The sequence below is a fragment of the Solea senegalensis genome, unplaced genomic scaffold (genome assembly GCF_019176455.1).
Source record: "Solea senegalensis isolate Sse05_10M unplaced genomic scaffold, IFAPA_SoseM_1 scf7180000015743, whole genome shotgun sequence".
Taxonomy (NCBI): Eukaryota; Metazoa; Chordata; class Actinopteri; order Pleuronectiformes; family Soleidae; genus Solea; species Solea senegalensis.
Window position 1 is genome coordinate 88 of NW_025321436.1, and position 72,089 is coordinate 72,176.

The following is a 72,089-nucleotide window of genomic DNA, read 5'->3' on the forward strand; positions in this document are numbered from 1 at the left end:
GAGGTCTACTTACATATATTAACTTGTTTTCATGGTCACATATATATGTTAGTTATGGAGGTCTACTTACATATATTAACTTGTTTTCATGGTCACATATATATGTTAGTTATGGAGGTCTACTTACATATATTAACTTGTTTTCATGGTCACATATATGTTAGTTATGGAGGTCTACTTACATATATTAACTTGTTTTCATGGTCACATATATATGTTAGTTATGGAGGTCTACTTACATATATTAACTTGTTTTCATGGTCACATATATGTTAGTTATGGAGGTCTACTTACATATATTAACTTGTTTTCATGGTCACATATATATGTTAGTTATGGAGGTCTGCTTACATATATTAACTTGTTACCTACCTCTGCCGGCAGGGTAAGTACATTTGAGTTAAAACCAGCCACTTTCAGACGAACATGCTTTTAAATGAGGAAAAATAATGGTTTACTTTTCTTTACCTGATTAAGCTGACAGAGACCTGAAACCTGAAACCTGAAACCTGAAACCTGAGACCTGAGACCTGAGGCCAGTGACCTGAGACCAGAGGTTGTGGTTGAGGTTGAGGTTGAGGCCCGAGGCCCGAGGCCCGAGGCCCAAGGCCTGAGGTTGAGGCCTGACTGAGGGAAATGTGCCACTGTTTTTGTTTAATGTTGAACTGTAGACAGATGTGAAACGACAGATGTTTCAAGCATTGCTATCCTAACAACAGATACCCTGAGATTTGTTTTCCTACTTCTTAACTGGAACCAGGTGAACCTAACCCTTCCAAAATTGCGATGTCAGTGGAACGCAGCCTCTGTGAGTTAAAAACTGTGCAACTATCTGTCTTTTAGTTTGTTGTGCAAGCATTCTGCAGGGGAGCCCATTCTCTGGCCACCTCCATTCATGACCTGTCTGTAAAAGCTTTGTCAGTAACAGTGCCACCCCCGGAGCTACTGACTTAAACATGTGAAAGAACAAGCGCCGTCATTCGCAAATTTCCGCTGACAAACACACACAATTACAGGAATTAGCGTGCTATTTTGTCATTAGCCTTCACTTTCAATGAGCCAGTCATGAAAAGAGAAACGAGCCCCGAGACAAAGACAGACGTCTTCAGAGGATTTGGAGACACTTTCTGTCCCCTCCTCCGAGCCCACACATTCAATTTGCTGTTTTATTAATATTATTAATGTAGTCAAGCTTGAAGCTTTTCCTCTGATTGGTATTGTTGTGAATGCTGATGCTCAGCTCGAGAGAAGTCACAATGATTTCCAGCACATTGTCGGCGGCGTGATGAAAATGGCAGCTTTCTTTTTCTTTTTTTAAAGGCGTATATTTGCCAGCGTGATTATGGGGTGTGTGTTCAAATAAATGAAGCCGTAAGAATGACGCATAATCAGGACTTCATAAGCTGGCGAAAGGCCACGGACAGATTAATGAGAGCTTCACTCATGCACACACACACACACACACACACACAGCCTTTTAGAATTACAGATATTTGTGACAGAGTTTGTCGTGGACCAGTCTGTATCCAAATGAGCCGGAGAGAGCAGTGTGTGTGTGTGACAGGTTAGACATGTGAAGTACCTCTTCCTCTTGTTGATTAGCCTCTTAAAGTGACAGTAACGACACGTGTTAATTGGGAGGTGGCTTCAGTGTCGCCGCCTGACATCTTTGATCTTAGTTCTGTCTTCACTGTAATAAGTGATTTTTTTTAAAGTCAGGAGTCTATGTGAACTCTACTGTGGATCATTCGTCACATATTTAATGATCTGAAGACACAGTATTTGCAGCATATCAACAAAAACACATTCAACACAACCATGAGTAACTAACTGTTAATTCACTTGTTATTCCGGTTATTTAAGGTATGAAGTCATACATTATTTCAATATCTTTTAGATTTTTTTATTGGAGCTCAGCATTTCAAATGTATTAATACAAGATATAAAGTTATTACATGGCTGTTTTCCATTCTTTGTTGTTGTTGTTTTTTTAAATGACACTTTGGAACAAAAGTGAATCCATATAAATGGAGGCAAAAGAACAAACATATTATCCTTATTATTATTGTTATTATTATTATAATAATAATAATAATAATAATAACCATAGATAAATGAAACGTTTCAGTTGAGGTCCACAGCGGTGAACGTGTTTACATCTATTATAAAAGTGGCTGCTGAGCCTCTCATGGAATATTTCCCTTTTTCCAAAGACAGAAAAGACATTAAATCACTTCACCAAGAAGAAGCAGGAGGAGCATTCGGGATTCTCCAGTGTAAGAGAATACGTCTGTGGACTACGAGCGAGGCAGAAGGTTTTCATCAGTGCTCAGGGTTCTAACATGATATCGAGGCTTTTGTTAACCGTGAACTCGTCTGGGTGAACATGGGGGGCTGGAGACAGACCACATCTATCGATGTGACGTGTGCGCGCGCTTAGAAGAATGGAAACATATGAGATTGAGGTCAATTTAGCACGGAGATCATTTAATGTAGTGATTGAGTCCTGAATATAAATCTGGAAAAACAACCAGACCTCTCTCTCTCCACAGGTCTCAGGCTCAAGCTTAGGCTCAGGTCTCAGGCTCAGGCTCAGGCTTAGTCTCAGGTCTCAGGGCTCAGGCCTCAGGTCTCGGGTCTCGGCCTCAGGCCTCGGGTCTGAGGTCTCAGGCCTCAGAAATGCTGATTCCTCATCTCTTTAAAAAAGTAACACTTTACAGTAACAATAAGGTCATAGTACATTCAGATTATGGCAGCACAGAAGCAATAATATAGTTCTATTATCTTATTTCTATCGCCATCACCAAGTCATTTAACAAACATAAAATAATGTTTATTTATTTAATTTAGAATTTCATGTCGTCATGTGAACTAATAAGTATAATTACTATAGATGTTACTGTAATATTACGTCCTCATTACTAAACTTTTATATTGTAATAAAATGGTATAACCATGGTTACGGTACAGCACTAATACAATCATATGTTGTAATATAATATTATTACCATACTATGACCATGTTGTTTCTGTAATGTCAGGTTTCAAATCTGTGTCGTCTCAGTGTTGTCATCTGCGACAACACTGCCACCTCCTGGACAGAAAGGGGAGAACAAGTTAAGATAAGATAAGATAAGATAGTCCTTTATTTGTCCCACAGTGGGGAAATTCACATAGTTACAGCAGCAAGACAGTAAAGATAAAGATAAGAAATAATAAACATACATTACCAAAAAGGAGAATTGCAATATAAAAAGGTATTAACACTTAGACTATAAAAAATGAGTTAAAATAGAATGTAGAATGTACATTATAGACAGTTAACAGAATATACACAGTATGGACTTGATAAATAAGCACTTGTGTACAGTATATACAGTATTGCATGAAGAAGGAACGAATGAGGAGCCTGGTTTATGTGTGGTCTACAGTGTTGGTTGTACAGTCTAACAGCTGCAGGAGGAACGACCTGCTGTAACGTTTCAGTCTCTTACTGAAGGAGCTGCCCAGTGCTGTGATGGTGGAGATGATGGACAAGCTCTCCACCATCACAGCACTGGGTCAAGGAGACGTCCAAGGACAGAGCTTTTTTAATCAGTCTGTCCCGCCTCTTCCTGTCCACAGCTGTGATACTACTGCCCCAGCAGACCACTCCATAAAAAATGGCTGATACTGATACTGATACATACTGAGTCCTAGAAGGTCTTACGGAGTTCTCCCTGCACTCCAAAAGACCTTAGTCTGCTCTGACCCTTCCTGTAAAGTGCAGCAGCATGATCACACCAGTCCAGTTGATTGTTTATGTGAACACCCAGGTATTTGCTCAAGTTTTATGGGACATGTAAATACATGAGCAGCTAAAGTGTCCTTAACACTTACACAGCAATATGTTTTATGTTCATAAAGCTTTAACCTATTTGGTTAATTTTAGCATCAACATTTCAGTTGTAAATATTCTGGCTCTGGTGATGTATCACGGTCACGTTATGTTTTACTACAATTTACTACAATTTCTAACAAAAACGTTGCTTTAAGTGAGTGGCTAAAATAAATGTTCACACACTGGGCCAAATCGGTGTTGATAATGTGTCAACACCTCATACAACCACTAGGGGTCACCACAGTAGATCATCTGTCTCCATCTTGTCTTCTCCCTTGCCCCCTCTTCTGTTACACCAATTGTCCTCATGTCCTCCTTCACAACCTCCACGAAGCTTCTCTGTGGTCTTCTCTCCTGTTTCCTTCTGCATGGCAGCTCCATCTTCACCATATTAGAATCATCACGGCCCAGCACAAAGTTTGGGACTCACAAATGTCTTCAAGTTTATTGATACAAATGTAACACTATACATCACATTAGAATTATAGTTCTAGTGTTATTTACGCCAAACCAGTGCCACAAAAAACATTAGATTAAAGTGTGAAGAACCAAGTGTGGTGATACTGAACTTGAATTAAACTTAAGTAAACCAGTTGAAGTACTCCAAAATAAGACTATTTACAGATCTAAAGATGCCTAATCTCTTTCTTTAATATGTTTAAATGTTTTTCCCCACACACTATCAGGAACCTCCTGGTGAGAAAGGTCGTTTTTGTCTTTTTCCAGTTCTTTTATTTTCTGTTCAAGACTTTAACACGATGTTGTTTTGTTTTTATGTTGTGTGTGTGTGTGTGTGTGTGAGTGAGTGAGTACTCTCTCTCGCTCTCTGTATGTGTGTGTGCGGAGTTAGCAGCCGGAAGCTGTGATCAGCTGATGGAGGAGGAGCTGGAACAGAGGTGAGCCATCTTCCCCCGGCAGATTGAGCCACTGTGTGTGAGTGTGTGTGTGTGTGTGTGAGAGAGAGAGAGAGAGAGAGAGAGAGAGAGCCTGGCTAACAAAGATAAGGGACATTCTCGGGAGGATCCCGGTGTCACTGGTCGACAGAGACGGGCGGAGGACACGCAGGACACGCAGGACACACAGGACAGCCGGTGTCAGTGTGACAGGATTATAAACGTGAATGACTCAGCAGCGTTTATGCTCCACAGTTGACGGAGGACAGCGGCGGCGGCGGCGGCGGCGGCGTTTACCGTTCCACACAGGACTACAACACAAAGAAGAGGAAACATCGAAACTGGCACTGAGGATTTCTATGAACATGTAAAGCGTGTGTGGACTGAGGACATTTCAAAGTGGAGACGACAGAAGAGACGGAGACACGCGCGCGCGCGGCACAGTGAAAGCTCCTCATCTCAGTCAATGTAAACAAACAGCTATTCAAGCTAGCCCAAGTTAGCCGATACTCGGGTTAGCTTTCCACTGCTAGTCCGTGCAGCTAGCGTCAACTAGTGGGTCAAAGCGAACGTAAACCCGACTGAAGTGTCAATATTTCGACTTGAAGTCGACATTTAAATCAAATATAGCACAGTTGAGCGAATGACAGCTATATTTACTCCATAAGTATGCAGCTAGCCTCCATGCTAACATCGGCTAAATGTGATTTGCGTTAGCATTTACAACCTAATAACATCACAAGAAGCAGGATTCGCGTGAGTTGAACGTGGATGATGTTCGTGAATAGCGACACAGTGTGTCTTTGTCCCACTTGAAGGGTCGGCGTAAATGCAACAATAGAGACATCATCTTGTCTCCAGCGTTAGAGCAGCTGATTGGCTGAACATATGAGGACGTAGGGATGAAGGAAAACAACTTCTTCTTGTTCTTTCTTGAAGAAGTGATCGCATCGCGGTAAAGTCTCTCAGCCTCGGTGTGTGTTGTTGTCCGTTCTCCTCTCAGCATCTTCACTACACACAGCCACCACAGCTCAGTATGGACTGGTTTGTTTCATTGATCTAGTTACTAGTTTAGTTTGACTTGAGTGTAGGGGGAGCCCATCTGTTCCAGTCGTTTATGGACACTTGTTCAATTTAGAATAGTTGTGAACAGTTTCCACCTTGTCAGGGTTTGTATGGGATTGTCTGTGTTGGAGTTCCCGGTTGTAAATCACTCAGTCAGTCAATAAGAACGGCTCTCAGCTGTGTTTTGGTTGCTCCCCTCCCCCAGTCCACAAGTCTTCTTTTCAAGAGTCCCTCGATCCTCTGTCGACTGTTTGGACGACAATAACAGGGGTGGGTTTTTTTTTATCGTGGGCCCTCGAGCAGCTCAACATTGGATGTAATGGAACTGATGTTCGCCGAGTGGGAGGACGGGGAGAGGTTCTCATTCGAAGACTCGGACCGGTTCGAGGAAGACTCTCTGTGCTCCTTCATCTCAGAGGCCGAGAGCCTCTGTCAGAACTGGAGAGGATGGAGGAAGCAGTCTGCTGGACCCAACTCACCCACTGTCAAAATTAAAGGTGAGAAAGCGAGCGCGCGCGCACGCACACACACACACACTGAAAGTCCCATTCACTTTCAGTACTTTGCAAGACTCCACTGGAGGTAATGGCAACAAAGTTTCATGGCATTAGCAGAGTTACCTGTTGATGGGAACCTGTAGCCAATCATAAAACAATGCAAACTTGTTTTAATTAATACTCATCAGGGATCTAACAATGAGATAATCTCACTGTAGCAAAACCATGACACCAAGGTGATATGACTGATAAATAACATCTTGATAATACAAAACTGCACACCGGTTGTTTCTCTGGACTCATGAAAAGTTTTCTTTTGAGATGTTTGTGCTTCTCAAAGAAGAGTGACGATACACTGTAAACACAATCTAAAGTAAAATATAATCTACTGTATTTTCCGTATTACATGATCTTAAAATACTCCTATTACCTTGAATTTCAGAGAATATTATTTCTTTGGCTTTTAAATCATAAATCAAGGATACTTTTGTGTGTTAGAAACAACAAAATTGCCTATAAATGTGGTAACATTCTGCTATAACAAACAATTAGCAATTCCATGTGTTTTTAGTTTTTTCAACATATAATTTATTGTATGTAGTGTATTTAACACTATTTGAAAAGTCTTCATAGATACTTTATCACAACATAATGATATCCAAAACCTTAGACCATATCATGTCACGATATATAGATATAATATTTATTGCAATGTTATGACTTTGATTTACTGGGTACATTTTTATTTTAGTGTCACACAAATGGGGAGACATGGGGTTGCAGCAGTTCATCAGCAATCCATTACATTATTACATTGCATCCCATCAAGAGGATGAAAAAAATAATGAAATAATAATGCTAATAATTAAACAGAAAAATCCAAACAAACCCTGACATTTTTCAAAGCAAATCAGCACAAATAGAGGACATTTTACTCAAAACAAAGATTCCTCATAAATAGGGCAGTAAAGTAGAAAGTAAATTCATTTCCTTCATTCATTCTGTTGAAAAAAAAAACGTATTCTGTGTCAAAACTGTGTTATTCCTAAACTCATAATATCACAAAATAACATGTTCTGAAACATCTGATGTATTACTCGTAGTATTCCTGGCCACTTCTATATCAAAAGTTCAGTAAATCTAAAAAATAATGTCACATTGACACATGACAGTGTTTGTCCATAAAAATGGGAGTGTGCATAATGTTGGACCCTTTTGCTGATATCTGATACGCCGATATATACATTTAATACTCATGTCTTAGCAAATGGATAATATATAATGTATACATTTTCTTCTTTGTGCAAAATACATAATCGAGTAAAAATAACAGTTGGAGGGGGTGGTAGCATGAAGATTCAGGGAGGTAGCAGCCATAAATGAACCAATGAAATGGCCCATTGTGACATAAAAGCACTGTTAAGTCTGTTTATAAAGTACAGACCTGATAATATTGGTAATTTTATTTTATTATTTAACCTTTAATTTACCAGGAAAGTCCCATTAAGATTAAAAACCTCTTTTTCAAGGGAGTCCTGGCCAAGAGGCAGCAAAAGTTTCTCAGTTACAGGTTACAGAAGGTGATTTAAAATTATAAATAACAGTTACATTTAAAGGAGGTCATCTCAAGTGCTCTCAGCCTGGATTTAAGTGTTCAGAGAAATCAGTTCAATTATTTTCCAGTCTTTTTGCAGCACTTTCCATGTAGAAGGAGCAAAGTAGACAAAAGCTCTTTTCCCCAGTTCTGTGCGAGCAAATGGAATGGACAGCAACAAATGATCATTTGAACGCAAACCGTAAGAATCAACACTTCTCCGTGGACAGCGAGGGCCATCCCACTTGAGAATACAAGTCACAATGATGGGTCCGGGCACTACAGTTAGTAATAAACCTCAGTGAAGCATGATAAACAGCGTCAATCTTACTTAGACATTGAGCAGAGGGGCGTTCAAACAATCAGATCTCCATAATCTAAAATGGATAAAAAAGTTGCAGTGACAAGACGTTTTTTCACCTCGAAAGAGAAACAAAACTTATTTCGAAAGAAGAAACCCAATTTAAGTTTGAGTTTCTTCACAAGATTGTCAATATGGGGCTTGAAGATGAGGGAGTCATCAAGCAAGAAACCAAGATATTTGTACACATGAACAACCTCTATTTCATTTCCCTCAAGAGTGGAAACTGTGGGGATACTTTGAGGTACTTTCTTAGTGTTTGAAAACAACATTAGTTTAGTCTTGTCAGCGTTAAGGACACATCAAAAGCTTTCTGCAGAGATTCAACAGCTTTAGCAGGTGTTGATCCAAAAGAGTAAATAATTGTGTCATCGGCATAAAAATGCATGTTAGCATCTGACACATTTTCACCTAAATTATGAATGTACATAATAAACAGGAGGGGTCCTAATATCAAACCCTGTGGCACACCCTTGTGGACACTCACAAATTCAGAACACAGACCATCATGTTTAACACATTGTGTCCTGTCACTCAAATAATTTGTGAACCAGGAAACTACATGATCTGACAAACCCAAGCAAAGAAGCCTATGTTTTAAAACAGCGTAGTCCACAGTGTCAAAAGCCTTTGACAGATCAAAAGTGAAGTACAGGACAGCTTTTTATCAAGAGCAACAAGTATATTCCCAACATATTAAAGATTTATACTAGCATAGAATTTAGAAAGGTCAACTTTTTTGTTAAGTGGTTGAAACGTTTTTTCTGTGCGTCCCTCCTGGCATTCATGTTTTCACCGAGATTGAGTCTCACACGGTGTCTAATGTTGGTTCTCTGCCCCAGAGGTCACCATGTGTCAGTGCCTCATACAGCCCCACTTTGAACTATTCCTTTAACTTTTGTTATAATTTTCTCTCTCCATCTCCTCAAACGTTTACTTTGTGCTTCTTAACACTTCATTCAGTCATTTCTGCATGTACGTGTTGAATAATCAACTCCGTACAGTAGCTGAAAAGCTAACAAACTTAAGTTCACTTCTCACTGTGTCACAGGTACTCCAGCACTGGAGTTAGGGTGAGCTGCCGATGTTGCAAATAAACCTAAAAAGCGAAGAATCTGACAATAAATACACAGTAAAAGAGTTTCAGAGATGCCTCAAGTCTTGTTGTGTACGAAACAAGTGTCCGTATGCGCTCATGTGATGAGAGGAGGTCAGAGAGGTAAAGAGAGCTGTGATCCCAAAACTTTCAATGACAGTCAAATCTAAACCATGGCTCAGATACACTGCATATTATAATTCCTAAAATGCTGCCTTCATGACTCACTAATTGCTTGAAATTGTGATTGACTTTTAAAGAACAGTATTAAAGAATGACTTCTTCATTTGAACTTTAAATATCATAACATTCTATATTAACTCCTGAAGTCCAGAAAACGTAGTGGCCTGGCCATGTTTCACCACATTTCTGTTGTCTTCTTCTTTTTCTGTGTACTGGCTTATTTTATTATTCCCAGCTCAGTGATCCAAAACTATTCAGTGTAAATGACTTCTTTAGATTAAAATCCAATGATCTGTTCACTTTCATACCACATTTGATCCTGCAATATTGCAATATTGCAATTTGACCTTTTCTCCGAAATCAATCAGCTCAAGTACATTCAGAGCACACACACTTCTCCACTTAATTAATTCATAGGTCGATTGATCAGTAATTAACACACTGCACAAACACTTGACCTGTATTCTCTTTTCATTTTATAATACTATAAAACTATATCTCCATGCCACATAAAGAAAACAGAGGATCCAGGGGCAGATGATACACTGAGCAGAGCACCACAGCACCACCCTGTGGAGAGGCATGGCCAGTGACTGAGCTGCTGATCCACTCATAAAAGAGGAGTCCTCTAAGCTGAGCTAGCTACAGAGGAACAGCTTTTTTAATGGCCATCCTCCTGTGCATGGAGCTTATTGGTGGATAGCTAGCTGTCATTCTTCTGCAACAGCCAATACTTCACTGGCCACATGAACTCTGTTACTACCCAGCCTCCTCTCTTTCCTCAGGCTCTAGCTCTTGGAATAATAACCCTGTGCACAACCTACAAATGATGGGAGCACATGTTTCTGTTTGGAATGTGTAGGATTTGGCAGGATTAGCAGGAATTTAATGAAGACATCTGGCAATGCAGGAAAATCAGATTAATGTTTACAATTCTGTCATCAGTTTCCTAAGACTGCACATCGCCACGTCACTTCAGCAGTTTCCATCTCTGACCTGTTGCAAAAAAGATTTCCCTGCTGTCACCGGCAGTTCAGACCTGGTATTAACATCTGAGATCTGATCACATGCAGTGAACACTGACTGTTCACACATGACAATAACATCCATCCTGAGATCTGATCACATGCAGTGAACACTGACTGTTCACACATGACAATAACATCCATCCTGAGATCTGATCACATGCAGTGAACACTATGACTATGACTGTTAACAATGTTTGTGTTGTGTTGTGTTTAACACAACATCACAGCAGATTCACACAGCCGTGCTATGATGACTCCACCCACATTGAGGAGGTTCCTGATACTAAACGGAGTCGAGTCGTGCTCATGCTGTATAATGGAAAAGAGCAATTAGTGACCGTTACTTTAAAGAGGGCAGTCTCAACACTGTGATGAGCCAAACATATCCTTTTTATTTGATCTTTTTTTTAAAGGAAGCAAATGTCTCACACTATAGATCAGGGGTAGGGAACCTATGGCTCGCGAGCCAGGTGTGGCTCTTTTGATGATTGCATCTGGCTCGCAGATTTCGGCTTTTCAGATAAAACATAAAATATTATCACTTGTTTTAATCCATCCATCGATTTTGGAAGTGGAGGAAACGCAAGTGAATGACATAAATGCAGCACCGTTCTATTCCCTGGCTTTGGATGAGTCAACAGACGTAAGTCATTTGTCGCAGTTCAGTGTGATTGCAAGATATGCTGCTGGTGACACACTGCGCGAAGAAAGTCTTGCTGTTCTGCCAATAAAAGGGTCCACAAGAACCAGAAGTCGCATTAATGGTGAGTATTATAACAACATTATTTAAAAGAATAAATTCAGAGGCTTATTATACTCACATTTAGTTAAATTCAGTCTTAAAATATATTATATGGCTCTCACTGAAATAAATTTGCAAATATTTTGCTTTCATGGCTCTCTGAGTCAAAAAGGTTCCCGACCCCTGCTATAGATGGTCTCACTGATTATACACTCATGACCTATAGCCATCAGCTGAGCCACCACACCAGTGATGGCATATGCACAGAGCTCTTCCTCCATATATGGTAAACAGCAGCATAAGTAGTGGTTTGGAAATGCGCTGTGTAATCTGAGACCCATCACTTTTTCTTCTGTGGCACATTACTGTACACCCAATAAGAGTCCTGGTATTGTGCTCTCACACACACACACACACACACACACACACACACACACACACATGGTCTTCATTGGTTACAACTTGGGCCGGGCAATATGGACCAAAACTGACATCGCGATATTTTTTGTTTGAATGGCAATATTTGATATTATAGCGATATTTTGAACAAAATGGGTTAGCTCGCTAGCTCACCGGTTGGCCGCCCAGCTAAGAGCTGAAACAGCTGATAACTGAAACCTGGCGTCCGGAGTACAACAGAAACCCTGGGACCAGAGCCTCGGTGTCGGACACGCTGATGTGTTTTAAGTCCACTTGGAGCCGAAATCTGCGGCTAACAGCTGGTGCAACAAACAGGCATTGCGTCACCAGCTCAACTTTTATTTTGTATTTACGAGTAACGAATATGGTTAAGAAAAAAGTATTGGAGTAAAAGTACACATTTTATTTAGGAAAATAACAGCGCCATTATTCTTTTTCTTAGCTCACTCTCCACCGCGTCTGCCACAATTTCCTTCAAATGTCTGTTGTGATGCGAAGCGTGGGCGGAACAAGCCGGCGTAGTACGTCCATGTAAGGGGCGTGGCTGAGCAGCTAAACTCGGCTTGTAGGCTCAGACAGAATTACAGCTTTATTAAATAGCGTTCCCAAGGCAACAAGGCGAAATTGTTTCAACAACATATCGCTTTCAAAAATATAGCGGTATATCGCCCAGCCCTCGTTACAGCTCTTGTATTATAATGGCAGCAGTAAAGTTTTAAACTCTGCTGTTTGAAGGGCCTCCTCAGCTGTTCCCAACTCTGCGCACTGGCACCGTCTTTCTTGACTCTTTCCCTGTGAATCTTGGGTTTGATTGATTGATAAAGAAATGTCAAACTTGTTTTGTGTTTTTGTTGTTTTTCAAACTGTGGACGTAATCTGCCTGACAGACCACACTTGATATGCATATAAATATAAAAAAATGTTTTACCTAGTTACAGATGATCTGAATCCTAATGCCATGGAAGCCAACAATAGCCTGGGGCCCCACACTGAAAGTGGCCCCCTGAAATAGCACAGTACCTAAAGCGCCTTACAGATGTGCAATGATGTTTCTGAAACTGTCCTCAGGGGTTGTGGTCCTGGACCTTTACAGGCACTCGAGTTAAATGTCTGTGCCTTCTGTCATAAACTCAGGAAAATGTCTTAACATGAAAGTTTGTTTGTCACTAGACTAACTTTTGTCTAAACCAGGGGTCTCAAACCTGGGGACCACATGAGTTTCAAGTCAAAAACATCTGTTGGGGGACATGAGTTTAAAATGACATCATGACATCATCAAGAAACAACATTTTTGATGATATTTTGCATAATTTTAAAAAATTTATGGACTTGCTTTCCATTTTGGAGTCGCATGGGGCTTTGGTCTCCCCAGGACTCCTTTGTTCTTTGGCTCCCAAACCTGCTTGAAATGCCTTTAATACACCAGAGAATACAGCCCGTGGACGGTGGAGGACCTGCACACGGGTCTGCCTCCCGGTTGTGGTGATGCAACATGAGATGAACACTGAAGTGCTTCACCGTTCTGACTGATCCTCCGCTCTGGTTCCCTCCTCAGATGGTCAGGTCATTCCCTTGGTGGAGTTGTCAGCTAAACAGGTGGCGTTCCACATACCATTCGAGGTGGTGGAGAAAGTCTATCCCCCAGTCCCTGAACAACTCCAGCTACGCATCGCCTACTGGAGTTTCCCTGAAAATGAGGAAGACATCAGGTGAGATCACCGAGTATGATCAGTATCCGTGTATGTATGTGTGTTATGTTACATGTCATTTAGCAGACGCTTTTATCCAAAGCGACTTACAATGGAATTGAGTACATCAGCCAGGGGTGGATTCGAACTTGTGACCATTGCGACCATGATGTCTTTCGCACAGGGTATCGGTCTTAACCACTGAGCCACTTTGTAAAGCACTCACCGTGTATCACAACAAAGTTTAACTATACTCAGTATAACGATCAATAACGAAGTCACCTGCTCTTTTCTCTTTCTTCTTCCTCCTGCCTCAGGTTATATTCCTGCCTGGCCAATGGGAGTCCAGATGAATTTCAACGTGGAGAGCAATTGTACAGGATCAGAGCTGTCAAAGACCCGCTTCAGATCGGTGGGTTTAAAGTTTAAAGTTTGCTTAGTATGACATGACACAGTCCACAGTACAACTGTAACAGACCCGATGACTTACACACTTTCGTCACTGCTGTGAAGGTTCTTTGTCATCCAGGTCATTAGGAGTGTTTGTAGTGAGTGCAAAGCTACGGTTTGGTACAGTACACATGTTCCTGCATTTGCATTAGGAGTAACGCCAGAATAACCAGCCTCAACTGTTCCATTTCTGGCACCTTTCCTTTGTGGCACCAGAGTAAAATGGTACAGTCTGAGTGGAGCGAGACCGGCTTCACCTATGACAGTCAGCTATTTGTGTTGTAACCGTTTCGACACCAGGGTCTGTTCTGTGGTCTTGTTGAGACAAACGGCCACAAACTGAGCAGGGAAAAAAGAGCTGCTGGACGAGTGATGTGTGTTGTGTCTGCACCAGGTAAAGGTTCTGCCGAGTCCAAACACGTTCCATCCCGTACTATCCTGTACCAAACCCATGGAAATACAGTACTGTATCTAAAACCTGAACCCTTGTACTTGGTAGTGACAGGGTTATAGAGGCAGAAGTGAGTCTGCAGAGCTTTCTGTCACTCTGGCTTTACCGGTGAAGCTGTTCTGCTTCAGTCGTGATGGAAGACACATCACTTCACCAGGCGACACAAACACAACCACTGACACACTGAATCAGCATTGTTCAAAGTAACTTGTCAAAGGTTTGAACGTGACCAGCATGTGTTTAAGTGTCTAAAAGTTACGTACTATATCTCCATCCAAACATAAATATCTTCTTCTCTCATTTCCCCAGGTTTCCACCTCAGTGCCACAGTGGTGACCAGTCAGGCCGGTCAGTCTAAAGGAGCCTACAACGTGGCTGTTATGTTTGACCGCTGCCGCATCACTTCCTGTAGTTGCACATGTGGTGCAGGAGCCAAATGGTGTGCCCACGTTGTAGCGCTGTGTCTCTTCAGGATCCACAATGTGAGTGTTTGTGTCCACACACAAAAAAATCAACTTTAATAAACATGCTGATGATTTTTGAAAAGGTTTTAAATGGATTAGTTTACCTTCAGTAGTGAGGACACATTGGAAAGGTGATTTTAGCCAGTGGACAAAGGGCTCACACTTATAAAATCTATATTAGATTATGTTTGACAGGCAGCTGAAGATTACGTCACCCTGTAAAGCACACCAGAGGAAATCTGTCCCACAACAGTTGTTGATCCACTCATTAGGACCATCACTAGGTCCAAATGTCTTCTTTTTGTAACTTCAGTGTTAAAAAGCTTCATTCAGATTAGAGCTGAAACGATTAATCGATCAATCGATTATTAATCGATCACTAAATTAATCGACAACTATTTTGATAATCGAATAATAGGTTTGAAGCTTTTTTCATGATGAAAATAAGATTTCCGATTGTTTAAGCTCCTTAAATGTGAATATTTTCTTCATTTCTTTGCTCTGGATATCAAAGAAATCATTAAAAGTCAATAATTTTGGTTTGTGGACTAAACAAGACATTTGAGAACATCATCATTTCCAGGTTTGACAAACACCGATCAACATGTTTAAGGTTTTCAGATATTCTGAACACCAAACGATTAATTGATTAATCGAGAAAATAATCGATTCATCGATTATGAAAATAATAGTTAGTTGCAGCTCTAATTCAGATTCACCTAATGGCCCGGCACGGCACGGTTTACCTGGTACCAGGTACTATGTTGGTTAGCTGTGGCGAGGCGGTGGAAACACCATTAGTGATACAAACTTACTAAATGAAGCAGCAGAAGACCAGCAACTCAAGGGTCCCTGCCACAAACACAACACTAACTTGTTAGTGTGTGTGTGTGTGTGTGTGTGTAGGCATCAGCAGTGTGTCTTAGGGCTCCAGTCTCTGAGTCTTTATCCAGACTGCAGAGGGACCAGCTCCAGAAGTTTGCCCAGTACCTCATCAGTGAACTGCCTCAGCAGGTAACATTCTCACTCCTAATAACAAGTACATGATGTTTCTATGATTTAGTTTGATGAATGGTTACTTTGTCTCTTCAGATCCTGCCCACCGCTCAGCGGTTGCTGGATGAGCTGTTGTCTTCTCAGTCCACTGCCATCAACACTGTGTGTGGAGCTCCAGGTGCAGTAGAGTTTTTGAATTGTCACGATGTTGTCACTTCATTCAGCCCATATCATGACTTATTTCCAGAGCTCACGTTAAGTATTTAGTAACAATATTTGAAAAATATGAGACAGGACTAAGAGGTTGTTCATTGCTCATCCCTCTATCCATCCATCCATAAATCTGTTGGATGGATTACGTTGTGTTCCCTGCCTCAGTACCTGCCATGCTCTCACATCATGCATATTGAAGCAAACAGCCACTAGTGATGGAGAACGTTAACTCCTCAGGCTTTTGTCCTTCCATGCAAACCAGGGGAGTCGCCCCCTGGCTGCCGTTCAAGAGAATACAGGTTTCACACACTTCCATGTTTTGCTTTATTCTGCAGAAGTGGTGGCGTGTACATGTGTTTCCTATGTGCAGTCTATGGTTTAACATTACTTGTTTTTTTGAGAGGGAAGGGAATATTTCTGTTGATGTGTGTGTTTATGCCCACGTGTAGACCCCACCGCAGGCCCTTCAGCTTCTGACCAGAGCACTTGGTATTTGGATGAGTCGACTCTCAGTGACAACATCAAAAAGACTCTACACAAGTTCTGTGGGCCGTCACCTGTTGTCTTCAGGTACACGCCCCTTATTTTACACTCAAACACTTGAGCAGCACTATTCCAGACCTCACAGCTGTATTCAAACACGTCTCTCTGTAAATACGGTGCCTGCGCTGTATATCGTAAATCTTCTCGTCAATGTGATATCGCTATAACAGCGACGTGCTTCTGCAGCGAGCGGCAGGCCGTGTGTGTGCAGCGTGCCTCACAACTCAGCGTCTGCACGCGGTCATATCAACACACTCAGTGTTTCCTCCATCATTCATGTGGAGCAAGGCTTGACACACAACTAGTGAGCAGGAACACATGACTGTGAAACACAGTGTGAATGTTGACTGGAATAAAGGAAACATAACAAGCACATGTGAACGGACTGTTAAATTGTGGTGACGTCCTTTATTAAAGGGGACATATTATGCAAAATCAACTTTTTAACCATTTCAATACTTATATTTGGGACTCTGGAGGCCCTACCAGTCGCCAAAGTGTGGAAAAAGAATACTCAGTCATGTTTTCGTGGTCCCTCTTAGTGTAAGTATAGGCCATAAAACACTCCATGTTGAATTCCCTGCGCTTATGACGGCAGCATGCGCATTTCACCGCGAATGTTACCGCCCACCAGTAAGTTTACTTGGAGAGCTCCACCTTAGCTCCACCTTGTCCCTGCAGGCGAGGGAGGAAGAGTGGGCGTGTGTTTGCCTGTGTCTCATTTGCCTGTAAAGGGACCGTGCACAAAACAGAGCCTTCAAAGCATGTCACTGACATGTTCATTAGGACACCAGGGAACTATTTTAATTGGGGAAATAGGGTATAATATGTCCCCTTTAAACCGGAGCAGTTATTAGCATCTATACTGTGCAGGTAAGAGAGGAATCATTTCCTTAAGGGGATTAATAAAATTAAAAATTCTTTAAAAAAAAAAGAAAAATTCAGAATGACCATGACTTGTGTCTGTGCAGTAACACGCTGACGTGACAGAGTCAGGCAGACACATGATCGCTGTCCTCGCTGCGTCCTGGTGCTCCCACACCTTTTGATATTTTGAGGCTCGGCCGTCTCCTGCTGTTCACTGCATGTGCGACTCCCAGCAGAGATGTCTCACTCTGTATTAAAAGAAAAAAGGTCAATGAAATGTTTGGGTGATTCTGTTGTTGACAAAGCTGACTAATTGTTGCAGCTGAAGTATTCTGTACAAACTCTGCTGACTTTGGTCCTCACTTAAGTCTCAGTGTAATTGAGGAGAGGACAGAACTCCTCCAGTGGACAAAGCAGGAGAGCTTCTCTTAAGTTTGATACTAAAGCGTTTGCGATAATATGTCATACAAACAAGTGACCTTCACAGACTTGGCCCCCACTAAAGCCTACTGTGTAAATCTGTATGTGTGTGAGTGTGCTTTGACTCTTCCTGTGGACACGCCCCCAGTGTTTCCGTGCAGAAAGTCTATTCTGGATTAAAATGTTTAATGCAGAATAGATATTTTTCATGGCTTGTTGACAGTCTTTAAGTTGCTAAAGTGACTTCTCTCCTGGCAGCCATGTTTCCACTGAGAGTGTTACATAGTAATGTCTATGAATAGTTTAGGATATGTCCTTTAATTATTGCCCTACTGATAGCAACAGTCTGTGTGTAAACATCACAGTCGTTGCTGAGGCTCAGTGTCAGGCGCACAGGTAACCACAGATTAATATTCTCTCAGTTTAACCACACACTGCTCACACTGACACACTCACACAGAGAAGTCGTGTATTGTGGTTGATTGAAGAACAACAGGCCTGCGGTGAATGCACATTTACTTGAAGTTAGCTTTGTGTCACTTTGCTGTGGATACAAAGCAACAGTGTAAACAGTAAATGTCCAGAATAATGAAGGAATACAGCGGGGACGGTCTGGACTCCTGACGTGAAGACACTTAGCTGTAGTTGCTCCTGACGGCTGTGCCAGTAGTGTGTGAATGTATAAATGAAAAGTGTCGTGTAAAGCATCTTTTAATGGTTATCTATATAAATACAGAGGATTTACCAGAGTTATCCAGAAACTTAAAACAATGAAACACTGTGTGAGTGATGTGTCATTTCAGTCTTCAAGCTCTTTGTGTACTTTGCATTGACAGTGATGTAAACTCCATGTACCTGTCGTCCACGGAGCCGCCCGCGGCTGCCGAGTGGGCGTGTCTGCTGCGACCACTGAGGGGCCGTGAGCCAGAAGGCATCTGGAACCTTTTGTCCATCGTCAGGGAGATGTTTAAGAGACGAGACAGCAACGCTGCACCGCTTCTGGAGATCCTCACAGAGCAGTGTCTCACCTATGAACAGGTACGTCCTCACATCTACTGAGAATGATGAGGAACCAATATACAGAGCTGCATCTCAGGAAACTATAATATGTTCCATTTAAGCTTCACTTTGAAGCATTTCTATGTTTTAATAAGTAACCTGTCTGTGTGAATGTGTTCAGATCATCAGCTGGTGGTACAGTGTCCGGACGTCAGCCTCCCACAGCAGTGCCAGCGGCCACACTGGACGCAGCAACGGCCAGTCAGAGGTGGCGGCTCATGCCTGTGCCAGCATGTGTGATGAGATGGTGGTGCTCTGGAGGCTGGCGGTGCTCGACCCGACCATGAGCCCCTGCAGGTCAGACCACTGGGACCATGGGATCACCGTTATTCAGACTATAAGAAGAACGACTGACGATATTGTTAGACAAACTACTAGTGACTAACAGATAATTATCGTAATAAATTATTCTTTTTTTATTACAGGAATTATTGCTTAAAGGTGACATAGAATGCTTGTATCACACATATATGTTAGTTATGGAGGTCTACTTACATATATTAACTTGTTTTCATGGTCACACATATATGTTAGTTATGGAGGTCTACTTACATATATTAACTTGTTTTCATGGTCACATATATGTTAGTTATGGAGGTCTACTTACATATATTAACTTGTTTTCATGGTCACATATATGTTAGTTATGGAGGTCTACTTACATATATTAACTTGTTTTCATGGTCACATATATGTCACATGGTCTACTTACATATATTAACTTGTTTTCATGGTCACACATATATGTTAGTTATGGAGGTCTACTTACATATATTAACTTGTTTTCATGGTCACATATATGTTAGTTATGGAGGTCTACTTACATATATTAACTTGTTTTCATGGTCACATATATGTTAGTTATGGAGGTCTACTTACATATATTAACTTGTTTTCATGGTCACATATATATGTTAGTTATGGAGGTCTACTTACATATATTAACTTGTTTTCATGGTCAAATATATATTAGTTATGGAGGTCTACTTACATATATTAACTTGTTTTCATGGTCACGTATATGTTAGTTATGGAGGTCTACTTACATATATTAACTTGTTTTCATGACATATAAATGTTAGTTATGGAGGTCTACTTACATATATTAACTTGTTTTCATGGTCACATATATGTTAGTTATGGAGGTCTACTTACATATATTAACTTGTTTTCATGGGTCACACATATATGTTAGTTATGGAGGTCTACTTACATATATTAACTTGTTTTCATGGTCACACATATATGTTAGTTAGGAGGTCTACTTACATATATTAACTTGTTTTCACATATATTAACTTGGGTCACACATATATGTTAGTTATGGAGGTCTACTTACATATATTAACTTGTTTTCATGGTTACATATATGTTAGTTATGGAGGTCTACTTACATATATTAACTTGTTTTCATGGTCACACATATATGTTAGTTATGGAGGTCTACTTACATATATTAACTTGTTTTCATGATTAAAAACCTCCTAATCGCTGCAAACGTGCCGATCAAAATATCTCCTCACTGACGCTCTCGTCAGCCGCGCTGTTTCAGACCAAAACCACACCCCTAGAATGTGGACTGTATTGCGATTGGCCAGCCAACGAGAGCTTTCCCACTGTCCTGTGATTGGCCAGGTACCTGGAAGTAACGTAATAGATAGGCCAGCTCTCAGATACACAGCTCCCCCTCTGGCACGGTGGATGCTCTGCATCTTAGCAGCTTCAACGAGAGTAGTTCTTCTTCTTCTGCGTTTGAATGTACGCAACCGGATGTGCCCGGACTAGTGCTTGCACCAGGAGGCGCTACGGTGGTGAGAGGAGTGGTGAGGATTTCTGTTGACGACATCAAATTAAGGAAGTGCCGATCCGCTTCGCAGAGCCCAGGAAAACAATACAACACTATTTTCTCAGCAGTGGCTGAACTGTTTGTTCTGAAACTTTAGGGTTTCATAAACGAGGTAATGACGCAGATACACACACAAACGCAGCGTTAATTGGAGCTTTCGGTCTATGTGGGCTTTAAAACTCCTAAAATGTCTCTTGTATTGCATTTTTGCTGGAAATGCTCGTCCCTGCCAGTTCTCATGTGTTTTCCTACGTCCTCTGCACAACGTTGTTAGCAGAGCAAACCCTTACCCTTACCCTAGCAACAGGGGAAGAAAACTTCAATTCACTCACAAAAAATATCAGCACTTTCCCCACGATTATCCTGACCATTCAAGTGATAGTTATCGTTGTACCGCTGATACTGCATGTTACACATGTGATGTTACATCAGCACATTTATCATGAAACATCAACCCCAGTGAAAAATAAAGGCCGTGTTTGCTGTGTTCCAGGCGTCTGGAGCTGGCTGTCCAGTTGAAGCAGTGGCATCTCAAAGTCATTGAAATCGTGAAGCGGGGGCAACATCGGAAATCCTTGGATAAACTGTTCCAGGGCTTCAAGCCTGCGGTCGAGTCCTGCTATTTCAACTGGGAGGTTGCCTACCCACTGGAAGGCATCACCTACTGTAGTGCCGATAAGAAGAGCGCCAACTTCTGCTGGTCCAGAGCAGTGCAACATCAACGAGGAGTCAAAGCTGCCGCAGGGGGGGGTGGAGACGCTGAGTCAGGGGGAGTAGGGAGAGCTGAAGGTGGAGATTTTAAAGGAAGAGGCAGCAGTCACTTGTCCCAACAGGAGGTGGCAGTGCGACCCAAGGAGACCATTCTGACCAAGAGGAAGGGGCTGTCTGTGAGCGGCGGCGGGGGGATGCTGGTCCGTCTTGGGGGCAGCGTCTCTCTGTCCCTGGACGATGGAGGTGTGAAGTGCATGTACAAAGGGCCAGGCTCCTCCTCTGGAGGAAAGCTGAAACTGACTCCTGGAGGTATAAAGGGTGCATCTGTTGGAGGTGCTGCAGGAAGTGGAGGGTTAGGAGGCGGTAAGCACGCCAGCGTCAAGCGGAGAACCAGCAGTGAGGATAGCTCCCTGGAGCCAGACATGGCTGAGCTCAGTCTGGATGATGGCTGCAATCTGGCTCTGGGCGCTGAGGCCAGCAACACTTTTGAGTTCCTCCCTCCGCCACCAGAGATGGTGCCGTCTCCGAGCCCCCTGCTTCGAGACTCTCGCAAGTACAACAGCAGCAGCACGGGAGGCAAGATCTTTGATACCAAGTGCATCGGCCTTACTGTGGCTGTACTTCCTGCTCCAGAGCCCACTCACCCCTGCTTCCCCTCCAAAGAGACGGTGGCAGGTGTTACGGACACGCCCAGTGCTGCAGAGAAGCAGGCGGAGGCGGAGGTGGAGTCTGTCCAGAACAAAGACGAAGATGTGGACTCAGCTGACAGTAACCATCCATCTACCTCCAGCACAACAGCAAGAACAGGCACCGCTCCCGCATCTGCAAAGGCACCGCACAGCCACAGAGAGGTGGTGGCTGCAGGAGCTCCAGGAGCTCCAGGAGCTCCAGGAGCTCCAGGAGCTGCAGGAGCTGCAGGAGCTGCAGGAGCTGCAGGAGCAGCGGCTGCAGGTAGACCAGCTGGAGGAGAAGCTGTGGGTGAGGACGACTATCAAGCGTACTACCTGAGCGCTGCCTCAGAGGAGGGAGCAGAGCGTCAGCTGACTGACAACCATCAGGAGGAGGAGCCAGACATCTTTGCAGGAATCAAACCTCTGGAGCAGGAAGGACGCATGGAGGTGAGGAACAAACACAAAGTGTTCACATGTGTGGGTGTATATCACACTTGTAAGGTGCAGTCTCTGTAATGAGATTCATAGAGATTTAAGTTCTTAAATGTCTGTTACTGCTGCTTCAGGATGAGAGTGTGACCGTCTTTTATTGAGACGACCTCGACAGTCGAAGGTCAAAGCTTCATCTGGTGCAGGGTAGTTGTGTTCTTTATTTTGTAATTGGCCATATTTAAATAAATGTAATAGAACATAGTAAATGTTGTTATTTTTAAGACATTCCAGAGTATATGTTCATGAAAGTCACAGATATGTCACCTGGTGTTACCTGTGTGAGGTGGTCATTGAGATGATTAGATGACCTAATACAGTAAAAGGAGTGGCCTAGAATTAAGTAAGTGAGTAATTTTTTACAAAATACACCAAATAAATTAAGATATCTATATATATGTAAAGATGTCATGTTTGTAAACACACACATTGAGCAGTGGCTCAGTTCACTTATGTCTTGGACCAGCTGTGAATGCCTCAGATTCTAATCACGTATTTTTTCTATACTTAACACTGAACTGTGAAGATTTGCTACACACACACACACACACGTGTTTTACATTCATGCTCCATGTTTTTAACTTGTGTAGGGTACAGTGTGAAGTGTGTGACTGTGTCTGCAGGTTCTGTTTGTGTGTGCAGAGGCTCTGTATGTCCATGTTACAGTAAATATTATAATGTGACTGTGTCTGCAGGTTCTGTTTGTGTGTGCAGAGGCTCTGTATGTCCATGTTACAGTAAATATTATAATGTGACTGTGTCTGCAGGTTCTGTTTGCGTGTGCAGAGGCTCTGTATGTCCATGTTACAGTAAATATTATAATGTGACTGTGTCTGGTTCTGTTTCGTGTGCAGAGGCTCTGTATGTCCATGTTACAGTAGGTGACTGTGTCTGCAGAGTGTGCAGAGGCTCTGTATGTCCATGTTACAGTAAATATTATAATGTGACTGTGTCTGCAGGTTCTGTTGTGCAGAGGCTCTGTATGTCCATGTTACAGTAAATATTATAAGTGTGTGACTGTCTGCAGGTTCTGTTTGTGTGTGCAGAGGCTCTGTATGTCCATGTTACAGTAAATATTATAAGTGTGACTGTGTCTGCAGGTTCTGTTTGTGTGTGCAGAGGCTCTGTATGTCCATGTTACAGTAAATATTATAATGTGACTGTGTCTGCAGGTTCTGTTTGTGTGTGCAGGCTCTGTATGCTAAATATTATATGTGTGACTGTCTGCAGGTTCTGTTTGTGTGTGCAGAGGCTCTGTATGTCCATGTTACAGTAAATATTATAAGTGTGTGACTGTCTGCAGGTTCTGTTTGTGTGTGCAGAGGCTCTGTATGTCCATGTTACAGTAAATATTATAATGTGACTGTGTCTGCAGGTTCTGTTTATGTGCAGAGGCTCTGTATGTCCATGTTACAGTAAATATTATAAGTGTGCGACTGTGTCTGCAGGTTCTGTTTGTGTGCAGAGGCTCTGTATGTCCATGTTACAGTAAATATTATAAGTGTGTGACTGTGTCTGCAGGTTCTGTTTGTGTGTGCAGAGGCTCTGTATGTCCATGTTACAGTAAATATTATAAGTGTGTGACTGTCTGCAGGTTCTGTTTGTGTGTGCAGAGGCTCTGTATGTCCATGTTAAATATTATAATGTGACTGTGTCTGCAGGTTCTGTTTCGTGCAGAGGCTCTGTATTGTTACAGTAAATATTATAATGTGACTGTGTCTGCAGGTTCTGTTTGTGTGCAGAGGCTCTGTATGTCCATGTTACAGTAAATATTATAAGTGTGACTGTGTCTGCAGGTTCTGTTTGTGTGTGCAGAGGCTCTGTATGTCCATGTTACAGTAAATATTATAAGTGTTGTGTGTCTGCAGGTTCTGTTTAGTGTATGTCCATGTTACAGTAAATATATAATGTGACTGTGTCTGCAGGTTCTGTTTGCGTGCAGAGGCTCTGTATGTCCATGTTACAGTAAATATTATAATGTGACTGTGTCTGCAGGTTCTGTTTGCGTGTGCAGAGGCTCTGTATGTCAGTAAATATTATAATGTGACTGTGTCTGCAGGTTCTGTTTGCGTGTGCAGAGGCTCTGTATGTCCATGTTACAGTAAATATTATAAGTGTGTGACTGTGTCTGCAGGTTCTGTTTGTGTGCAGAGGCTCTGTATGTCCATGTTAGTAAATATTATAAGTGCGACTGTGTCTGCAGGTTCTGTTTGTGCAGAGGCTCTGTATGTCCATGTTACAGTAAATATTATAATGTGACTGTGTCTGCAGGTTCTGTTTGTGTGTGCAGAGGCTCTGTATGTCCATGTTACAGTAAATATTATAATGTGACTGTGTCTGCAGGTTCTGTTTATGTGCAGAGTATGTCCATGTTAGGCTTTGTCTGTATGTCCATGTTAAAATATTATAAGTGTGACTGTGTCTGCAGGTTCTGTTTGTGTGTGCAGAGGCTCTGTATGTCCATGTTACAGTAAATATTATAATGTGACTGTGTCTGCAGGTTCTGTTTGGTGTGCAGAGGCTCTGTATGTCCATGTTACAGTAAATATTATAATGTGACTGTGTCTGCAGGTTCTGTTTGCGTGTGCAGAGGCTCTGTATGTCCATGTTACAGTAAATATTATAATGTGACTGTGTCTGCAGGTTCTGTTTAGCGTGTGCAGAGGCTCTGTATGTCCATGTTACAGTAAATATTATAATGTGACTGTGTCTGCAGGTTCTGTTTAAGTGTGCAGAGGCTCTGTATGTCCATGTTACAGTAAATATTATAATGTGTGACTGTCTGCAGGTTCTGTTTGTGTGCAGAGGCTCTGTATGTCCATGTTACAGTAAATATTATAAGTGTGCTGTGTCTGCAGGTTCTGTTTGTGTGTGCAGAGGCTCTGTATGTCCATGTTACAGTAAATATTATAATGTGACTGTGTCTGCAGGTTCTGTTTGTGTGTGCAGAGGCTCTGTATGTCCATGTTACAGTAAATATTATAATGTGACTGTGTCTGCAGGTTCTGTTTGTGTGCAGAGGCTCTGTATGTCCATGTTACAGTAAATATTATAATGTGACTGTGTCTGCAGGTTCTGTTTGTGCAGTGTATGTCCATGTTACAGTAAATATTATAATGTGACGTGTCTGCAGGTTCTGTTTGTGCAGAGGCTCTGTATGTCCATGTTACAGTAAATATTATAATGTGACTGTGTCTGCAGGTTCTGTTTGTGTGTGCAGAGGCTCTGTATGTCCATGTTACAGTAAATATTATAATGTGACTGTGTCTGCAGGTTCTGTTTGTGCAGAGGCTCTGTATGTCCATGTTACAGTAAATATTATAAGTGTGTGACTGTGTCTGCAGGTTCTGTTTGTGTGTGCAGAGGCTCTGTATGTCCATGTTACAGTAAATATTATAAGTGTGACTGTGTCTGCAGGTTCTGTTTGTGTGTGCAGAGGCTCTGTATGTCCATGTTACAGTAAATATTATAATGTGACTGTGTCTGCAGGTTCTGTTTATGTGCAGAGGCTCTGTATGTCCATGTTACAGTAAATATTATAATGTGACTGTGTCTGCAGGTTCTGTTTGTGTGTGCAGAGGCTCTGTATGTCCATGTTACAGTAAATATTATAAGTGTACTGTGTCTGCAGGTTCTGTTTGTGTGTGCAGAGGCTCTGTATGTCCATGTTACAGTAAATATTATAATGTGACTGTGTCTGCAGGTTCTGTTTGTGTGCAGAGGCTGTATGTCCATGTTACAGTAAATATTATAAGTGTGTGACTGTGTCTGCAGGTTCTGTTTGTGTGAGAGGCTCTGTATGTCCATGTTACAGTAAATATTATAAGTGTGACTGTGTCTGCAGGTTCTGTTTGTGTGTGCAGAGGCTCTGTATGTCCATGTTACAGTAAATATTATAGGGTGCGTGACTGTGTCTGCAGGTTCTGTTTGTGTGTGCAGAGGCTCTGTATGTCCATGTTACAGTAAATATTATAAGTGTGCGACTGTGTCTGCAGGTTCTGTTTGCGTGTGCAGAGGCTCTTCACGCCCATGGTTACAGTAACGAGGCGTGCCGGCTGGCCGTGGAGCTGGCCACTGACCTGTTGGCTAACCCTCCAGACCTGAAGGTGGAGCAGCCGCAGACCAAGGTACATGTCATGACATGTCCCAGCAGCTCGAGATACATTCTCCTGTGACCTTTGACCTCGTCTCTCCTTCTGATGTACAAAGTCACCAGTCTGCATGTTGAACTGTGTAGTGGGATATTGAGCCTTTCTTCATGAAGGAAAGCCATCAGATTCTTCTCATATCTGTTTATCCATAAAGGAAAGAATGAGCTAATGAGAAGTGTTAGTTGTTAATTATGTATTATTATTAATGATTAATTATTATTACTGTTATTGTGTCTGTCGTGATGTTTAGGGGAAGAAGAGCAAGGTGTCGACCAGCCGTCAGACACAGGTGGCGACTAACACGCTGTCCAAAGCTGCTTTCCTCCTCACTGTCCTCAGTGAGAGACTGGAGCTGCACAACCTGGCCTTCAGCACCGGCATGTTCTCTCTGGAACTCCAGAGACCACCGGCATCCACCAAAGCTCTGGAGGTCACATTTATACATCGTTATTGTAGTATTATTGTTGTTGTTGTTGTTGTTGTTATTGTTATTATTATTATTATTATTATTATTATTATTATTACTATTATTAGTAGTGTTATTGTTAGTAGTTGTATTATTCTTGTTATTATCAAATGATGAGGTTATATGAGCTCAGCTTCATCTAACTTTAAGTAGGTTCAGCTGCATCAGAGAGTTTAGTATAGGGCTGCAAATGGTGATAATTTCTAGAACTGAAACAATTAATCAATGAATTGATTATTAATCGATTAATAAATTAATCTACAACTATTTTGATAATCAATTAATCGGTTTGAAGCTTTTTTCATGATTAAAACGACGTTTCCGATTGTTTAAGCTTCTTAAATGTGAATATTTTCTTCATTTCTTTGTTCCGGATAACAAAGAAATCATTAATAGTTAATCATTTAGGTTTGTGGACAAAACAAGACATTTGAGAACATCATCATTTCCACGTTTGACAAACACCGATCCACATTTTTAAGGTTTTCTGATATTTTATGGACCAAACAATTAATCGAGAAAATAATCGACAGATGAATCGATAATGAAAATAATCATTAGTTGCAGCTCTAATCGTTTGAGTGATTGATTGGTCCATAATGTGATGAATGATGTCAGACATGTTGGTTCATGTTTAACCAAAATGATTCATCTTCATCTGAAATGATTTTTGGAATGAAAAATGGACGATGCCATGTTTTTGTGTGTGTGTGTGTGTGTGATGACTGAGCAGGTGAAGCTGGCCTATCAGGAGTCAGAGGTGGTGTCTCTGTTGAAGAAGATCCCTCTGGGTCTGGTGGAGATGTCGGCCATCAGAGAGAGAGCTGAGCAGCTGAGAGACGGAAACTTCTGTGATTACAGACCGGTGCTGCCGCTCATGTTGGCCAGCTTCATCTTTGATGTCCTGTGTACTCCAGGTAAGCACCAATAATGTTCAAAAAATATTCTAGTCATTGGCTTTTCTCTTTGTAGAAGATGTTGAGGATGTTTGGATCCGCTTGGAATGTTCCATTCTAACGGTGTTGGGCCTTTTGTTTGTGTAGTTTGTGTAACATAGTGTTAAAACTGACTGCACAGGGTCATTTTCTACTGCCTACTCCACATTTAAAACACTGTTGACCTGATGTTTATATAAAGAGGTTATTATTTATGTAGCATTTTCATAATGTAACAAAATAACAATTGTAGATTTTACATTAAAAAGATCATTAAATATCTCATAACACAAAAGTTGATAAATAAGAATTTAGGAACTGGGCTTGTAGCCCAAAGGGTTGCCGGTTTGACTCCCCACCGGGTCAGAAAAGGGCTGGGGTACCCGTGAGCAAGGCACCCAACCCCCATTACTCCCTCATTCTAAGAAGGTTTCTAGGAGAGGAAGAGTTAAAGGGGACATATTATACCCTATTTCCCCCCATTAAAATAGTTCCCTGGTGTCCTAATGAACATGTCAGTGACATGCTTTGGTCAAAATACCATAAGGATGAAGAATCATAGTAGTTCAATAACCCTGCTAAACCCGCCCCTTTCAGAACGCTCGGTTTTTGTGCATGGTCCCTTTATATGCAAATGAGACACAGGCAAACACACACCCACTTCTTCCAGAGGGTTTCTGATTTGTCCTCTTTACAGAGCTTTACAGCTCTATTCGTCTCCCCCTCCCTCCACTAGTTCTCTGACAATATCAACATGGCAGCGTGCGCAGAAAACAGCGAGAGTGCCGTCACAGGAAGAGACGTCCTACATAAGGATCGAGCCAAACACTGTCCAACTGTAAATCAGTTAAAAACACTTAGGAACAGTCAGCACACGCTGATCGCCACCGCGAGCTCTAGGCTATCAGGGTGACACAGAGAGTGCAGCACAGAGAGTGCAGCACCGCTGATCGCCACCGCTGATCGTCAGCGGCGAGCTGCATAAACAGCTGCTTTATGTGATTGTATCAGACTGAGTCTGTGCTCCGGTCATGGAGGACGTACTGAACAAATATTTTTAATTAGGACGTGTCAGAATGGTCAGTTATGACCTCTGTGTGATCTTTTCAAGATCTTTTCAATGTGTGTGTTTGTACGTCGGTCAAATACGTCCCCTGACTAAATACGGCGACCGCTGGCCGCAGTCTGATGTGAAGTGGTGCGAACACACGATTGCTGACTTTATCCGGCACATTAGCTTCATATATAAAATCCTCTGTAAAACACTGTGCTCCACTGTGCAGCCACCAACAGCACACTTGTCCCTCCGCGTTGACATAATACCGCTCTTCCTCCCTCGCCTGCACTCTCGCAGGGACAAGGTGGAGCTAAGGTGGAGCTCGCGAAGTAAACTTACTGGTGGGGCGGTAACATTCGCGGTGAAATGCGCATGCTGACGTCATAAGCGCAGGGAATTCAACATCGAGCGTTTTATGGCCTATACTTACACTAAGAGGGACCACGAAAACATGACTGAGTATTCTTTTTCCACACTTTGGTGACTGGTAGGGCCCCCAGAGTCCCAAATATAAGTATTAAAATGGTTAAAAAGTTGATTTTGCATAATATGTCCCCTTTAAACAGAGAGGGACTAATAAAGTTCACTAATTTAAAACTTGAACTTATTGAATTTTGAACTCCATGAAATAACATCCCTTTTGCTCTTCTCCATATTGTTTGTGCAGTGGTGTCCCCAACAGGGTCCCGTCCACCGAGCCGTAACCGCAACAACGAGATGCCCGGTGATGAAGAGCTGGGCTTCGAGGCAGCTGTTGCTGCATTAGGTAAAAACAGGAAGTCGTTCTTCACGGTTCCTTTCTCGTATGTCGTCTGCTGATCCTGTTTCTCACCTCTGCTCGTCTCCAGGCATGAAGACGACGGTCAGCGAGGCAGAACATCCTCTTCTCTGTGAGGGAACCAGGCGTGTGAAGGGTGACCTCGCTCTGGCCCTCATGATCACGTATAAGGACGACCAGAGCAAGCTGAAGAAGGTAGCCGTCAGTCATGTTTGTAAACCACTCACTCTCCTCCACCAAAGTCCTGGCACACAGGAGCCTTCACACTCAAAATCATTACACCTTCATTTTGACAGACATAGGGAAGAATAATCAATATCAAGTAGTAAAACTCTAATTGTGTCTCTCTCACATCCACAGATACTTGATAAGTTGTTGGACAGGGAGAGTCAGACCCACAAGCCTCAGACTCTTAGCTCCTTCTACTCCAGTAAGCCAGCAGCCGGCAGCCAGCGCAGCCCATCCAAGCACACTGTCTCTGGCCACAGCGGGGTGGGCGGAGCTACAGGGGGAGTCTCCAAACACGCACCTTCATCTTCCTCTTCAGTGCCCACTGTGACAGCCTCTTCCTCTGCTGTGACACTGGCTGCAGAAGAGGTCGCTCATCAGGCCGAACTACAGCCAGTGCAAAGCAGCACAGCAGGGGAGAGCACTGCTGAGACCAGGGAGCATGGTGAGAGCGCGCACACACACACACACACACACACACACACACAGCTGAGACCAGGAGCATGGTGAGAGCCACACACACACACACACACACACACACACACACACACACACACACTGCTGAGACCAGGAGCATGGTGAGACACACACACACACACACACAGCTGAGACCAGGGAGCATGGTGAGAGCCAAGACACACACACACACACACACACACACACACACACAGCTGAGACCAGGGAGCATGGTGAGCGCCACACACACACACACACACACACACACACACACACACACACACACACACTGCTGAGACCAGGAGCATGGTGAGAGCCCACACACACACACACACACACACACACACACACACACAGCTGAGACCAGGGAGCATGGTGAGAGGCACACACACACACACACACACACACACACACACACACACACACACACACTGCTGAGACCAGGGAGCATGGTGAGAGCACACACACACACACACACACAGCTGAGACCAGGAGCACACACACACACACACACACACACACATGAGAACACACACACACACACACACACACACACACAGCTGAGACCAGGAGCATGGTGAGGCACACACACACACACACACACACACACACACACAGCTGAGACCAGGGAGCATGGTGAGAGCTACACACACACACACACACACACACACACACACACACAGCTGAGACCAGGGAGCATGGTGAGAGCCACACACACACACACACACACACACACACACAGCTGAGACCAGGGAGCATGGTGAGCAAGACACACACACACACACACACACACACACACAGCTGAGACCAGGGAGCACTACACACACACACACACACACACACACACACTGCTGAGACCAGGGAGCATGGTGAGAGCACACACACACACACACACACACAAACGCACACACACACACTCAGCCTCAGTCTCAGAAGCTCAGTCTCAGAACACAGAGACACAGCAGTGTGGAGCTTCCTCAGAGCTCGTCAGAGTTTGGAGCAGGTTTCCAGAAACGAGTCGCTGAAGTCTGGTGGTTGATGTTTGTGAAAACAAAGACTTCTTCTGCTCCCACACACTTGGGGATGGACTTGATTGTAACACAGCATCTTGTGTTTTGTGACCTCACAGTATCAGACGGGCCTCCCTCATCCAGTGACCAGCAGAATGAGACGGCTCCATTTAAGCTGGAGGTCACTGTTCCCAGTCGACTAGCATTGGGCGCACGCTGTGGTTACAGCCAACGCTGCTGGGGCTCACCTGTGCGACAGAAGAAGAAACACACTGGTACAATAATGCTCTGCAGATAATCCATTCATATGTTGATTATTTTGTCAGTTATTTCATGAGTTGTTTGTTCCACAAATGTTGATCGGTGTGTCCAAAATCTCAACTGATGATGTTCTTGATTGTGTTGTTTGTTCACAAACCAAAATCATTCATTTCAAAGCATTTCTTTGTTATTTGGAGCAAAGGAACCAGAAAACATTCACATTTAAGAAGCTAATAGTTGCCATTTAATTCAGTAATTGATTGAATAATGGATAAGTTGTTGCAGCCCTGCTGGTCATCAGACTGTGGATGTTCTGTGGATGTTTCCACCAAGTGCTCCTGGTGCACTTCTTTTTCATGGACTCAGCAGTAAACCACCACAGCTGTTCATTTAATCAACTTCATAGATATTAGGACATCATAAAAGCATTCAAAGTAGAGTGGGACTCAAAATAGGTCTGGGCAGTATATAGATGTTATATAGTGTATTTAGGGCTGGGCCGTATATAGATGTTATATAGTGTATTTAGGGCTGGGCCGTATATAGATGTTATAAAGTGTATTTAGGCTGGGCCGTATATAGATGTTATATAGTGTATTTAGGGTTGGGCGTATATAGATGTTATTTAGTGTATTTAGGGCTTATATAGATGTTATATAGTGTATTTAGGGCTGGGCTATTATGTTTATAGTGTATTTAGGGAGTATATATGTTATAAAGTGTATTTAGGGCTGGGCAGTATAGATGTTATATAGTGTATTTAGGGCTGGCCATATATAGATGTTATATAGTGTATTTAGTGGGGGCTGTATATAGATGTTATAAAGTGTATTTAGGGCTGGGCGTATATAGATTTTATAAAGTGTATTTAGGCTGGGCAGATATAGATGTTAAATAGTGTATTTAGGGCCGTATATAGATGTGGTATTTAGGGTATATAGATGTTATATAGTGTATTTAGGGCTGGGCAGTATATAGTTATATGTATTTAGGGCTGGGCTGGGCAGTATTATATAGATGTTATAGTGTATTTATATAGATGTTATATAGTGTATTTAGGGCTGGGCATATAGATGTTATAGTGTAGGGCAGTATATAGATGTTATATAGTGTATTTAGGGCTGGGCAGTATATAGATATATAGTGTATTTAGGGCTGGGCATAGATGTTTATATAGTGTATTTAGGGCTGGGCAGTATAGATGTTATAGTGTATTTAGGGCTGGGCAGTATATAGATGTTATATAGTGTATTTAGGGCTGGGCAGTATATAGATGTTATAAAGTGTATTTAGGGCGGTATATAGATGTTAAATAGTGTATTTAGGGCTGGGCAGTATATAGATGTTATATAGTGTATTTAGGGCTGGGGTATATAGATGTTAAATAGTGTATTTAGGAATATAGATGTTAAATAGTGTATTTATGTATATAGATGTTATATAGTGTATTTAGGGCTGGGCAGTATATATTTGTTATATAGTGTATTTAGGGCTGGGCGTATATAGATGTTATAGTGTATTTAGGGATGCATATATAGATGTTATATAGTGTATTTAGGGCTGGGCAGTATATAGATGTTATAGTGTATTTAGGGCTGGGCAGTATATAGATGTTATATTTAGGCTGGGCAGTATATAGATGTTATAGTGTATTTAGGCTGGGCAGTATATAGATGTTATAGTGTATTTAGGGCGCATATAGATGTTATATAGTGTATTTAGGGCTGGGCATGTTATATATGTATATAGTGTATTTGGGCAGTATATAGATGTTATAGTGTATTTAGGGTATATAGATTATATAGTGTATTTAGGGTGGGCAGTATATAGATGTATAGTGTATTTAGGGCTGGGCAGTATATATGTTATATATTTAGATTTGTTATATAGTGTATTTAGGGCTATATAGATGTTATAAAGTGTATTTAGGGTATATAGATGTTATATAGTGTATTTAGGGCTGGGCAGTATATAGATGTTATATAGTGTATTTAGGGCTGGGCAGTATATATGTTATATAGTGTATTTAGGGCTGGGCAGTATATAGATGTTATAAAGTATTTAGGGCTGGGCAGTAGATGTTATAGTGTATTTAGGGCTAGTATATATATATATAGTGTATTTAGGGCTGGGCAGTATAGATGTTATATAGTGTATTTAGGGCTGGGCAGTATATAGATGTTATAGTGTATTTAGGGTTATATAGATGTTATATATTTAGGGCTGGGCAGTATATAGATGTTATAGTGTATTTAGTGCTGTATATATTTGTTATATAGTGTCTTTAGGGCTGGGCCATATAGATGTTATAGTGTATTTAGGGCTGGGATATATTTGTTATATAGTGTATTTAGGGCTGGGCATATATAGATGTTATAAAAGTGTATTTAGGGCTGGGCAGTATATAGATGTTATATAGTGTATTTAGGGCTGGGCAGTATATATTTGTTATATAGTGTATTTAGGGCTGGGCAGTATATAGATGTTATAGTGTATTTAGTGCTATATAGTTGTTATATAGTGTATTTAGGGCTGGGCATATATATAGATGTTATAGTGTATTTAGGCTGGGCATATATTTGTTATATAGTGTATTTAGGGTTATATAGATGTTATAAAGTGTATTTAGGGCTTATAGATGTTATATGTATTTAGGTATATAGATGTTATAAAGTGTATTTAGGGCTGGGCAGTATATAGATGTTATATAGTGTATTTAGGGCTGGGCAGTATATAGATGTTATAAAGTGTATTTAGGGCTGGGCATATATAGATGTTATATAGTGTATTTAGGGCTGGGCAGTATATAGATGTTATAGTGTATTTAGGGCTGGGCCGTATATAGATGTTATATAGTGTATTTAGGGGCTGGCGGCTATATGGCGTATATATATTATTATTTAGGGCTGGGCTGTTATATAGTGTATTTTATATAGATGTTATAGTGTATTTAGGGCTGGGCCGTATATAGATGTTATATAGTGTATTTAGGGCTGGGCAGTATATAGATGTTATAGTGTATTTAGGGCTGGGCTTATATTTGTTATATAGTGTATTTATATAGATGTTATAAAGTGTATTTAGGGCTGGGGTATATAGATGTTATATAGTGTATTTAGGGCATTTAGATTATATAGATGTTATATATGTATTTAGGGCTGGGCAGTATATAGATGTTATAGTGTATTTAGGGCTGGGCCGTATATATTTGTTATATAGTGTATTTAGGGCTGGGCCGTATATAGATGTTATAAAGTGTATTTAGTGTATTCCACATATATCTCTTATATCAGGATCCAGATATTCTTTCTGTTACCCAGCCTTAAGACGACGTTCAGGGTGAGGTAAATCATTTCTCAGTGTTTTTAAATGCTCCCAACACATCACTGTTGTGCAGTGTGTGTAGATTCATCCTGAAGGTTTAACTAAACACTGGACTAGAATGGAATGGAATGGAATAGTTGCTATTCATAAACCACAACTAATCGCGTAACACACACACACAAAAACATGAAATGAAGTGGTATTTGTTTTCATGCCACTGGTCATGTATCATACTCAGAGTATTGATGTGGAGTGTGGTTTGTGCTCAGGCATGGCAAGTATCGACAGCAGTGCTCCAGAAACCACCTCAGACAGTTCCCCCACCCTCAGCCGCCGCCCACTCCGGGGCGGCTGGGCCGCAGCATCGTGGGGGCGGGGCCAGGACAGTGACAGCATCAGCAGTTCATCATCAGATTCGTTGGGCTCCTCCTCCTCCAGCGGCTCTCGTAGGGCAGGGGGCGGGGCCAGAGCGAAGAGCAATGACACCAGCAGGTAAATATACTCTTTCTTTTTTTTTTACTCGGTCACAGCGAGTGAAAGCACATTATCAGGGTCAGTGGGAGGAGTTACAAGAGACTGTGATGATTTAAAGGTGTCAAACTCATCCACATGTCTTTTCTCCTCCTCCATCCACACAAGGGTTCACTTTGAGTTTTCACATTAGAGGATGAAATCACACTAGTTTTTATTTAAAAAAAGGAAAGCTAACCCTTGCACCCTCTCTGAAATCCTCTGTCATTGGTTAGAGTCTGAGAACAATGCTTAAACCCGGTTCAGACCCCAACAATTACGATAACCTCCGCCCCATTTCTAACTTACCTTTCATTTCCAAAATCCTTGAAAAAACTGCCACCCAACTTCACTGTCACCTTTCCCTCCATTCACTCTACGAGCCTTTCCAGTCTGGTTTCCGCCCCGTCACAGCACAGAGACCGCCTTAATCAAAATCACCAACCACCTCCTCATTGCAGCTGATTCTGGTTCTGTCTCCATCCTCATCCTCCTTGATCTGAGTGCTGACTTCGACACCATCTCACACCCTATCCTCATCAGTAGCCTCTCCTACATTGGCCTCTCCCACTCTCCCCTCAGCTGGTTCCACTCTTACCTCACAGGCCGCGCTCAGTTTGTACAGCTCAAATCTTTCACTTCAAAACCCTCCCCAGTCACTACTGGTGTGCCCCAGGGATCTGTCCTGGGGCCCCTTCTCTTCATCAACTATCTCCTCCCCCTTGGCCACATCCTCCATAATTTCAATATCCAGTTCCACTGCCATCCACAACCTTGCCCCTCCCTTCCTGTCTGACCTCCTGTACGTCATCACCCCCACTCGTTCCCTCAGATCCTCCTCCTCCATCCACCTCTCTGTGCCCCCTGCCCGCCTCAGCACTATGGGGGGCAGAGCCTTCAGCCACTCTGCTCCCCAAGCTCTGTAACACCCTACCACCTGACCTCCATAACTGTGACTCTCTCCACCTCTTCAAATCAAGACCCAAAACTCACCTGTTCCGGAGCGCCTACTCCCTCTAACCTCCCTGCTTTTACGTCACTTCCCTATTTTATTGTGTTGATTTTATGTGTTTTTTGGTTTTTATCTAATTGTGTGATTTTAATTCATTTTGTTTGTAAGGTGTCCTTGAGTGATCTGAATGGCGCTTTTAAATTAAATTAAATTAAATTAAATTAAATGTATTATTGTTATTATTATTATTATTATACCATGTTCCTCTTCTTTGTATGTCCAGGTACAAAGGGCGGCGCCCAGAGTGCCACGCCCCCCACGTACCCAATCAGCCGTCAGAGGCCGCAGCACATTTTTACTTTGAGCTGGCCAAGACGGTGCTAATCAAAGCTGGAGGAAACTCGTCCACCTCCATTTTCACTCAGCCCTCAGCCAGTGGGGGCCACCAGGGGCCCCACAGGAACCTGCACCTGTGCGCCTTTGAAATCGGCCTGTACGCCCTTGGACTACACAACTTTGTCTCTCCCAACTGGCTCTCCAGGACCTACTCCTCTCATGTGTCCTGGATCACTGGTGAGTGAGTGAGTGAGTGAGTGAGTGAGACACTGATGTCGTGTGTGTGTGACACTGATGTCGTGAGTGAGTAACACTGATGTCGTGTGTGTGTGTCAGGCCAGGCCATGGAGATTGGCAGTGCTGCTCTGAACATCTTGGTTGAGTGCTGGGACGGTCACCTGACTCCTCCAGAGGTGGCGTCCTTAGCAGACCGAGCGTCGCGGGCCAGAGACCTTAACATGGTGCGGGCGGCAGCAGAGCTGGCCCTGAGCTGTCTGCCCCACGCTCATGCTCTGAATCCTAATGAGATCCAGAGAGCACTGGTGCAGTGTAAAGAGCAGGTACTGTGTTTGATTTCATTCTAATAAAAACTCTTTTTTATTGTGAAAACTTTATATGATTGAACTGACACATGTGTGTATGTTAAAATGAAAAGTCCTGTGTCTCACCCTGTGTCTCACCCTGTGTCTCACCCTGTGTCTCACCCTGTGTCCCCAGGACAACGTGATGCTGGAGAAGGCCTGCATGGCAGTAGAGGAAGCAGCTAAAGGAGGGGGCGTGTATCCTGAGGTTCTGTTTGAAGTGGCTCATCAGTGGTACTGGCTGTACGAGCAGTCTGTGGGCGGGGGCTCGGCCCAGCAGAGGGAGACGTCTGGACGCTGCGGGGCCAACGGGGGTTCTGGCAGGAGATCGCAGGAATCCACCTGCGTGGTGCTGGACGGCGGGGTCAACATGGAGTCTCAGGGGACGGCGACGGTCACGGCCTCGGTCACTGCAGCGGCTGTGGTGCCCGTCATCTCCGTGGGCTCCACCATCTACCAGTCCCACGCCATCGCAGGCCAGGCCATGGCTCACCCTCACACCCAGGGCCTCCACCCCTACACCACCATACAGGCCCACCTCCCCACTGTGTGCACCCCACAGTACCTGGGACACCCTCTGCAGCATGTCCCCCGCCCCACTGTCTTTCCTGTGACTGGAGCTGCTTATCCACAGGTCAGAGGTTTCCTTCAAATATTAAGGGCTGCTTCATTTATCTTTATCATGTAGAAAAAGGCTTCATTTTCATTTAAAAGTCTCTAACACTGCATTTAAGACACCTTAAAACAAAAAACCCTTTATTCATGTGGTGCAGTGTATTCTCACATGAACCTGCATCCAGTCAACAAAGCGTTTATAATAATACAACAGTAATATTGTGACCTTTAGTTTATTTTAATGTTAAGAAACAGTACTTTCCTCCTGACTGTCTGACTTTCCCTTAGTGTTGTTTGTCATTATTAATAATAATAGCAATAATAATAATAATATGTTCCCAGTTTATGGGATGGCTGATCCCTGTTACTGTTAAATTAACACAGCACATTTTTACATTTGGTTTTATTTCAATTTTTTGTCTCTACAGACATTTGCAGAGACTCTGTCTTGTTTTCTGACATAGATAATTATTGCTCTGTCGTTTATTTACTTTCAACTTACATGTTTACATGTATATGTTTATATTACATTACATTACATGTCGTTTAGCAGACGCTTTTATCCAAAGCGACTTACAATGGAATTGAGTACAATCAGCCAGGGGTGGAGTCGAACTTGTGACCATTGCGAGCATGATGTCTGTCGCACATAGGGTACTGGTCTTAACCACTGAGCCACTCCACCCACCCCATGTATATGTTTGTATGTTTATATGTGTGTATGTCTGTGTATATATATTTATATGTTTGTTTGTTTGTATGTATATATGTTTGTATGTATGTGTATGTGTTTATGTTTGTAGGTATGTGTATATGTTTGTGTGTATATGTTTGTGTTTGTATGTATGTGTGTATGTGTTTGCATGTATATGTTTGTATGTATGTGCATATGTTTGCATGTATATGTTTGTATGTATGTGCCTGTGTTTGCATGTATGTGTATATGTTTGTGTTTGTATGTATGTGTGTATGTGTTTATGTTTGTGTGTATATGTGTATATGTTTGTATGTATGTGTTTATGTGTTTGTATGTATGTGTGTATGTGTATATGTTTGTATGTATGTGCATATGTTTGCATGTATGTGTATATGTTTGTGTTTGTATGTATGTGTGTATGTGTTTATGTTTGCATGTATGTGTATATGTTTGTGTGTATATGTGTATATGTTTGTATGTATGTGTTTATGTTTATATGTTTGTATGTATGTGTATATGTTTATGTGTTTGTATGTATGTGTGTATGTGTATATGTTTGCATGTATATGTTTGTATGTATGTGTTTATGTGTTTGTATGTATGTGCATATGTTTGCATGTATGTGTATATGTTTGTGATTGTATGTATGTGTGTATGTGTATATGTTTGTATGTATGTGCATATGTTTGCATGTATGTGTATATGTTTGTGTGTTTATATATGTTTGTATGTATATGTTTATGTGTTTGTATGTATGTGTATGTGTATATGTTTGCATGTATATGTTTGTATGTACAGTATGTGCATATGTTTGCATGTATGTGTATATGTTTGTGTGTTTATGTTTATGTTTGTATGTATATGTGTATATGTTTGTATGTATGTGTTTATGTTTATATGTTTGTATGTATGTGTATATGTTTATGTGTTTGTATGTATGTGTATGTGTATATGTTTGCATGTATATGTTTGTTTGTGATTGTATGTATGTGTGTATGTGTATATGTTTGTATGTATGTGCATATGTTTGCATGTATGTGTATATGTTTGTGTGTTTATGTTTATATGTTTGTATGTATATGTTTATGTGTTTGTATGTATGTGTATGTGTATATGTTTGCATGTATATGTTTGTATGTACAGTATGTGCATATGTTTGCATGTATGTGTATATGTTTGTGTGTTTGTTTGTATGTATGTATGGTTGGTAGTGTTGAAATTGAAACGCTATTTCGGGACAAATTTGTTCATCGATATAATGAACCTCGTTGCAGGGTTAGGGTTAGCCCATTGCTGCAGACAGTTCTATCATCAGATGAATCCTCAAACTGTTACTGTTGTTAAATGAACACTGTTTTGCTCTGTATTTGTTGCCTCTTCAGGGAATGCACCCAGCGTTTATTGGGGCTCAGTTCCCGTTCTCCGTGGCCACTGGCCCACAGCCACCCATGGCAGCCACAGCTGTGACCTTCCCTGGTGTCCCCGTCCCATCCATGACTCAAATAGCCGTCCATCCCTACCACACTGAGAGCGGCCTGCCGCTCAGCACCACTGTAGCAGGTGAGGACTGTCTCTGTGTGGCTACTCTGTAGCAGCTTTTTAGCTTTTAATTTAGATCTGAAGGGTTAGTAGGTGTACATGACCCACAGGAAAAACACATTTTTAGCCATTAAAAACAAGGTTATTCTAATCTGTGTGTATGTTTAGGCTTCAGTGTGTAACTGCTGTTGCCCCACAACCCCCACCTCTAAGGAATTCTCAGTAATGACCAAATTCTCACTGCCCAGCTGAAAAGTGCTGAATGTGCAGGTTTTTATAGCAGCACAATCCACTTCTTGCCATTTTCAGCCCAACTCAATTTTTAACAAAGTAAAATAAGTTCTAATTTATGGAAAATCATTCTTGTTTTTATGGGTGAAGAAGAAAAATCATCTTTTCAAGCAAGTTTTGCACCAGATTTTTCCCCCCGTTTGAAATATTCTAGTACAACTAGGTGTTCGGGCCACACTGAGAAAACACATTTTTCACAGACTTCGAGAATAAAGTCGTAATATTCTAACTTTGTTGTTTTAGAAGAGGAGAGTTTCGTGGAATTGTACTTTAGAATAGGTTTCACAAACAATGAGATTCTTCATCTTTTCAACTGATGGTCAGACATCACTGAGAGATGTCAGTCAGACGAGCAGAGATCCGTTCTGTTACGTGTGTTTCGGACCGGGGAAAAGAGACAATGACGTAGCTGTGATAGGAAAAACTATGAGAGTGAACAACAGAAACAGAGTTGGTGTACAGAGAGAAGAGGAGAGGGCCCAGGACAGAACCCTGAGGGACCCCAGTAGTTAGAGGACAAGGTTCCGACACAGATACTCTCCAGGTTATTCCGTATGTTCGGTTTTGAAGATGGGATGAGAGTAGGGCAATCTCGTAAATTAAGACTTTATTCTCATGACTTTAATCTCATAAATTAAGACTTTATTCTGATGAATTTACGACTTTATTCTCATAAATGATCCCACTATGGGAGATTATTTTTCCTTAAAACAAGAACTTTTCAGTCCTCTCTCTAGTACGACTGTTTGTCAGTGTGTCCGTCTGTCCTTAGATAAAACTCCTCCCTTCCTGTGTCCTATAGTCTATATGTATAAGTCTATATATCTGAGTTATTAGCTGATGGGACACAGAGTGCTGCGTCTGTTCCCACCTCCTTTACTGTGTTTGTGATTAATGTGTACACAAAAACTCTGGTGTGTTGTGATGGAAACTTGCAGACGTTGGTGCAGGGAGTGAGGGAGTGAGAAAAGTGGCACAAACTTCATTTCAAAGTAAAAGCTTTTCTGGTGAATATTTGCAGGGCCAGTAGATTAAGTTGAGTGTGTATTAAAAATGTTATTATTGATTGAAAATGTCAAAGACAAACTTTAAGTAAAACCAGCAGCAGATCAGAAACACATGATGAAGTGTGTGTGTGTGTGTGTGCTGAACAGTCGGCAGCGTCCATGCGGGCCAGACCATCCAGACCATTCAGGGAGCGTCCATGCCGTCCCTCTCCTCACAGCCCGGCTCCATGGTCAGCACTCACACTTTCCTGGCAGAGGACGAGCAGCACAGTCAGCCGATCAGCCAGCAGGGGCTGCACCACCTGCACTCGGCCTACAGAGTTGGTAAGGAGCTAGTGAAGCTCACTTACATGTCTCCTTCATACCTTCACTCTGCATCTTAGCTCCTTATCAGCAAGAGAGAGACGTGAGGAGAGTGAAGACTCACAAATGTTTGGAATTATTACTGTAGGAAGTTACACAGGATTAAAATGTGGAGGTGTGGGATTTAGATGTCGAGCTACATCCTCACCCGCGGCTCCTCGAGGAGCATTTAAGGTCTGAAGGTAACGTGTGTTTGTGTCTGTGTGTGCGTGTGCGTGCGTGCGCGTGCGTGTGTGTGTGCGCGTGTGCGTGTAGGCATGCTGGCATTAGAGATGCTGGGTAGAAGAGCTCACAACGACCATCCTAACAACTTCTCCAGGAGTCCTCCTTACACTGAAGATGTGAAGTGGCTGCTGGGACTGGCCGCTCGCCTCGGTGAGCCTGACTTTCTCCTTAAGTGTCACTGTGGTGTTTAAGTGATAGTTAAGGGTTTTATGTGGTCCTGTAAGATCATGTAAGATCCTGTAAGGTCCTGTGATGTCCTGTAAGGGGAAAGCTAAAAGGCTAACTGTATGAACTCTAATCCAGATGAAGTCTTATAGTAGTACAGTACTGTCACACGTACTAAAGTCCTGAGAGAAAGTGTTTAATAAGTTTGGGTCTCTCTGGTTAATCTGGTTAATCTCAACATTTACTGTGGCCTCAGTGACAGTTAAACTGGGGGCATTTTGTGACGGCTGGGTCAGTCGTAGGAATAAGAAAGTAAACGTAAACGTAAAGTTAAGAATGTTAATCCAACACTTGTCTCTCTTTCGTCTCCTCTTCTCTGTCAGGAGTCAACTATGTGTACCAGTTCTGTGTAGGAGCAGCAAAAGGTGTCCTCAGTCCGTTTGTCCTGCAGGAGATCATCATGGAAGCTCTGCAGAGGCTAAACCCCGCCCACATCCACGCCCACCTCCGGACACCTGCTTTCCATCAGCTTGTCCAGCGCTGCCAACAGGCTTACCTGCAGGTAGGACACGCCTCCACCCTCACCTCAGCCTGTCCTGCGTTCAAAATGAAGTCACAAGTGTCAGACTGTTGGGGCGGGGCGAGGTGGGGGTGGGACCATGGTGGAAAAGAGCCATAACAGGCCGGGGGCCCGTTTCAGAAAGCAGGTTTAGTGAAAACTCTGGGTTAGTTTACCCTGAGATGAGGGAAACTCTGTTTTTTTGGTTTCACAAAGGCAACATAGTCCGTGAACCTAACCTGCTCGCAACAAACCCTGAGTTTCTCTGTGTCTCCTCGTCCTCCTGCTGCTGCTGCTGAGTCTGACACTCGTCTCATGTCCTCATTCATACAGTCGATATCAGAGCGCATTCACCTGCCAAATTCAAAACATCGAACTCCCAATCAGATGTTACTTCCAGTGTGCGAACTATACCCCGGGTTTAGGGGCTCACGATATGGGGGTTGCAGGACGGCCTCCCTCGTAGTTCACACCAACACTGTGCACATTAATCTTATTATTAATAAATAGTAATAATAATAATAATGATGACTTGGATTTGTAAAGCGCAAAAATCTTAATGTTTGACAGCATTTCAGTGACTGTGTTTATATTTACACGTGGAAATATAGTCATGAAATAGTGTTTTCATGTAAAATAGAGTCAAAAAAATGAGTCCGTTATATTTATACGTCCATAAATAAACGATCAGTTTGATCCATATTCTCATCTTCAGTTTGTGTGTCGTCAGGTTACAGCTGAATAAATATCAAATCAAATGTAACATAATGTTAGGACTGCAGCATTTATCATCCATTAATGAAATGAAAGTCTGTTAAATGATGAATGAGTGGATTACGCTGTATAAAATGTAAACGTGTTCATTTATTGACTAAATGTCATGGTCGATGGCATGTGTTAATATTTCTGCTCATCTGTGCTCTTTGTTTACCTGTTGCCATGGCGAATCATAGTATCAGAGCTCCATTGATTCCTCACACACACACACACACACACACACACTTATTGTAACTCAGAGTGAACATACTCAGAGTTGATTGAACTAATGCTGATCAGCTGTTCTGAAACCGAAAACTCAGAGTTTGTTGAACCTGCTTTCTGCATCGTGTTCTTGTGAAGGAGTGATTGTCTGTTTACTGACTAAACCTCTGAACCACCGTTTTGTTGTTATTTGTTTGTTATTTACTTGTTACTTATTTGTTATTTACTTGTTATTTATTTGTTACTTGTTATTTATTTGTTACTTATTTGTTATTTACTTGTTATTAATTTGTTATTTACTTGTTACTTATTTGTTATTTACTTGTTATTTATTTGTTACTTACTTGTTATTAATTTGTTATTTACTTGTTACTTATTTGTTATTTACTTGTTATTTATTTGTTACTTATTTGTTATTTACTTGTTATTTATTTGTTATTTACTTGTTATTTATTTGTTACTTATGTTATTTGTTATTTTGTTACTTGTTACTTGTTATTTTATTTAATTGTTATTTACTTGTTATTTGTTATTTACTTGTTATTTATTTGTTACTTATTTGTTATTTACTTGTTATTTATTTGTTATTTACTTGTTATTTGTTATTTACTTGTTATTTGTAATTTACTTGTTATTTACTTGTTATTTGTTATTGAATTGTTATTTACTTGTTATTTGTTATTTACTTGTTATTTATTTGTTACTTATTTGTTATTTACTTGTTATTTATTTGTTACTTATTTGTTATTTACTTGTTATTTACTTGTTATTTGTTATTTACTTGTTATTTGTAATTTACTTGTTATTTACTTGTTATTTGTTATTTAATTGTTATTACTTATTTGTTATTTACTTGTTATTTATTTGTTACTTATTTGTTATTTGTTGATTCAGGTTTAGTTTAAAGTGTTGAAATCATAGCTGATGTTCACCAAACTCCAGCTGCTGCATTAACTTTTTAACGTCGGCTTCTGGCGTCTTTGTCTCTCCACCGCGAGTCCACCAGACCACGCCCCCCTGCACTGGTGGCATTTTTCAAAATCAGGAATAATCCTTTAATGAACGGAGTCGTTGGCTAACATGAGCCTTTAGGAGCATTTAAGTCAGTGGGAGCAGACCCAGGAAACACTCTGTAGGCTAGTGTCAGTCATCTGGGTTTGATGCAGGCGACTAAGGGAGGAAGAGGAGCGACTAAGGGAGGAAGAGGAGCTCAATGAACAGAGGGGGACCGCCGTGATCTCGACCAACTGTAGTGGTTTCACAGCACGGGTCGGGAGGCCTATTAGCATGGTGTTAGCAGGGTGTTAGCATGGTGTTAGCAGGGTGTTAGTAGGACGTTCAGTAGTTTCTCTGTGTAGAATGTGATTATTGTGCGACTGTCACAACTGTGTGTGTCTCTGTGTGCAGTACATCCACCACCGGCTCATCCACCTGACACCTGCAGACTATGACGACTTTGTCAACATCATCCGCAGCGCGAGAGGAGCGTTCTGTCTGACGCCTGTGGGCGTGATGCAGTTTAACGACGTGCTGCAGAACCTGAAGAGAGGCAAACAGACCAAGGAGCTGTGGCAGCGCATTTCCCTGGAAATGGCAACCTTCTCACCCTGATCCTGGTCCTGATCCTGGTCCTGGTCCTGGTCCTGAGGCTGAGGCTCAGGCTGCCTCCAACACTGCTACTGCCACTACATCTGCTGCTGTGTGGTTTCCCTGCAACACAACACAGCACAGAGACAGGACAATCACCACAGAGACTTTTTATAAACCTGCTCTCTTCTTCTTTTTCTTCTTCTTCTCTTTTCCACTGACTCCTCCTCACTTGTTCTTTTTTCTTGGTTCATGTTGGTGTAACTGTGGAAATTAAAAAGTGTACTCCTTCCTTTCTGCATCTAACCCGTCTTTTCCATTTCCCCCACACTGAAGACATTTGATGGGTCTGTATGTCTGTCTGTCTGTCGCACCTCCATCCTCACTTTATTTCCAGTGTTTCCTAGTTTTTCTACAGTTGAGTTTGTTGATGTGAGTGCTGATGCTGTGGATGTGCAGTGCGGGAGAAAAGGAAAAAACACAAGTTTAATAAGAGAAATGTGAGGATTTTTTCAGTATTTTGTTGAATCTTTTTTGATATTTTGTATAGAATCTGAATGCAGACAGAAATGGGAGCGAGAGTGTGAGAGAACATTAAAGGTGCTGTTGCTGTGGATCCACATTGACATTTCTGCCTGACGAGCGACACGGACACAACTTCAGAGTCCAGCAAAGCAGGACCACACTCACTCTTCCTCTGTGTTAGAACCAGGTCCAGGATGTTCTGTTCTCACCTGAGCTGATTGTGTGGTTGTATGAGATATTGACACAGTCATTTATGACCGTTATGATATATTATGTCACTGCTCTGACACGTGAGCCCCAAAGTCCAGAGAAAATCTGTGTTTTAAGTCAGGAAAAGTCGTCTAACGTCAGTGAAAGCAGCAACAATGTTTCCATGTTGAGCTTCAAACACAAACTAAGATTCACTGTCAAAGTCTGATAAACGTTCAGATTTCATATGTGATCCCACACACACACACACACACACACACACACACACACACACACGCACGCACGCTCATGTACCTGTGGTGCTGTTTCTCTGTGTCCAGGCTCTGACTCTGCTGGTTGTGAACGTGCCTCTCTGATTGGCAAAGGGCGACTTCGTAGAAAATGTACTGTGATATTTTTGTATTCCTCAACCAAGTGTAGCTTGATTGAAAAGTTCTATATGTGACGATTGCTAAAGGTTCTAAATTAGAGTGAAAAACTAAATAAAAAAATGTAAAAGCAATACTGAATGTGTAGAGTTTACTTAATAAAATAATTTCAAAATGCTAACGTGTCGTGACTGGTGTGGGCTTTTATGACGATGCGCAGCCGTCGTGCTGTGTTTCATTTACACTGGAAGTAACATCACGTCATCCTTCACTGCGCTCCAAAAAAACACAACATTCATGCATTCATCATTCATGCATTCATGCACACGTAGAGTTAGAAACATGTTTACAGAAGAAAGCTGGTCTAACCTTAACCATAACTACTACTGGTCTAACCTTAACCATGACTACTACTGGTCTAACCTTAACCATAACTACTACTGGTCTAACCTTAACCATGACTACTACTGGTCTAACCTTAAACTATGACTACTACTGGTCTAACCTTAACCATAACTACTACTGGTCTAACCTAACTATGACTACTACTGGTCTAACCTAACCATAACTACTACTGGTCTAACTTTAAACTATGACTACTACTGGTCTAACCTTAACCATAACTACTACTGGTCTAACCTTAAACTATGACTACTACTGGTCTAACCTTAACTATGACTACTACTGGTCTAACCTTAACCATAACTACTACTGGTCTAACCTATGACTACTAACTGGTCTAACTGTACTACTGGTCTAACCTTAACCATAACTACTACTGGTCTAACCTTAACCTATGACTACTACTGGTCTAACCTTAACCATAACTACTACTGGTCTAACCTTAAACTATGACTACTACTGGTCTAACCTTAACCATAACTACTACTGGTCTAACCTTAAACTATGACTACTACTGGTCTTAACCATAACTACTGGTCTAACCTATGACTACTACTGGTCTAACCTTAACCATGACTACTACTGGTCTAACCTTAACCATGACTACTACTGGTCTAACCTTAACTATGACTACTACTGGTCTAACCTTAACCTAACCACACAACATGTGATCATTTTTGTCCCCATAAGGCAGGTTTAGGTCACACACACACACACACACACAGACTATTTAACGTGTCACGGACAGTCGAGTCCGTCACTTCTCTACTTTGCTCTGTGAAAACTATGAAGTTTTTAAAACCCACCCCCGGTATTTCCAGATTTGGTTGCGTCCAGGTTTCCAGCAGAACCAAGATGGCGGGGGAAGCAGCGACTCGCTGAAGTTGACTTGTATGAAACAACAAACACTGGGGCTGAGGTGACGGAGGTGACGGAGGTGACGGAGGTGAGGCAGGTGACGCAGGTGACTCGCTTCTCTTCCGCTAACACCGGTGAGCCTGAAACCACGCACACATCCCTCGCGCAGTGAACGCTGTGGTGTTTGAGTCGCTGTGCTAGCCTCCGCACCTAGCTGTAGCCTCATCCCAGTGGGCAGGGGACTGACGTCTGGACGGGGGACCACCACCACCACCACCACCATCATCATCATCATCACACGGATGTGCTCGCGGCACCGCGCCGCTCGAAGAAGACAAGAGGCCGCAGGTGTGCTCACGGACACAGGTACAAGTTAGAACACCTCCGTGACTGTTAGCCAACACTAGTGTGGCAACAATGTTGCTCCGCGGCTAGCTGTTAGCATGCTAGGTGCAGAGCGCTGCTGGCTGGCTGTGTAGAAACAAAGTTTCGCTTCATGTAAAGTCAGCGTTGTGTTGTGTTGTGTTGTGTTGTGTTGTGTTGTGGTCACTGGCTGCAGACACAGCTGTGAGGGCAACACCGATCTTCAGCGTCAGATAACTCTTCTCCACCTCTGGCTTGAGATTTATAAATCCCTGCTTGTGTCTAAAGGATAAACGAAGCCTGGACGTGTCTTTGTGTTCTTTAACTCTTAAAACACCATTTATGAAACATGTAGACTGCATTGTATCGTTGCCTCTTATTTAAACTCATCTTTGTTGAATCACATTATTTGCATTTATTCATCTTTTATAGTGAACTAGTGAAATCAGAATAAATGATGTTCAAATGTTAACATAGAATGAACATGTTTGTTGTTTAAGGCCAGATCAGATCAGATCAGATCAGATCAGCATGTAAACACTTGCAGACCACATGCACTCATGAAAAACAAATCCCAGGACCAACTAAAGAGCTACCGTGGTTATTAAAAGCCTAAGACGTATATTATTGTGGTGCTGCCACTTTTCTCAGTTAATACAAACAACCGTCTCATGTCATCCATACAGATCTGAGATCCTGGTTTTAGGGCTCCAGATTTTCAGGTTGAGGTTTTGTAACTTGAAGTTCACACAAGGCTCCTTCCTATTGGACTATACCAGCTGTCAATCACATTGGTGTCCACTCATGTTTAGTGTTTTCTTTATTAGTTGTTTGTTCATAAAATGTCAGGAAGTGTTGGTCAGTGTCGCCTTAAACCTCAAAAATAATCTTCTCACTTTTGTCCTCAAACTGAAATGATTCAGTTGTAATGTCGACTTTGTTTGTTATCAGGAGCAACGACAAATCAAAGTTATTTCTGTTTATTTACTCATATGTGGCCTCTCTGTGTGGAACACCATTTTCTGTAGAAGACCTGATTGAGATCAGATTCAGATCTTTAACTCCTCAGGAAATTGTTTCCTGACGTTGTAAAGAAAAAGTTTTTACTACTCGAGCGTTCTCTCTGCGACCAGCTCGATTCGGTATATTCTAACTTCCTGGTTTATTTCAACCATTAAACCGAAGCTTTACATCCAGTTTGGTGACATTACATTGTTTAATATCAGTTGGCCCCAATTTACAGATATTTGCAAGAAATTCCCAAATTTCTTTCTCGACAGCTGATATTGAAACAACTTTTTTTTATAACTTCACTCAAATTAGACGGGGTTAACCCTGAGGGTTAACCCTAGCCTTAACCCATGAGGTGGTCTCTAATCTGCCCCGAGTACAAATTGTGTCCATGCTGCTGAGGAATGTGACCACATGGCACCCTGAAAACCTTTTAAATGTGTTTTTTGTGGTTGGATCATTGGTGCGGTCAGGATGTGACGTTAATACCAGCAGTGTGAACACAAATGTGTCTCAGGCCCCATTAAGATAATATTGATCCAACACCACCGGGGAAGTTCATTTGTTTCTGCAGCAATAAGTCAGAGGTAGAAAAGCAGCGAGCGACGAATACGAAATAGAAATAGAAAAAGAAATAAACATTAAAACAAGATAAAAAATAGGGACCAAACACTGAATATGAAGCCGTTGACCTGAGTAAAATCAGAATAAGCTGAGAGTGATTTCACACTTCTCAGTGTGAACACATGAAAAATGAGTCGAGTTAATTTTGAACCGCATGGAAACGGCATTTTTTGTTTTTTATTTAAATCTCAAAATTCCACCCTTGCATTTTTGTGTGTGACGACACTAATTTCTGTCTGTCGCTTACATTTACCGCCATTTATCTTTGTTGTTTTCCTCTTGTGTTTGGAAATTGTTTGGTTAATTATAATTTTGACTTTTATTTAGTGATATACATGCGTATAAACATGAGTCGCGTCATATGTATACATGTATGTATATTTTTTTACATTTTTTATTTAAATTTCAGATACTTTATTAATCCCCTTAGGGAAATTATTCTCTGCATTTTGACCCATCCTAGAATTAGGAGCAGTGGGCTGCCACACTGAGTAGCACCCGGGGAGCAATGGGGGCTGGGTACCTTGCTCAGGGGTACCCATTACATTACATTACATTACATTACATTACATTACATTTACATTACATGTCATTTAGCAGACGCTTTTATCCAAAGCGACTTACAAAAGTGCATTTAAACATTTGGGTACAAATAAGAGCTAGAAGTAAGTAAGTAAGAGCTTCAGTAGAACAAACTATGAAGTGCGATGTACAAGTTTTTGGTTTTTTTTGTTTTTCTTTTGTACCCCAGCCCTTTCGACCAGGTGGGGACTTACAAGCCAAGTTCCCTTTCCACTTGTCCACAGGCTGCCCCGTGTATATACAGTGCCTTGTGAAAGTATCCGGCCCCCTTGAACTTTTCAACCTTTTGCCACATTTGAGGCTTCAAACATAAAGATATCAAATTGAAATTTTTTGTCAAGAATCAACAACAAGTGGGACACAATCGTGAGTGTGTGTGTGTGTGTGTGTGTGTGTGTGTGTGTGTGTGTGTATATATATATATATATATATATATATATATATATATATATGTATACATAACCTGGAGGTTGTGTTGCTGTTTGCTCATTGTTTTTGGCTCACTGTGACACATTTGTGATCACTGTTGCAGTGACAATGATGCTGTGTGTTGGTCAGCTCAGAGTTTTTACAATGACACTTTTCAGTCAGTGCCTCAGGGAGTGATTTACAACGTCTAGGATTCAACAACTATTTGTGGCCCCGCAGCCACTCATTCATTATCCAGGTCTCAGCCAAGTGTTTTCTTTTCCTTTTGTATTTAACAACTTTATTGTGCATTAATTGGCAGAATCAATTGAGCAGATTTGTGAACCAGATAATTCTGGAGTTATTAAATGTGTTTAATGAAGACATTAAAGGTGATGATTAGACGGAGCTGTTGTATAATGCTGCAGTGGTGTAAACGTCATCTAAGATGGAGTGAGGCCAGCTGGAGGTGCAGCTGTGGCACAGCTTCTCACGTTGCTGCTATTTGCGATCTTGGAGAGGTGTCTATTCATTTATTCATGAAGGTAGAGAACATTATTGGGCTGCAACGATTAATCCATGACTAAGTGATTAGTCGAATATTTTGTTCCCGGTAAATTGTGATCTCGATTCTTGAAAGTTTCTAATCTTTTGTTCATGAGTGCAAGAAACAAGAAACGTTTCCCTTTGTGAGAAAATCGCGATCTCAATTCTAAGCAAAATAATCCTGCTTCACGTTTTTTCCAGAATGGTGCAGCCTTAGTTCCCAGAGTATTTTCTGGATTCTTTGCTCCATGTAACACAGAAGTCATTAAACCTGAGGTGGTGGGCGGTGCTGTGACATGTGGGTCAAGAAAACCACATGACATGAGTCTGTCGGGATGCTTGGCGCGATAGGGCGCTAGCACCTCTTTGAGTAAAGATCGTTTGGGTTTGTGTTGCACTACTAACAAATACAGTTGAACTGAGGGCTGATGATTACCGTGGGAGTCTTAAAGAGCTCAGGGGAAGCATCTGAAGCTCAGACCAGAAGATGAATTGACCACAGATCACGTTCCTTTTACCCACATAGTACCCAAGTGTAACAAGGAAATCTCCTTGGCCGTGTCTCATTTCAGGGTTTAGGTCGTGTCAAGTGTGGATTTGCCGTCCATATGTTGTAAGATGTGGGCGTGTCCCAATGGCCACACAAACTTGGACTCCGTCGCATGCGGCCGAAGGTTTGCCCGTGTTTGGAGGATACATTTGTGTAGCCTTCACAGCTGAGGACATCCCAGAAGTCTTTGTTCGCCAGCAACAGAGGCTTTTTTTTGTAAAACTATGAACAGGAGAACGTTGGATATTTAATATATTATCCTGATTTCATTAGATACCATTTCAAGGCTTTTTATCCAAGTCGTCTCTGGAGATTCTTCATCTTATTGAATTGAAGCGTTAAGAAGCTTCACCAGGTTTATTTGACCTTTGTTCTCGTCGACGTATATTGTTGTAGAAATAAAGTTTTTTGTGTGTTCAAATCAAAATAAATCATATTCCAGGTTAGTAACATTTAAGGGAATGTGTTTATCGCTCAGTGTGAGGCACATCACGTTTACTCCAGTGTCAAATGAAAGATCTACAAAAATAATATGAACTTCATCACAAAACTGATAAACTAAATTCTACTATTATTTCTACAACTGTGTTTAAACATAAAATATAGGAAGCACCAGTTGATCGAGCGGTGACCGAAATCGGCCGATTCTCGCGGGGGTTATGGCGACCGGCCGGTCAGACAGAGATATTTTATCTTATCTGCCAAATGAACTGGTGACAAGTGATTGCCTTTGTGTTTTGAGAAGTATCTTTATGCTGACAGGCTACATTTATTTAAGTTGTATTTGTTATTTATTCATTACCTGACTCTTACATCTGTGTGAAAAGTGAACTTTTCCAAAAATAAGTTCAAAAAAAGAATGATTATTCCATAACGCTGCACTTTTAAGATGAAGAATTTCTCTGTTGACCTGTTCCATTTCTTTTAACAGACATTACATGACTGAAAAGTTATAATTTTATATTAAAGAAAAGAGAGAAAATAAATCTTAATAAATCTCTCTGTGTGCCGTAAAGTGATTTGAAAAAATGAAATTGGTAATTCCATGAATAACTGGAAATTGAAATCGACGCATTCCTAATATATATATTTTAGATATGTTCATTTTACAGCAGGTCTCTGTAAATAGATTTACAGCAGATTTAAGGGATGTTTTTGGCAGATTAGCCCTTAAGTCAACAGTGAGATTTCGAGGGGCAGGAGAACTGTGATTCGGGACTTTGAACTGTAGAGGGCAGAGTTTAGCCTTGTGGTGTGCAGCCTGACGGACTTAGAAGAAGAAGAAGAAGAGGTTTGAGCGTCTCATTTGAACAGAGCATCACTTCTGTCTCCTCCCTCGGCTGCACACTTCACAGGGTCCAGATCCTGCTTTATCATCCGAGTCTGTGGCTTCCTGGTGTCATTCGATCCAGTATGCACCATGATCTGTATCTGCCGACTGGTCCTTGATAGATCTGGTCTGGTTGTGTCTGGGCTCACTGCAGCTGGAGCAGCAGACACATGAACAGATGACGGGGGCGGAGTACAGGAGGAACCTGATGTTACTGATGTTTGAACTGGATGATGGTTTGATTTAGAAATTGATGCATGGCTGATGGGAGGTAAACTCACTGTTTGGTACTTGATTGGCAGATGCCAGTCTGTGTGTGAACTCACTACAGACTGATGGTTCTTATCCCTCTCATCTGTGGTGTGAACAGGAGTGAACTTTGAACTTCTCTGGGTGCTGTCGTTACCTCTGCCACAGAGGCTTTGGCTTTTTTGTGAGCGCACCTCATGAAGTTAAAGACAGATTTTGATGATGTTTTCTATGAATCACCTTATAAATATATTCACACTGAGAGAAACTCAGAGACACTGGGTTGTCCTCTCTGCTTTTCTTTCTTTTCTATCATTATTACAAAGGCAAAAGTGCAAATGACTCAAAAATGTATCTCCCAAAATATGTGCGCCAGGAGTTGAATTGTACGTCCTCAAAATCAAAATGGAACAGTGAAGCTGTAAGCTGTAACGATAACTGTATTCATCACCTTCACCTTTCTTCTTCTTTCATCCTCCAGGTGTCTTTCTGGGATGTCCACAGTAGGTGGCCAGGGGGGTTCAACCCCAACGCCGACCTCCCCACTGCTGAGACGCTACCCAAGCTACAAACTACTCTACACGGGGGCATGTCCACATCCAGAGTCCCTGGCACAGCTGCTTGAAAGAGAAGGCTGACCCAGCCACAGGCGGCTGAGGCTGAAAGTTGGACCAGATCATTTTGACCTTACTGGTCCTCAGACATAAATTTGCTCGCTGCTCCTGAATCTCCTCATCCATTACATTCCATATTTTCTTTGCTTCTTCTGTTTTGTCACCTGAGAGATTTTTGCTCTAACAGAGCTGGAAGTGTAGAGCGGGTAATGGAGCTAATGGCCATGGTGACCTAGAGTAAATGGCTCTTCCTCAGCACAGCTTAGTGCCAGTGTCTACAGCTCAGTTACCCTCCTACACTCCCCCCTCCTCACTCGCTCACCTGTACCACACCACACTGCCTGTTTCCTGCTGCTGCTGCTTGCTGTGTAGTTCCACCTCCCCTCTCCAACACCATGGTCGGTGCAGGCTTGGGTGTGTGGAAACTAATGCGAGGTGTCCGCCAGCTGGAGCTTCACCGCCTCATCCTGGCACTAATCATCTTCTGCTTACTGTCCATGGCCTTCCTAGCATACTATGTCTCCAACAGCCCCAAAATCAAGGAGGCTCCCCCTTTGCCCTTTAGTGACTGTGGTGGAGGAGGCGGGATGCCGCCAGGAGCTAGTACTGGGGCCACTGGGGGAGGGGCAGGTGTTCAGAGGGCACCACTTTTCCTTCCATTGCACCAAGGCCGACTACGACAGGCGAAGGCGGTGGACAACTCCAGGACAGAGCCTGTGGTACTGGTGTTTGTAGAGAGCATCTACTCCCAGCTGGGCCAGGAGATTGTAGCCATATTAGAGTCCAGCCGCTTCCACTATCGGACACAGATCGCTCCCGGTAAAGGCGACTTGCCCACGCTGACGGAGCATAACCGTGGACGCTACACACTAATCATCTATGAAAACCTTTTAAAATATGTCAATCTGGACGCGTGGAACCGTGACTTGCTGGATAAATACTGTTCAGAATATGGAGTTGGTGTCATTGGCTTCTTCAAAGCGAATGAAAACTCCCTCCTCAGTGCACAGCTCAAAGGGTTTCCCCTATTTCTACACTCACACCTCGGACTCAGGGACTACCGCATCAACCCCAGTGCTCCTCTACTCTACATCACCAAGCCCAACCAGGTGGAGCAGGGCCCGTTACCAGGAGACGACTGGACCATTTTTCAGTCCAACCACTCTACTTATGAACCAGTGCTCCTGGCTAGCACCAAGTCCTCTGAGGCACTGGCACACTTTGGACCCACTCACCTGCGGGCCCTCCATGCCACAGTGGTCCAGGACTTGGGACTCTACGATGGAATTCAAAGAGTTCTCTTTGGAAACAATCTAAACTACTGGCTTCACAAGCTGGTGTTCGTAGACGCCATCGCATATCTGACAGGGAAGCGACTGTGTTTGTCCTTGGACCGCCACATCCTGGTGGACGTGGATGACATATTTGTCGGTAAGGAGGGAACCCGCATGAAGGTGCCAGACGTGGAGGTGAGTCAGCCTTGTTGCACACAACGTTAAAGTGTAAACCTTTATACTTAGTGGGCTTCACCATGTATCGTTTAGGGTTTTATCGTTAGGGCTGCACCATGTATTGTTTAGGGTTTTATCATTAGGGCTGCACCATGTTTAGGGCACTGTTAGGCTGCACCATGTATCGTTTAGGGTTTCATCGTTAGGCTGCACCATGTATTTTTAGGTTTTATCGTTAGGGCTGCACCATGTATCGTTTAGGATTTTATCTTTAGGCTGCACCATGTATCGCTTAGGTTTCATCGTTAGGGCTGCACCATGTATCGCTTAGGGTTTCATCGTTAGGGCTGCACCATGTATTTTTAGGTTTTATTGTTAGGCTGCACCATGTATCGTTTAGTATTTTATCGTTAGGGCTGCACCATGTATCGTTTAGGGTTTTATCGTTAGGGCTGCACCATGTATCGTTTAGGGTTTCATTAGGGCTGCACCATGTATCGTTTAGGTTTCATCGTTAGGGCTGCACCATGTATTTTTAGGGTTTTATCGTTAGGGCTGCACCATGTATCGTTTAGGGTTTTATCGTTAGGGCTGCACCATGTATCGTTTAGGTTTCACTGTTAGGGCTGCACCATGTATCGTTTAGGGTTTCACTGTTAGGGCTGCACCATGTATGGTTTAGGATTTTATCGTTAGGGCTGCACCATGTATTTTAGGGTTTCACTGTTAGGGCTGCACCATGTATCGTTTAGGGTTTCACTGTTAGGCTGCACCACCGTTAGGCTGCACCATGCGTTAGGGCTGCACCATGTATGGTTTAGGTTTATCTTTAGGGCTGCACCATGTATCGTTTAGGGTTTCATCGTTAGGGCTGCACCATGTATGTTTAGGTTTATTTAGGGCTGCACCATGCATTTTTAGGGTTTTATTGTTAGGGCTGCACCATGTATCGTTTAGTATTTTATCGTTAGGGCTGCACCATGTATCGGGGTTTTATCGTTAGGGCTGCACCATGTATCGTTTAGGGTTTATCGTTAGGCTGCACCATGTATCGTTTAGGGTTTCATCGTTAGGGCTGCACCATGTATTTTTAGGTTTTATGTTAGGGCTGCACCATGTATTTTAGGGTTTCTCGTTAGGGCTGCACCATGTATCGTTTAGTATTTTATCGTTAGGGCTGCACCATGTATCGTTTAGGGTTTTATCGTTAGGGCTGCACCATGTATCGCTTAGGTTTTGTTAGGGCTGCACCATGTATCGCTTAGGGTTTCACTGTTAGGCTGCACCATGTATCGTTTAGGTTTTATCGTTAGGGCACCATGTATCGTTTAGGGTTTCACTGTTAGGGCTGCACCATGTATCGTTTAGGGTTTTATCGTTAGGGCTGCACCATGTATCGTTTAGGTTTCACTGTTAGGGCTGCACCATGTATCGTTTAGGGTTTCACTGTTAGGGCTGCACCATGTATCGTTTAGGGTTTCACTGTTAGGGCTGCACCATGTATCGTTTAGGGTTTTATCGTTAGGGCTGCACCATGTATCATTTAGGGTTTCATCGTACCATGGAGGCCCTACCAGTTGCCAAAGTGTGGAAAAAGAATACTACATTTGTGGTCCCCCTTAGTGTAAGTATAGGCAATAAAACAAGTGATGTTGAATTCCCTGTGCTTATGACGGCAGCATGCGTGTTTCACCGCGAATATTACCGCCCCACCAGGAAGTTTACTTGGAGAGCTCCACCTTAGCTCCACCTTAGCTCCACCTTCTCCCTGCGAGAGTGCAGGCGAGGGAGGAGAGGGACAAGTGTGCTGTTGGTGGCTGCACAGTGGAGCACAGTGTTTTACAGAGGATTTTATATATGAAGCTAATGTGTCGGATAAAGTCAGCAAACGTGTGTTTGTGTGTTCGCACTTCACATCAGTATTTAGTCAGCGACGTACAAACACACACATTGTTAAGAAAAGGTCACACAGAGGTCATAACTGACCATTCTGACACGTCCTAATTAAACATATTTGTTCAGTACGTCCTCCATGACCGGAGCACACACTCAGTCTGATACAGTCACATACAGCAGCAGTTTATGCAGCGATCAGCGGTGGATCAGCGGTGCTGTCCCTAAGTGTTTTTAACTGATTTACAGTTGGACAGTGTTCGGCTCCATCCTTATGTAGGACGTCTCTTCCTGTGACGCACGCTGCCATGTTGATATTGTCAGAGAACTAGTGGAGGGAGGGGGAGAGGAATGGAGCTGAGGGAACAGGAGCTGAGTGAGTGAGCACTGTGAAGAGGACAAATCAGAAACCCCCTGGAAAAAGTGGGTGTGTGTTTGCCTGTGTCTCATTTGCATATAAAGGGACCATGCACAAAACCGAGCGTTCTGAAAGGGGCAGGTTTAGCAGGGTTATTGAACTACTATGGTGCTTCATCCTTGACCAAAGCATGTCACTGACATGTTCATTAGGACACCAGGGAACTATTTTAATGGGGGAAATAGGGTATAATATGTCTCCTTTAAAATCTTTTTCTTTATCCTTCCACAGGCGTTACTCAACACTCAACACAAACTGAGAGCACTGGTCCCTGACTTCACTTTCAACTTGGGATTTTCTGGGAAGTTTTATCACACAGGTGTGTATGAACACTTCATCACTTCATCAGAGAGTGAGCTGAAGTTCATGGTTCCAACAGTTTGGTTTAATAAAAAATGATTGTTAAAATATGAATTGAAAAGTGGTGGAAATCAAGTTAGCGCAAACATGAACATTGAAGAACGGCTCTTGTGTTTGTGGTCTGGATGAACATCCTTCTTGTCACTAAGAAGAAATCACTCTGAAGTGTTCGTTATCAACATATGTGTGTGTTTGTATGTATGAAAACATGCTGATATAACAGTGTATCCGTGTTAGTGCTGTTGTGATTGTGATCAATCCAAAGTTTTAAGGTGTTTCTCTCTCTTTTAGCACAGATGACTCGGTCATTTCAGACTTCACTTTAGTCTGGGATCATTGATGATGTCACCATAACTCACTGAAGGTTTTAATTCCCATTTCAATTGTCTACACGGTGTCATGAGTGACATAATGTCCACCATTTATCAACCTGTACCAATACTGAAACCTTCACATTGGTACCAGTTCCTGAACGAAAGGTTTGAGTGTGAAAGAGCAAAAGCTTATTCCTTTTCAAAAATAACTAACAACAAATAAACATACCTACAACCATCTGTCACAATAATCTTCAATTCAGTTGCAGACACACAGATTATGGTTGTGAGCAGGAAGGGCAGAGTGCAGCGTGTGTGTGTGTGTGGGGCATTTATAGCCTAGGGCCCCGGGACGACTTCCACTCACATAAAACCACCAAGTCATGCACACGCACGCACACGCATGCACACACACACACAGAGCTATGAAGCATAAACATGACCTAAAGACGCTCACGGTGACTGATGAGTGACAGCAGCACTTCAGATCATCACCAATCATCTGTCGGTCTGCTTTTATCAAAGAGTACAGTGATAACATCACTCTAGACTCTGTTACTCTGTATTCTGCTTCAGTAAAAATGAAGTTGACCTGTTTATTTGGTTATGTCAGAAAGTGATAATTGAATCATCGGGATATGTTTGTTCCACTTGGTTCTACTTTGATGCCTGTGAATGAATCCTGATGGGAAATGAGGTCCTAGATTGAGAATATGATGGAATGTGTGAAATATGATAACTAAAGGTAGTTCCTGAGTGTGCTGTTAAGAATGACAACAATAATAAGAAGAATAAGAATAAGAGGAAAAGTGACATTTTGAACATGAAAAGAATAAATTGTTCCAACATTTGTATTGTTTTTGCATTAATTCTGCAATTTCCTCCAGCTTTCACCATCTCATTTCCTCCAGCTTCTAATTTCCTTCAGCCTTTAGCTTCCAGGTTTTTGTTTTTCTGCCTTTTTTTTCTAAACCATATTTCAGTGCAGTTGTTTAAATTGCATTTTCTGTCGGCTCAGCTTAATAAGTCGCACACTTTGTTTGATCTAAGCTTTCACTTTAGTCACACTGAGATTCTAAATGTTGCTGCTTCCACCTCAGTCTGTCACGCTGTCGATAAAGTTGTCTTCACAGTTCATGATTATGTTCAACATTGATTCATCTGTCTGTTATTTTCTGATGAGCAAAGTAGTTAGTGCTCTTATTTATTATACTTGAATGAATTACTCATTTGTGAAATACTATTTCATTTGTACGTGAAGCATAAAAATGACAAATCTATCAAATCTTGAACCTCGAAATTTAGAAATCTTAATAGCCGGAATGTTTTAGTGCTACACACTAAAATGATATCGCTCGTCAGAGTGAATGGATTAAGATACAGGTGTTGTGTTTTAACCGTGAGTTTGTCTGTGTGTGCTCGTTCAGGTACTGATGAGGAAGATCGAGGGGACGACATGCTGCTACAGCACAGGATGGACTTCTGGTGGTTCCCGCACATGTGGAGCCACATGCAGCCTCACCTCTTTCACAATGTCAGTGTGTTGGCTGAGCAGATGAGGCTCAACAAGGTCTTTGCTCAGGTAAACAGAGGAGACTTCACAGAACGCTGTTCGAATCTTCACTGGTGTTATTTGTTGAATGTTCTCTACTCCAGCACATCAAACTGTTACTAATTTAAAGGGGACATATTATGCAAAATCAACTTTTTAACCATTTGAATACTTATATTTGGGACTCTGGAGCTCGTGAAAGCATTACATTACATTACATGTCATTTAGCAGACGCTTTTATCCAAAGCGACTTACAATAAGTGCATTTAAACATTTGGGTACAAATAAGAGCTAGAAGTAAGTAAGAGCGAGAAGTAGATCAAACTATGAAGTGCTAGTCATAAGTGCGATGTACAAGTTGTTGTTGTTTTTTTGTTTTTTGTTTTTTTTGTCGTCTTAGTCGAGGTAGAGTCGGAAGAGATGTGTTTTTAGTCGGCGTCGGAAGATGTGGAGTCTTTCAGCTGTCCGGATGTCGATGTGGAGATCGTTCCACCATTTGGGAGCGAGGACAGTGAACAGTCTCGAGTTCTGCGAGTGCCTCTGCGATCCTCTCAGTGAGGGGGCAGCGAGCCGGTTTGTCGATGCAGAGCGGAGTGGGCGGGCTGGGGTGTAGGTTTTGATCATGTCCTGGATGTAGGCTGGACCGGATCCGTTTGTAGCATGGAATGCAAGCACTAGAGTCTTGAAGCGGATGCGAGCAGCTACAGGAAGCCAGTGAAGGGAGCGGAGGAGCGGTGTAGTGTGGGAGAATTTTGGTAAGTTGAAGACCAGTCGAGCTGCCGCATTCTGGATGAGTTGCAGAGGTCGTATGGCACATGCAGGAAGACCAGCCAGGAGGGAGTTGCAGTAATCCAAGCGTGAGATGACAAGAGCCTGGACCAGAACCTGTGCCGCCTTCTGGGTTAGAAGAGGCCGAATCCTTCTGATGTTGTGCAACATGTATCTGCAAGATCTAGCTGTCTCTGTTTCATTGAAGTGAAATCAAAATTGTCCAAGTCTTTGTGGCAAAGACTTCTTTGGGCTGTTCTGATTCGGTTTGGTGTGAGAATCAGTGTTCGGCTTAATTAATTTCACTTAATTAATGCTTAATTATTTGGCATTTTTTCCACCGTACATTTTGGTCTTGTGCAGAGGAGGGATTGTGATTTTGAAGATGGAGCTGCAGAGCAGGAGGAAAAGCAGCAGACCACAGAGAAAAGCTTTGAGGACGAGCTTCAAGAAATGTTCCTCTTCAACAGAAACGCATGAAGTTCACTAACTAAATACTTGCTGCTGCCACCTTCTAATAATAGATGCACCACAGATTCAGTGGTCATCGGAGAAGTAACCTTTGTTTTCTGTCTTTTTAATATATAAAATTACAGCAACTGATCGACTTCATCAATAATCTTATATGCCCATCCCTAATCAAATCGTTTTAAAAATGTCAAACAAAAGAAATGAATGGGATTAAAAGTCGCCCCTCAAGGACTCTTATCTTGTCTTTCCTCTCATGTGATGCACTAATGTTCTTGTGTCAGTGACATTTCTTCTTCTATGGGGTTGAATCATTTCAGTGGCTCTGTCCGGCACTTGCTAATATGACCAGCAGAGGCCGACAGGCTTGTTGTGTGAATGGGGTCAAGTGTGTTGTCTCTGACTGTTGGAGATGTTCCATCTTCACCTGTCGACCTGGACTTACGCCCTGATCACCTGACTGGTGGATACTCAATAAACAAGCTTACAGTAGTGATGGAATGTGAATTGTCTTTATATTTATATATTTTAAAAAGTAAGAAATAAAACACTACTTTGGATCTTTCTCTTGTCCTCTTATGTAGCAAAGTTGGCAGAAAATTGCCAGTAAATTTCCTTTCACCCATTCACGCAGTAGCATTGATATTCAAATGTGATCGTTTTACCCACGATTATGCTGCAATATCTTATTTACCAAATAAGTTCCCAAACTTCAAGTCTATTCTACACTTTTGTAAGTCGCTTTGGATAAAAGCGTCTGCTAAATGACATGTAATGTAATGTAATGTAATGTAATATTCCTCTTAATTCTCATGGAAAGTTTCCAATTTTGAAAATTCACGGATTTTGCAGCTCTATTCCTACGATGTTCCTCTCCTTCATTTGCTCACACTGTGTCCTCTCTCTCTCCACAGGAGCATGGTATCCCCACAGATATGGGCTATGCAGTGGCTCCACACCATTCTGGTGTTTACCCGGTTCACAGCCAGCTCTACGAGGCCTGGAAATCCGTGTGGGGCATTAAGGTGACCAGCACAGAGGAATACCCCCATCTGAGGCCAGCCAGATACCGCCGGGGCTTCATCCATAATGACATCAAGGTCAGTTCCAGTGGTGTTTCCATGGTTCCCATCGATAAACAAAGTAACGTCCAGGATTGATGTTTTCGGCTGTGCTTGTCTGTCGGTGTGTGAGTGTAGGTAGATGATGCGTGAATCTGTAAGTGTTTGTCGTTTTAGAACTAGTAGTGGAAGTCTTAATAAAATGGTAGCTCTGACTTGTTGTCAGTGAAATATCTACACAACAAGCTTTGCAGAGTAACCTGTAACAGTGCATCTGAAAACTTGTTATTGTTGAGTTATTAGAAATGAAGGGAACAACACAAATGGAGGCATTCATCTTCATTTTGTTATGTGGCTAATCTCATATACAGAGAGTGAGGACCCCTGAGCTAAGTACATTTCAGAATAAGGAGTCAGAGGAAAGAGTCTTCATTTGCAGCAGAAAAAAATCTCCTCCAATAATTTGGTTTGTAGGACAAAAAACCTGCAATTTGTCTGGCTTCATGTTAGCTTCATGTTAGCTTCATATTAGCTTCATATTAGCTTCATGTTAACGTCATGTTAGCTTCATGTTGGCTTCGTGTTAGCTTCATATTAGCTCCATATTAGCTTCATGATGGCTTCACATTAGCTTCATGTTAACGTCATGTTAGCTTCATGTTAGCTTTATGTTGACTTCCTGTTAGCTTCATATTAGCTTTATGTTGACTTCCTGTTAGTTTCATATGGCTTCATGTTGGCTTAGTCTTCGCACTCCCACCTCAATCCTGATCGTTAGGTGTGTAACAAACGTGTTGTAGTTTGTGATCTTTATAAACACATACCTCTTCATCCCTGTTCCCCAGTGTGGGATCAGTAAAGTCTAATCTAATCTAATCTTAATGTGACGAGTAAACATAGATACTGATGCATGTGTGTGTGTTTCAGGTGTTGCCCAGGCAGACATGTGGTCTGTTCACTCATACTATTTTCTATCATGAATATCCCGGAGGCTCAAAGGAGCTGGACAAGAGCATCAGAGGAGGAGAATTGTTCCTCACTGTCCTCCTCAACCCTGTAAGAACACACACAAACATATTATTGGACTGTTACTGTATGTTTTTGTCTCAGTTTATAGTTTATGTTGCTGCCGTTTTTGCTATTTTTGTGTTAATAAGCAAGAAACGTGAACTTATGTGCATTTGATTTGTATTCTCACAGGCAGTCATGTCTACAATAAGGGCAAACCTGCCGGTCTTAAACTGGTCTGTGGGGGGCGCACACAGTGTAGTCAGCACTGACTCTTGAAAAACCTTTTAAGTATGTTATTCCCCAGTCTAGGGGCCTAGGACATAACAAGATAAGGCCTCATCTTCCCCAAGTCCCAAGTGACCACAAACGATTTTTAGTTGTATCTATAGAAAAAGAAGGGGGAGGAGGAGGAGGAGGAAGAGGAAGAGGAAGAAAAACAACGTCTGCTGCCATTCTGCCATCTGACATCCACCATATTGGCTCCTTATGTATCAGGTGGTGGTGGAGTACAGCCAATGGAGAGCCAGAGCCCAGAACCACTCCACCAATCCTGCCATGGCTATGGCACACACCTATTGTCTGCCTGTTTCTTAGCGCCACCTACAGTCCTGTCATATGTACTACAGCCCATGGAGATATTTTCTGAAACTATTTTGCGTAACTTTCTGAAAATGTCAAAGAAAAAGATTGTCTCCATTTCACGTAGCCACAGTCTTAATATAAATAACCCAGGCCGATTTCACTTTGAACAAACACAAGCAGTTGACTAAATGCTCGCAGTTGTCAACAAGTGGAAACTTGGACTTTGTAAGCTAACATTAGCGATGAAAAATGTTTACATTGTTTACACTACTTTTAGTAGTTTATCCTCTGAGGGATTCAAGATTCAAGATTCAAGATTTCTTGTCATTCCAACACACATTAAGACATAAGGTCAAAACGAAATTTCAGTCTCTCCAGAACCCGGTCAGCCCAACAATAACAAGAAAGAAAGAAAAAGATGAACCAACAGTTTAAAGTTAAAAAATATAAAATTTAAAAAGGATTTAAAACTTTAAAACCTCTGGAGGTAAGGTGCTGTGTGATTATAGAGTTAACGAATAGAGTAATACAATTGAATTTAAATAACAAGGCCATTCAACGTGGCCTTGTATGAAGACGACGTTTAAATTGAAGCATGGTGCGCACACTTACTTCTTTGACAGAGTCGGACTGGTGGTGCATTCCATTGTTAGTCGCAACTTGGAAATTCCGAAGTCATGGGACATTCCTTGAACTCCATTTCCACCTGGAAAACTTGAAGCAACCTATGACAACGACTAGCCCCAGATATGTTTGCGTGCATGGGTTTTTATCGACTTCTAAACTGGAACGTGGTGAACTCGGGGGTGATGTGGTGAAAAATGGAATGCAGCCTGGCTCATTGAAAACCAGGAAGTGTTTCCAGCCTGGAGGAGTATAAACTGCAACGTCTTTACATTAGCAAGTTGTATGAAATGTTTAAAACCTGCTTCTAAATGCTATTCAAGTGTGTTGTTCTGCACAATGCAGTCGTTTTAGATTGTGATTATCATTAGTGTTGTCATTTCTGCAGTTCCAGTGAGTTTAAACGTGTTGTTCACTCTCATTTCAGATCAGTATCTTCATGACTCACCTGTCTAATTATGGCAACGACAGACTGGGTCTCTACACATTTGAGTCTTTGGTGAAGTTTGTCCAGTGTTGGACGAACCTCCGGCTGCAGACGCTGCCCCCGGTCCAGCTTTCTGAAAAATACTTCCAGATCTTTCCTGAGGAGAGAGACCCACTCTGGCAGGTCCGTTTGGTGACTCTCAGATTTTAGAGGCAGTAGAAATAGAGACACATGCTCATGAATGAACATGGTAACTCAGGGAAAGGGTTGTGCACAGTTTAATTCACTACTGGTTCTTTGTAGTTTCAAAGCTTAGTTTGACTTCATCATTTCAATCTTTGGTTAATTGTTGTTGTTGTTGTTGATGATGAGATGAGAGGCATTTTCAGGTGATGGGTTTTAGAGAGAAAAGGGAAAAGGAACCGAGGGAATAAATCATATTTTACACATGAGTCAAACGTTAATCATTCTTTTTCTGCACGTTTCTGTGGCTCAACATCAAGAGTTATTATAGTTGTGATAATGAAGTAATAATAATTGATAATTGTAGATTGTTCATGTTTCCAGAACCCCTGTCATGATAAGAGACACAAAGATATCTGGTCTAAAGAAAAGACCTGTGACAGGCTTCCCAAGTTCCTCGTCATTGGACCACAAAAAACAGGTATCAGGCTCGGTCCGTGTCCCAGTGTCCGTGTCTTACCTTTGTCTGTCTGCACTATATAAATGTTTTGTCTTTGCTCTCAGGCACTACAGCACTTCATTCATTCCTGAGCCTCCACCCAGCAATCACCAGCTCCTTCCCCAGCCCCATCACATTCGAGGAGATCCAGTTCTTCAGTGGAGCAAATTACGACAACGGCATTGACTGGTAGAGTCTTCACAAGCTCGTTCTGAACCGCGGCCACAGAAGGTCGTCAGTATTCAGTCATAGTCATTTACTTAAACTGGGATTCTCCTGCTCTGTGCATGTCACCCACTTTAATGAGTGTTTGCTTTTTTACCAAATGAATCATTTTAATCCAATAAATCAATCATAGTTCTGGAGGGTGATGTGGCACAGATATAAGATGTTTCTACAGTCAAATCACCGTCATGATTTCTGTGTAAAATCATAGCATTTCAAAAGGTTTGTGCAATTGTTCCAACCTGTGCCAAATACAATGGTTTTTAACACACATGGAAGTTCATTTAAAAGGTAAACAACAGCGCAGACTTTGGTAAGGTCAAAGGGAACTAGTCTTTCTAGTCGTGTCATGCACACTGTGCTACAGTGGTGTGTTTGGGTCTAAAGTGACCTGTTGCTGACCTCTGCTGGCTGTGGTGAGACTGCGCTCCTCGCTGCTTCACTCTCAGCATGATGTTTACAACGCTGTGTCCTCACATGGTTGAAAAAGTAACTGCAGAAACCAAACCAGTTCCATGTAACAGAAGTGGACGTGTTTATTGTTTTCACTGCTCACAGTTCACTACGATCGCCTTTTCTCCAGGACGGCCGTGAAGCAGTGAAGCAAATAGTGTGATTGGCTGAGGGAAAAGTGCATGGAACGTGTCTGTGGATTTATTGTCGACACCTTTATTTAGATTTTATTGCCCACCCATAGGTTCTGTGATGTTTTTAAACTACGTGTTCTCCTCAGGTACATGGACTTCTTCCCGTTCCCCTCCAACGTCAGCACAGATTTCATGTTTGAGAAAAGTGCCAACTACTTTGACACGGAGGCGGCTCCTAAAAGAGCTGCCGCCCTGTTACCCAGAGCCAAAGTCCTGGCCGTGCTCATCAACCCGTCAGACAGAGCTTACTCCTGGTACCAGGTGAGACACCGTCACACACTCTGCTGCTACAGCCACACACACTCAGAGTCTAATGAAGTGTCTTTGCTGGAGTGCAGCACCAGAGGGCGCACCAGGACCCTGCAGCGCTCAACAACACGTTTCATGTGGTGGTGACAGCAGGACTCACAGCATCCAAGGACCTGCTGCTCCTTCAGAGACGCTGCCTTAACCCTGGAGCCTATGCTGCTCACCTGGAGCGCTGGCTGCAACACTACCAGCCCAATCAGGTAACACACACACACACAACCATTACAGCAACCATTGGTATGTTTGACAGAATGATCCCAGTGTCTCCGCCCACATTCCATTAAATTCTGTTTCATGAGGAATCTCTCAGTTCAACACCTCATCTGAGCTGGTGATGAAAATATTTTTACAGAATTAAAACTGTCAGTTATACAAAGATGTTTGTTAACATGAACCACAGAATGCAAAGCAGTTACAGTAATGTACTTTTTATTGAACACTGATCACATGACATTATGTGTCATGTATTTAACTAAATACACGTGAGCAGCTGTTGAAACACAGTAGACTTGACCAGCACATTTACAGTCTCTTCGTCAGCATCTGCTTTTAGCTTATTGACAGAACAATTCTGGACATTAACTAATATAATATGATATGATATAGTATAGTGTAATGTAATATGATATAACATAATATAGTATAGTTTAATATAATATGATATAATATAATATGATATAGTATAGTTTAATATACTATAATATAGTATAGTATGATATGATTTGATAAAATATAGTATAATATGATATAATATAGTATATAATATGATATGATATAATATAGTATAATATGATATGATATAATATAGTATACTATGATATAATATAATATGGTATAGTATAATATGATATGATATAATATAGTATACTATGATATAATATAATATGGTATAGTATAATATGATATGATATAATATAATATGATATAGTATAGTTTAATATACTATAATATAGTATAGTATGATATGATTTGATAAAATATAGTATACTATGATATAATATAATATGGTATAGTATAATATGATATGATATAATATAGTATACTATGATATAATATAATATGATATGATATAATATAGTATACTATGATATAATATAATATGGTATAGTATAATATAATAAGTGATGTGATAGAAGCTTCACATCCTGTTTGCATGTTGCAGTCACAACAAATGAACAGAGCTCTCAAGTCATTTCTATAAGTTCACACGCTCACACATACATTAGTCATCTATGAATGGATGACTGCTCCGCTGTCTTGAATGAGTGACCTAACAGCCAATCAGAAAATAGTATTTGTTGCTGCCGGGTAAAGTCTGAAAATAGCACTGGTTCCATGAGTGTCTTCTTTAATTAATAAGAGTAAAGTTTCCACAGTACTAAAAGTTTTATGAATCCATTATTAAATAGAAGATGGATTTGAATCCATGTTTTGGAGCCAGTGATGCAAACACTTGTCTGCATGTTCTCAGCAGATGTTCTCTAGTGTCGTGGTGTTTGAAATCCTTCCACACACCAGTGTTGTTTTTGGCAGCCATTGTAGATTTAGTCTCAGTCTTTTAGTCGTTTCTATATGTGATCGTTCGAGGCCAGTTCTAGTCGACGGAAACTCAGAGAGGTTTTAGTTGTTAGTCTTTAAACAAATTCATTTAGGCTCTTATCTCTATATTTCAACAGTTTTTTTCATGAATTGATACTTTCACACATAAGTTGTGAAAATGAAATGTCCTCTTGTTCGGCTTGAAAAGGCGCGGGACGAAGGTGGTTTACAGCGACCCTTCGCCCGGAAACTCGCCGCTTCCCGGTGCCACGGACATAATGTTCTCACTGTGGTGTTTGTCTACACTTACTTATGTTTTTATCAGGTTTATTGCTACACTTTAAATTAATTATTCTTATTATTAATAATAAGAATAATAATGATGGGATTGCAGCTGTAAAAGGAAAATAACATTTCAAAATAAAAGAGATGGAACACAACACAGGGTGGAATGAAAGGAAAAGTCATGTGTGTGTGTGTGTGTGTGTGTGTTTTAGATGCACATCGTGGACGGCGCTCTGCTGCGGACAAACCCAGCGCTGGTGATGGATGGAATCCAGAGGTTTCTTGGTGTCACTCCCGTCTTCAACTACACGCAGGCTCTAATGTTTGTAACAAAGTCACCGCTGTAGAAAAGAAAAGCTCTTCTCAAAGATAGAACACGTTTACAGGGATTCGCGTGTCTGTGCAGGTACGACGACAGCAAAGGTTTCTGGTGTCAGCGAGTGGAAGGAGGTCGAGCCAAGTGTCTGGGGAAGAGCAAAGGAAGGAAGTATCCGGAAATGAGTCCCGAGGTTTGTTCTCCACGCTTCACTCAAACACTCTTCACACTCACAGCTCCGAGTTCCACTAACATACTGGAACTCAGTGCTCTCAAACCTTTTCTGTTGGGCCCTTTTGGAGGAGGACATTTCCAGAGGGCCCCGCGACTCTCACGACATTGTAACAATGTGTCAAGTATAACATTTATTCAATCAATAGGAGAAGAAACGTTTCTCTTTTCTTTCAATAATCTGTTCATAACATTTTTGCTTTAGCAACACAAATAACCTCAATGTGAGAAAGCAATTTTCAAACAAAAATATGAAATGTGCAATTAGAGCTATAATAGTGTCATTATTTAACAAATATTATTATTTGTTTTAGCATTACATATGCTGAGACACAACACACACACATACAGGTCCTTGGTGTGTATATATATATATGTGTGTGTGTGTGTGTGTGTGTGTGTGTATATATATATATATATATATATATATACACACACACACACACACACACACACACACACACACAGTTGATTTATGTCAGTAATTCCATTCAAAAAGTGAAACTTGTATATTATATTCATTCATTGCACACAGACTGATATATTTCAAATGTTTATTAATTTTAATTTTGATGATTATTACTCACAACTAATGAAAATCCCAAATTCAGTATCTCAGAAAATTAGAATGTTACTTAAGACCAATACAAAAAAAGTTTTTTTAGAAATGTTGGCCAACTGAAAAGTATGAACATGGAAAGTATGAGCATGTACAGCACTCAACACTTAGTTGGGACTCCTTTTGCCTGAATTACTGCAGCAATACGGCGTGGCATGGAGTCGATCAGTCTGTGGCACTGCTCAGGTGTTATGAGAGCCCAGGTTGTTCTGACAGTGGCCTTCAGCTCTTCTGCATTGTTAGGTCTGGCGTCTCGCATCTTCCTCTTTACAATACCCCATAGATTTTCTATGGGGTTCAGGTCAGGTGAGTTTGCTGGCCAATTAAGAACAGGGATACCATGATCCTTAAACCAGGTACTGGCAGCTTTGGCACTGTGTGCAGGTGCCAAGTCCTGTTGGAAAATGAAATCTGCATCTCCATAAAGTTGGTCAGCAGCAGGAAGCATGAAGTGCTCTAAAACTGACCCTGGACCTGAGAAAACACAGTGGACCAACACCAGCAGATGACATGGCCCCCAAACCATCACTGACTGTGGAAACTTTACACTGGACTTCAAGCAACGTGGATTCTGTGCCTCTCCTCTCTTCTTCCAGACTCTGGGACCTTGATTTCCAAAGGAAATGCAAAATTGACTTTCATCAGAGAACATAACTTTGGACCACTCAGCAGCAGTCCAGTCCTTTTTGTCTTTAGCCCAGGCGAGACGCTTCTGGCGCTGTCTCTTGTTCAAGAGTGGCTTGACACAAGGAATGCGACAGCTGAAACCCATGTCTTGGATACGTCTGTGCGTGGTGGTTCTTGAAGCACTGACTCCAGCTGCAGTCCACTCTTTGTGAATCTCCGCCACATTTTTGAGTGGGTTTTGTTTCACAATCCTCTCCAGGGTGCAGTTATCCCTGTTGCTTGTACACTTTTTTCTACCACATCTTTTTCCTTCCCTTCAACTCTCTATTAATTTGCTTGGACACAGAGCTCTGTGAACAGCCAGCCTCTTTAGCGATGACCTTTTGTGTCTTGCCCTCCTACAGAACTAGACTACAGAACTAGACTGAGAGACCATTTACAGGCCTTTTTAGGTGTTTTGAGTTAATTAGCTGATTAGAGTGAGGCACCAGGTGTCTTCAATATTGAACCTTTTCACAATATTCTAATTTTCTGAGATACTGAATTTGGGGTTTTCATTAGTTGTCTGTTATAATCATCAAAATTAAAAGCAATAAACACTTGAGATATATCAGTCTGTGTGGAATGAATGAATATAATATACAAGTTTCACTTTTTGAATGGAATTACTGACATAAATCAACTTTTTGATGATATTCTAATTATATGACCAGCACCTGTATGTGTGTGTATATATACATACATATGTGTGTATATATATACACACGTATGTGTGTGTATATATACACGTGTGTGTGTGTGTATATATACACACACACATATGTGTATATACATGTGTATATATATATGTGTGTGTATATATATATATACACACACATATATAAACACATATGTGTATGTGTGTATATATATATATATATATATATATATTTGCTCTCTAACTCATTAAAATATTGACAGGTTTTTAAAGCTTGGATCATTACACTTTTGTGTGTGTGTTCAGCCTCGAGTTCTGACTTCTTCCTGCGTGTGCGTGTGCGTGTGTGCGTCCACAGTCCCGTGCCGTCCTCACTGACCACTATCGTGAGCAGAACTTGGAGCTGCTTCACCTGCTGAATCGTCTGGGTCAGCCTCTGCCATCCTGGCTCCGCCAAGAACTCCAGAGCAGCAGCTGGAGCTGAGGTCACAAACCCAGACACACACGCACACACACACGCACACACACACGCACACACACACGCACACACACGCACACACACACACACACACACACACACACACACACACAGACACACACAGACGGATGGATGGACACACACATGCGCACAGACCCCAGGA

The 72,089-nt window shown here is 41.8% G+C and overlaps 2 protein-coding genes and 1 long non-coding RNA gene across 5 annotated transcripts in view; all 3 read left to right on the forward strand.

Annotated features, from left to right (window-relative positions):
- The first annotated feature begins 4,819 nt into the window (after positions 1-4,819).
- Positions 4,820-45,993, forward strand: zswim8 (zinc finger, SWIM-type containing 8). 3 transcript variants are annotated; one of them, XM_044017694.1, is made up of 27 exons: positions 4,821-6,335; positions 13,315-13,468; positions 13,765-13,859; positions 14,658-14,830; positions 15,719-15,826; positions 15,905-15,986; positions 16,471-16,591; positions 18,688-18,889; positions 19,032-19,207; positions 21,250-22,340; positions 22,386-22,585; positions 26,623-26,754; positions 27,029-27,208; positions 27,978-28,161; positions 29,895-30,002; positions 30,085-30,209; positions 30,375-30,687; positions 31,828-31,983; positions 35,563-35,785; positions 37,039-37,328; positions 37,428-37,651; positions 37,809-38,306; positions 40,367-40,544; positions 41,969-42,145; positions 42,440-42,559; positions 42,958-43,136; positions 45,522-45,993. In XM_044017694.1, the coding sequence occupies exons 1-27, from the start codon at positions 6,158-6,160 to the stop codon at positions 45,723-45,725; spliced, it is 5,871 nt and encodes a 1,956-aa protein (XP_043873629.1). In that variant the 5' UTR covers positions 4,821-6,157; the 3' UTR covers positions 45,726-45,993. The 3 variants fall into 3 exon arrangements, with proteins under 3 accessions (XP_043873628.1, XP_043873629.1, XP_043873627.1); XM_044017693.1 differs by having other exon boundaries at positions 4,820-6,335; positions 21,250-22,585; positions 29,904-30,002; XM_044017692.1 differs by having other exon boundaries at positions 21,250-22,585.
- Positions 45,994-48,045: 2,052 nt separating this feature from the next.
- On the forward strand, positions 48,046-71,962 carry ndst2a (N-deacetylase/N-sulfotransferase (heparan glucosaminyl) 2a). Its single transcript, XM_044017695.1, has 14 exons — positions 48,046-48,430; positions 54,209-55,810; positions 58,335-58,422; positions 60,205-60,359; positions 62,481-62,666; positions 63,555-63,683; positions 65,272-65,454; positions 65,839-65,935; positions 66,019-66,142; positions 66,912-67,086; positions 67,164-67,334; positions 69,171-69,280; positions 69,365-69,467; positions 71,807-71,962. Exons 2-14 carry the CDS (start codon positions 54,737-54,739, stop codon positions 71,930-71,932), a joined length of 2,721 nt encoding a protein of 906 aa, XP_043873630.1. The 5' UTR covers positions 48,046-48,430; positions 54,209-54,736; the 3' UTR covers positions 71,933-71,962.
- A 66-nt stretch (positions 71,963-72,028) lies between these two features.
- LOC122762494 overlaps positions 72,029-72,089 on the forward strand; it is a 2,636-nt gene continuing 2,575 nt past the window's right edge. Inside the window, exon 1 of the long non-coding RNA XR_006358718.1 lies at positions 72,029-72,089. This exon is cut by the window's right edge and continues 711 nt beyond it. This is a non-coding gene — a long non-coding RNA (uncharacterized LOC122762494).

Excerpts from the sequence above, each read along its gene's own strand:
- zswim8 (XM_044017692.1), top strand. The coding sequence starts at position 6,158 with ATGGAACTGATGTTCGCCGAGTGGGAGGACGGGGAGAGGTTCTCATTC. Across the intron at positions 15,987-16,470 it reads CACTGTGTGTGGAGCTCCAG|ACCCCACCGCAGGCCCTTCA; the intron begins GTGCAGTAGAGT and ends GCCCACGTGTAG. Across the intron at positions 28,162-29,894 it reads TGATGTCCTGTGTACTCCAG|TTTGTGCAGTGGTGTCCCCA; the intron begins GTAAGCACCAAT and ends TTCTCCATATTG.
- ndst2a (XM_044017695.1), top strand. The coding sequence starts at position 54,737 with ATGGTCGGTGCAGGCTTGGGTGTGTGGAAACTAATGCGAGGTGTCCGC. Across the intron at positions 65,936-66,018 it reads CATTGGACCACAAAAAACAG|GCACTACAGCACTTCATTCA; the intron begins GTATCAGGCTCG and ends CTTTGCTCTCAG. Across the intron at positions 66,143-66,911 it reads TACGACAACGGCATTGACTG|GTACATGGACTTCTTCCCGT; the intron begins GTAGAGTCTTCA and ends TGTTCTCCTCAG.